The sequence below is a fragment of the Schistocerca gregaria genome, chromosome 4 (genome assembly GCF_023897955.1).
Source record: "Schistocerca gregaria isolate iqSchGreg1 chromosome 4, iqSchGreg1.2, whole genome shotgun sequence".
Classification (NCBI taxonomy): Eukaryota; Metazoa; Arthropoda; class Insecta; order Orthoptera; family Acrididae; genus Schistocerca; species Schistocerca gregaria.
Genome location: NC_064923.1, coordinates 156889054 through 156961142, shown reverse-complemented (window position 1 = coordinate 156961142; position 72089 = coordinate 156889054).

The window sequence follows — 72089 nt, the reverse complement described above, 5'->3', positions numbered from 1 at the left end:
TGCACCACTTGCCCATTGCCGACATAAATACCGATAAATCAACCATCCCAATAAGCTTTAAGAATGGGCTGCTCACAAACTTGTGACACGTTTAAATTAGTATGTGAAACTATAAAGGAGGAGGAGGTGACAGAACTATAAGGATCCCCTCAATGTTAACAAAACTTAGAAATGGTATAAAAATCCCAGACAAACCTATCCTTCCGTCTTCTACTCTAACATACAAGCAGCAAACCGATAACTGGACGAAACCTCAGTGATTTTTCATACGAAAAAATTCTAAGAAATTCATAGGCTGCTGCAGCTGATAATAATTAGTACTGTTTACAAGAAGGGATCTGTAGCACCACCATATAAAAATGACTACTCATCTTCACATTGAGAACGGCAAACAAATGGTGCACTAGTAGTCTACTCAAAAAACTAAAGAGAAAGAATTAAACTACAAATGTAGCCAATAACATAATACATAAATAAAAATTTCTTGTAACACCATCAAATAAAATTTCCATTTTGATTATAAACAGGTAAATGATTACCACCCTCTGTACTGAATATGTTGCTACGTGGTGCATTTAACGTTATCCCTTGTGTTGTTAAATTCATTAGATATCACTTCCTATGTCCGCCTCCTTAGCGTAGCTGTAGCGTTACCGACTACCACACAGGGGGTCCAGTTTCGATTCCTTGCAAGGGACTGGCTGTTATGTGTTCTTCATCATCATTCACTCGCAAGTTTCGATGTGGCGTCACCTAATACTTGCAATACGGCGGCCGAACTCCTGCGCATGGGGCCTCCCAGCCAACAATGCCATACGATTATTTCCATTTTTTCACTTTCTATGCAGAGCTAATAGTACTAATGAAAACTGGGCTGTTATTGTTAATTTATACCGCTGTATCAAGAACCCTAGTTCTCAGTATAAGTTTAAAATGTGCATACTAAGTGTCAGAAGGCAGATGTGGGTAAACCCCATATTAAATAGTCTTGAATGTAGAAAAAATAGAATAGACTATAAGAGTATTTGTGATCAAATACCATTGAATTTCAGCTACTCAAAGCGACAGTAAGTGTACATGATGGCAACGAAAACGTATTACATCGCAGATGCTGAAAATGGCAGTTACCATGCTGTGTTTCGGAAACAGAGGGACCACAAGAAAAAATGCAAATTTTCAAGTAGTCTTCCAGTGGAGAGAAAGCTGTTTGGCTTAGTAATAATTACTCAAGCACTAATGTTAATGACCTCTCAATTTTATTAGAGTAGATCCCATGAAAACTTTTCAGTTAATAAGTTATATGCAAAAAAGGAAAATATTATGTAATATAGGACACCCACTGAAGATATGTTGCAAATAAATCAAAATATGTCTGTGTGTGCAAAGAGAATACAGGCAATTAATGTGCATCAGACAAAAGCGTTCTTCTTTTAAATTTCTGCAATTTATATACTGCTGATGCGAAAGTGGCCGCAGCTAGACAATTGTTGTATAAGCCAGGTAATCACTTCAAATTGTTATTTGCGGCAGATGCACAACAATACATTTCAATGCCCATAAAACCAAGTAAGACAAAGTTCGAAGCTTCGTATAGCGCTCAAAAATCTGAACAGAAAGCATGTCTGATACAAATCAAGGCTTTACCAGCAAGTAAAAGCAGACTTTATGTTAAAAGCTCTGTAAAACCCATGTAGAAAATACATTTACATTAATAATACTGCTGTTTTCTCTTATAAAATCTAAAAGACTGAAAGATACACAAATTTGGATTATCAAATATATTGAAGAAGCACATATGTAAGGGGTAACACAGCTTGTAAGACATCGGACTAAACGAAGAAAGATAAACCATAAATGGCCAAATCACACATACTAATCTTACCCATAACTAAAGAATGAAGAAAAAGAGCTACTGGAGAAAGGACTGAAATATATTTGTAACACAAAGGTAGATACAAAATACGAAGACAACCTCTTAACATAGCTAGGACTTGTTCAAAATCGAGACGAGAAAAGTGACATTACTAGTGTGAACACTGGGTTACTAATAGAACTGATGAAAAGATTGATATACAAAAACAAAACAGGTTTGAAAAAGCAGGGCAACAAAATCCATAAAAACACAGACACTAGACGACTCAAAACCCTCAAAAATTCTCCAAAACAAAAACAACATTATTTCCAAAGGTGTTAAAGAAATACAGTTTCTGTTGTAGAAGAACAACAATAATTTGACGAAACACAACATTTCATTTCACAAATTAATACTGAAAAATTGAGATCAACCTGATAGACAGTTTGAAGCTCATGTAAAAGAAATCTTGAAAAATATGAACGACATTGGAGGAAAATAAGTACAGAGAAATTGTACTGCACTCACACTCTGGTGGCAACCATACATCCACAAGCCAAATATCACAATAATATGCACTGTCATATTTAAGGAAGCTCCTACTCACCAACTTGCAATAGGCATGTTGAAATTACTCCCGGAAAAATGAAACAGGAGGACCCATAAGGAACACTAACATTCACAACAGCTCATATAAGATACCAAAGTCGAAGGTAGAACTGCTCTTCTGTCTTGACACAGACCTTGCTTCAAAAAAAGTGAGTGAGAGAGAGAGAGAGAGGGAAAGCCTCTCAGTGCAGTCAGAAACTTTTCCAGATGACAAATGTCCCAGTAAGAAATACTGTACTCTTAATTAACCTAGCACATTCAGACTTGCAGTATATTGAGTTGCTGTCTGGAAAATATAAAATAAAAGTTGGGTAAACAGCCAACTTCTTTAGGAGCACATCATCTGAAGAACACAAGTATTTTCAGTTTAATATTGAGTACTATTTGGAATATGGGCTACCAATGGTATTCCCAGTGTCAGGCGCCCAGCAAACAGTTTTACCAACCACACTGACTACCTGATTTTTGAAAACATTTTCACAAAGGATTAAAACATATTTTATTGTATAAGAGTCATGGATGGTATCATTTCTTTGACACATGACCTAACAGTAAAAATTTACCACTTCCATGCAGATGCAAACACAATACACACAATAATAGGATTCATTATAGTACCTATTAACACAGTTATGCAGCAGACTTTAAATCAGCAACACTTACAGGAACAAGGAGCACCCAGATACGTACTTTGTAGACTCAATACACTGCCATTTGGCACAGAAAAACATCAAAAAGAACTAGACACCATCACAAAGAGCAACAAACAATGGGCAAAATAGTAACACTGTCACCTAACAGTCGGCAGGTGATAATCAAGGGATCGCTGTGTCCAAAATCTACGAATACTATTTACTGAATTTAGGCCCCTATTTGGTCTGTACCAGAAATTGGTGTCTTCTTACACGTCCGTCATGGGGCTTGACGATGGCGTTATCTATTGATGGAACTGGTTGCTCAAATAAAATAATGGTGGGAAATTTAGACGCCTGAAAGTGTTCTGATTCGATATTCAGGTCTGGAAAGGATCTACTCAGTCTTGTGAGGCTACATGAAAAAGTACTTGAATATAAAACAGCAAATTGACGCTGAAGTCACTGATGTAGCGTAACGAAATTTATGTCTGACCATTAGCGGCGAAAGCATTAGCAGTTTTCTTTTTGGGATGATAGTGAGATGCTTGACTATTATGACGCAAATCTTATTCTTTGCAAGATACCAGGGAAGTGCTGCAGGAGTTAACACCAGGTGTAATGGCGCCACTAGCCAAGGCATTTTATTTCAAACTTTTGTCAGTGGGAGGAAAAGCACAACGTTGGTGCGCTTTAACTAATGTCAAAATTTAAGCCTTCCTTGTTTCATCCTTTTGCTTCTTCTTTACATGCAGTTACAGAGCACGGTCGAACTTGTTAATTTGATCTGACATTTCCTTTTGTCTTCTTGTTCGCTGCCCAAACTCTCTTTATCAATTTGCTGTGAATTTCCTTGGGGTCCTCAGTCCACTGCTTCCCTGTTCTTTTTTTTTTTTTTAATTATTTGTTGGTATCTTCTGTGGAGCTCGCCTCTTGCAACTCCTGAATAACTTCTTGTACCCAAATAATTTTCACCTATTTTCAATATACTATTTTTGTTAAGTGAGTGTTGTCTATTCTGTAGATGTGGCCATACTGTATTGCGTATGTGTGTAGCTATTGCTGATGCTGTGTGTCTGCAATAGCTAGATACATATACAATACAGGACTACTATGTGGAAAAATAGAGGAAGATGGCAGAGTAATCCAGCGAGTAAAGAAAGGATATGTAATATATTAGTTAGAACTGGAGATATATAAACATTACAAAAAATACCAAGCGAAAATGCTAAACGGAAAACCTGAAAATGAAATGGTGAATTTCTTCAGACACTATACTTAAATAAAAGTATTAACACACAGAAATAAACACTACTGTAAAATAGATGCAAGCAAATTATAATCCATATTGTAAAGATATACTTTCTATACGAAAGCACATCCGTGGAGGACCAGTAACATTATCTCTGTCAACTAAATTTAAGAACATCTTTGTGTTTTTTTATATAAGCTATTCTCGTTATGTACTGTGCACTGAAAATTGTAAGTGACGTTTCACTTTCGAGAGAGAGACTGCACAAATAGACCATAAGAACTTAGATCTACAGTTTCAAGATCTTCCAAATTTCAACACTAACTACAAATAAAATACGATAACTAACTAGGAATTGCGCCGTTTTATATACTGCAGTAAAGTCAAAGAAATGAAGTAGAACTCCACACATAGAAGACCTTACGAAAACATGGCACAGTACAAAGAAATACATACTTTAAAATGAGTATCACTTCCAGAAGCGCGTTGTGTAAAACATAGGTAAAACAAAATCGTGGTTGGTAGCAGAAAGTTATTTATAAACAAATCCATTGTTATCACAGTCATATCATGTCACTGTGTACAATTTCTGGAGTGCGGTGGCTCTTTCTAAATTGGCTTTACTGTTTAATCCAGGTGATACTACTATTTCTCCGAGATATTTAAAAGACAATATATGTGAAAATGTTCCACATTTCTTTCAGAGAAAGGATCTTCTATGTTGATGTAGATTATCCATCTAATGAGTTTTCTCACGTGATGTCTGAAGGTCTGTGGCACACTTGGTCTCCTCAGTACTCTTCGTGAGGATAGCTAGATCGTCAGCGTAACCTAGGCATTTCGCTTTGATTCCAATAAACAGTTTTAATCTGCTAAAAGTTTCATTAAAAGACTAGAAAGTCCTCGCATCGCGGTAAAACCATGTGCGACGGCTAAGGAAGGACGAGGACACTCAAATCGTAACACCATTGCTGAGTATCACGTCTCTGTTTCCATTATTTGAACACCACTGACTTACTTAATTTTTACTTTACACCTTTCTGATTCTCATAGAAAACTTAATGACGTCAACAGCGAGATGTCACAGGTTTCTGTAAAGGTATTTTTCGTGGTCGCTTTTCTGGATTGCTTTTCCCTGCTTGCATTACTTCATTATACTAAGCGCTATTTTAAATTAGAACGAGACTGCACTTAATGACGCGCAAGTTTGACCCTGTTGCTGCTAGGTTATCACTCACGAAGTTACCGCGCCCACACATCATCAAAGATTTCGCCCATATTTGTGGTATATGAAGGGCTGGGTCAAAAATGAAAGTAACAAAAGTTTGAGCTCCGCATTGTCAAGCGCTTAGAAAAAAAAGCATCAGGTAAGGAATGAGCCATTTATGTTAGCGAAGTTTCCAGACAGCGACTGGCACAAGGAGAATGGTTGTGAACGGTCATCCGAGGGTCGTGTGGTCGAGCCTCTTTGCGGAAATAAACCGAAGTAATGCTCAATATATGGTACTTACTCACATTTTCATACAATATGTGAAAAAGAAAGGTGAAGCCAGACCTGTGATTGTAAATAAAGTTCCAAGAAAAGATTGTCCTTACAGCGTCCATCAGACCTATGCAGATAACCTTCCAAGAGACTTTCAGTTAAACGGAACAGGACTTGGTATTCCGTTTGTTTCATTATGACCCTCGAGTAGCCCTCGGATGCTAATGCGACCCTGGGATGTGTGTTTCTATCGTCAAGTAAACAACTTTATCAAAAAGCTTCAAAACTGCCCTATGTCATCGAGAGACCGCACCCAAATTTATTCCATTGTGCTTGACCAGCTATCTTCACCGACGTTTGGCGTGCATTAAGTTTGGTTTGCAGCTAAATTGTGCTATGAGAGCGAATCTTTTAGGAATGTAAACTAATTTTGTTTTTCAGTACAAAATTTAAAAGCAAAACGTAATCACAAAAATGTGGTATTTATTATTTATTTCCACAGAACGTGTATATCATCAACTTAAAATACAGGGATTTGAGTTTACATATGAAGCTCGCATGTATGCCTTACTAGCTGCTGCTGGAAATTTATCTGCAGTCGCAAATTTTCCGTTTCTTTTCCTCTTGATGACCTCTATGAAAATATTAATAAATACACTATATTGAGCACTGTTTCCATTCATTTTCAGTGTTGGTAACATAAAAGTGGAGAATAAGAAAAGTTTTCGCACAAGTACTCTATTCCTCGATCCTCACATGACCGTTCTTTACTCTTCCAACTATGCCAACAGATCCCTGGAAAATACGGTAACATAAATGGCTCATATCTCACCCGATGAGCACCAATATGCTATTTTTTTAACTGCTTGGCCATGTGAAGATATCAATTTCGTCGCTTTCATTTCTGTCCATGCCTTGCAGGTACCTTAAATTTGCACGAAATCTTTGACGAGCAGAAGGCGGAGTCCTCTTTTTGGCCTTGTCGAGTAATAACTGTATGTGCTCAAATCATCAGTGACTTAACACCCAAAATAGCGGAATTCTGATACCAAACAATTGAATATATACAGAGAACAATGATTTTCTTAGTTTCAAAGCCGGGAAATAAATGAAACTATTTCGCCAAATTGCGATTTTTCAGACAGTCAATACGTTACACAAATTTTAAAACATATATTTAATAATATTCATTAAATGTGCAACATAATTTTGTAATTCTTTGCACTAAATGAATTAATAGCCATTCATTCTGCAAGTGGAATCAGCGTTAGACATTGTTTCATATAACATTTACTATTTTAGTTGTTAATACACTGATCAGACAGAACATTATGACCTTCCAACTAACAGCCGATATGTCCATCTTTGGCACGGATAACAGTGGCGACACGACGTGGCATTGTAGCAAAGAGGCCTTGGTAAGTTGATGGAGGGAGTTGGCACGACATCAAAAGGTGGATGGTGGGAGCTGCCACCACATCTGCACCTAATTCCCGTAAATTCCGGGGAGGGGTGGTGCTATCAGTTCTGACGCCACGTTCATTCACATTCCAGACGTGTTCGCTCGGATTCAGATGTGGCTAGCTGGGGGGCTTGGACATCAATAGGAGCTCGCCACTGTGTTCCTCAAAGCGCCCCAACGCACTCCTGGACATCTGACATGGCGCATTAGCTTATTGACATATGCTTCTGGTGTCGGTAGAAACGATCGTCATGAAGAGGTGTACAAGGTCTGTAGTCGGTCTACAATACTCCTTAGCTCTCATGGTGCACGAGCACCACTGGTCCCATGAATGCCTACATCAATGTTTCCCAGGGAATACTCGAGCAGCTGCCGCCTTGTCTCTGTACCGCAGTACGGTGTCAAGGAGCTGTTCCACTGGACGAAGACGGATTCACGCCCTCCTAATCGGCATAATGAAGAAGGTATCCGAACGCTGTGCCACTGCGCCAGCTTCCAGAGCCGACGGTCACTTGCCCGTTTTAGTAGAAGTTGCCGATGTCGTGTTAACATTGGCATATGCATGGGTCGTCAGCTGTGGAGGTCAGACGCTAGGAGTGTTCGGTGCACTGCGTGATCAGGCACACTGGTACTCTGCCCAGCATTAAAGTCCGATGTTTCACCACAGTTCAAGGCGTGTCCAGTTTTACCATTCTGACCAGCCTAAGATGTCCGACATCTATAGTGAGGGGTGGCCGCTCAACCCCACTACGTCTGGAGGTGGTTTTACCTTGGTTTCGTCACGTGCTTAAGACACGCACCACAGCTATCCCAGAACACCTGACAAGTCGTGCAGTTTCCAAAATCCTCCTGCCGAACCTCCTGGACACTACTCACTGCCCTCGGTCAAACTCATGTAGGTAGCGCGTCTTCCCCACGTTCGCTGATACTAAATGCACCGTCTTAATAGCAGTCATAAGGCACTGTGCATGTGTCTGACTGGCAGTCATTCCTTGCCAGTTCATGATGCTGTGCCCTGGACGGGTTTACATCGACAGTAGATCGGTGGTCATAATATTCTGGCCGATCACTGTCCAATATTTTTTGTGGTATTTCGACAGCTTACCTGTGTGATTCCGTACAGTAACAAAACACTGCCCACCATAGCAAACGACAGTGACAGCAGTATGAAGCAGCGATGAGCGTCCATAATCAGGTGGGTCATGTCTCGCAGTGCCCACATGACACGTCGTAGCTTCAAGATGGCACCGGCCGTACGCGCGTCGTCCCGTGTGACGCTCCACAACCGCCCGTCCCCCGTTGCACAACTTTCCCACGGAGCCCTACCGAGCCTGGCTAACTGGCTATTCACTGTGAGGATCTTCCAACGGAGCAGAAAGGCCAGGTTGAGAAATCTGATGCTGCAGGAGAAAATTCTGAGAGCACCGATGCCCGACAGTGCTATGGTCTTATCCCTGACTTCAAAGTGGAACATTAGAAAAATGTATAGTCCAGTGATACATAGCAACAGCACAGTCTCCGTCCACATGACGCACCGAGGTTTAGTAATGAGTGCAACGCCATCTCCGCGTAGGTGTTTGCCGCAATACTGTAAGATGCGCACCGTTTTGTCCAACCTCTTACGGTTTCCCAGAAGGTCCGCAACAACGGGCGTTAGCCTCAAAACGCTGAAGCCGATATAGGTGATAACTCCTATCACGTATTGAGCGGAGCGAGGATTAACATGTCTTATCAGAACGTAAATTTGTGGCATGTAAGCGTATAGCTCCACAATGAGGCATAGGCACATGAACGCTATCTGCAGGTAGCTGGTCACCAACTTCTGCGCCTTCACGTCGATGGAGAACGGCTCGAGGGCGAGCAGTCTGTTGACCACGTGGAGGGGCCTCACAGACACTAGTAGCTGCTGTAGCTCTCCAAGACTCTGCTGTTTCGTATCCTGCGTCATTTTCCCTGAAAAATATGCAGTAAATCCCTATATTATTTGATTCCACAAGACGTCATTACACCAAACACTAGAACACATTGTAGAAGAATTACAATGTGATATACAAGCCACCAAACCATACTTACTCCACACTCTACTAAAGAAATTAAGATTCGTTTTCTGTGAAAACTCTTAAAGCTAGTTAAATAAAACACGCGTTATTAACATTCTACATCTTTTTCTTCATTCTTACATATTTGCAGGCTTCTGCCGTAAGAGGGCTCCGAATTGCAGTGTGTAACTGACGGTTTGTAAGGTACCTATGTCGGTACGTGACGAATATCACACAGTAATCAGCTTGACAATGCCAGAACACCCGTTAGTGCGGCGAATCTACAACAACCTTACACTTGGGGTTAACATCCTCTGTTCAGTCCTGATTATGACTCATCCGGGTTTCATGTTTCCAGAACTTCAACATCATTTTCAGGGGGCTTAACTTCGACAGTACTGAACCTTTGCGATCAGATGCCTGGCTATAGCTCCGTCAACGAAATGAAACATTCTGCAGTGACAGTATGATTCATTGAAAGGGAACATACGTTGAGAAACACATATATAGACACTGAGAATCTATATACGTGGTCTAGGAATAGCGTCCTGGGTTATAACCGCGCCACCACTCATGTTCTGAATGAAAATCATGAGCAATGGCGGTCTAAACTGAAGGCCTATGAAGTCACCCTCATTCTGTCAATGGCCTTGTGAAAGAGGGTGGAGGGCAGAGAAGCGGACAGAGGTTCAAGACAGTCTCTTGCCTTTGGTGTGGGAAACGGTTTCTACAGGCGTAGGAATCAGCAACGAACAACGGCATCACGACGCAGAATGCAATGGAAACCACTACTTTGAACACACATAAAGTTTATCGACAGGACATGTGGCCTGTAATCGAAAAAGTGTGATCATGATCTCTCCATTGGCAAAAAAGTTCAGAGTAGCCCCCACATGGATCCCTGTGAAAGGACGGCCAAGGGGAAGTGGCCATGAAAAAAAGATTGAATAACCGACGAAAGGATAATGTTCTAAGAGTCGTGGTGTGAACTGGCAGAAGTCTGAACGTTATAGGGAAGATAGAAAGTCTGGAAAGGGTAATGCTAAGGCTCAATACAGAAAAAGTGAGTATCAGTGAAGTGAAATAGAAGGAAGATAAAGATTTCTGGACAGATGAGTATCGCGTAATATCAGTAGCAGCTGGAAATGGTATCACGGAAATAGGATTTTTTTTTAATAGGAAGGAAGGACAGAGAGGTAGTTACTGTCAACACTTCAGTGGTTGCGTCGTTCTCATCAGAATCGACAGCAAACAAATCCCGACAACGATATTTCAGATGTATAGCTGACGTCGCAAGCCAATTATGAAGAGATAGAGGACGTATAGTAGGAGATTAAACACGTGGGTCAGCACCTTGAGGGAGATGAAACTCTAATAGTTATGGTGGATTCGAAAGCGCTTGTAGATGAAGGAGTAGGCAGAACGGTTAAGGGAGAATAAGGACTTGGTACTAGAAATAGGAGAAAGACTAATTGAGTTCTGCAAGAAATTTCAGCTAGTAACAGCTAATACTCTGTCGAAGAACCACAAGAGGAGGAGGTACACTAGGAAATATCGGAAAGATACGGTATCATTTCACTTAGGTTATATCTTAGTCAGGCAGAGACACTGAATTCATATACTGAAATTTTAGGTGCACCCAGGAGCACATATAGACTCAGATCACAATTTAATGGTGATGAAGAGTAGCCTGATGTTTAATAGACTAGACAGGCAGAGTCAACGCGAAAATAAATGGAATATGGAAGTACTAAGGAAGAAAAAGATACGCTTTAAGATCTCTGACGCTGTCGAAACTGCGATAAGAACGTCGTTCAGTTTAAGAGAGACATCTCTAAAAACGGCAGTCAGATCAATTTAAGAACAATCATAGGTACAAAGAAGGTAACAGCAAAAGAAATCATGGGTAACCGAAGAAGTATGTCAGATGATGATTAAAAGAAGGAAGTAGAAAAATATTCAGAGAAATTCAGTAATACAGAAGTCACTTAGGAAAGATATATACAGGAAGGGCATAGGAGCTAAGGCAAAATGGCTACATGAAAAATGTAAAGAATTCGAAAATGAAATGACTGCCGGCATCTCTGACTTAGCACAGAGAAAGGTGAAGACAATCTTTGGTGAAACTAAACGCAAGTGTGGTGACATTAAGAATACAATGGGAACTCCTATGTTACATGCAGAGTAAAGAGCGGATAAGTGGAAAGAGCATGTACATTTGGTGGACAGCTTTGTGTGCTAATGAAACATGGACTGTGAAAAAACCGGAAATGAAAATGGTAGAAGCGTTTGAGATGTGGTGCTACAAAAGAATGTTGAAAATTTGGTATATTGATAAAGTAAGGAACGTAAACATTCTCTGAAAAGTAATGGAGGAAAAGGATATATGGAAAACACTGACGATAAAAAGCAAATCTGTTAATACATCAGGGAATAACATACCATGGCACTAGAGGGAGCTGTAGAGAACAGAAACTGTGTTATATCACAAATACCCATGATGTGTGGTACTTTCAAGAACACAGCTCCACAGCTACCAGGTGACGAAGTACTAGTTAACATGTTCCCTTATGATCACTCATCGAGCCACAGCACAAGGATGGGCTATCTGAAGTTCCCGAATGGGGAACACAAACGTTTTCTACTATATTGACCTCTATGTAGAATAACAAAGATAAACTAACATGGAGGCACTATTAACCAATTTCTCTATCTCATTATAATTATGTTACATGTTTCACAAATACATAATTTTAATTCTCTTAGACACTGCAAAAATCCCCGGACCCATTGTGAGGTGTGAAACAAATAACACATCTTACATTCAATTCCTGAAACAATTCCGGTTAAATCTATATGTCACACGATATAATTACATGAAAATGTATCACTTTTATTGATAGGCAAAGTTAATAAACAAACCGACATTTTGATAATGTAAACCACTAACACTCACATTAGTAATTGCTCGCAAGTAATTCCCCAAATCCAAGCTACAAGACGCAGTTCTGAGGGAAGGAAAATTTTATGACCGAATGGCCGACCTGCACAGCTGAAACTTGATAGCAGGGCATCTAGCAGACAATGAGACGCCGGATCCAGGAGCCACTGCTTAGGCTGCTGGCGAAGCCTTTCTACAGGAACACTGCAAGAGATGGTAGATAAATCTCCGGAGAAAACGAACTCGAAACAATGGTAACTCACTGTAGCCACCTGTGCTAAAACGTGCATGCAAGAAAAAGCTGTTTGTTTCACTGTTACGTAGCAGAAGCCCTAATAAAGACATGACGCCTGTGATAGGCTACAAAAGTTCTAATGGGTGGAGATGTAGCAAGTAAGAACACTGTGATTGTCCAGAAAAAAAATGCATGGCCACCACCTTTGGTACAGGCAAATTGCAGACACCGTAATTCGCGTCTTCTCTTGCAACAAATCGTAGAGTGTTTCAGCAAGGCAACTCGCGCCGAACCGAGACGATTGTGAGAGTCATTATGTGAATACTTGTTCACAAAAAAATGGTTCAAATGGCTCTGAACACTATGGGACTTAACTTCTGGGGTCATCAGTCACCTAGAACTACCCAAACCTAACTAACCTAGGGACATCACACACATCCTTGCCAGAGGCAGGATTCGAACCTGCGACCGTAGCGGTCGCTCGGTTCCAGACTGTAGCGCCTATAACCGCTCGGTCACTCTGGCCGGCACTTGTTCACAGACTTGTCTCAACTTATAAGGAGATAAAACTGAAAAGTCCTCTAGTACGGAGAATCTCACCGAGATTGTAATGTGTAATTTCTAGGACTAAAAAATATCCTCTTAAAAATCTTCGTGATAAATTTTTAATGTTGTGTCAACCAGTGGTAAATGTTGGTGGCTACTGACAAGTTAACAGGGGGACAGATACTGCAATGCACTGAGAGATGTAAGCACTAAACCTATAGTGTGGATGTAATGCCATTGTTAGCTTTAACGTTTTCTTGCAAGCTCACAGGTGGTTGATACAACATTGATAAGTTGGTTCTGTCCCAACTGGTAAATGATGGTCATACAGTCTTATTATTGAGTCTAGGGAACTAGGAAGACTAGTGAAAGAGTGAAGGTAATTAGTTTATGAAGCGAGTAAGGTCGTATGATAGCATGATTACGTGAAGTAGGGTGCATCAGTTAAAACTGCAAAAAGGGGTTGAGAGAGATTAGCAATGACAGATCGAGGCCTTGAAAGAATTGAGGTTGACAACCACCAAGATAATGTACGGGAACCTCAGGACAGAAAAACAGAAGACACGATACTGCAATAAATGGATCTGGGGTGTAGCAGGATGTAAATATGGTGCAATAAGGAGCCGTAAGCAGCGACCAACATAGCGCAGAGGTGCTGGAAGACGGGGAATGTCCTGAATACGTACGACCCATAGTTCATGTAGTAAGACCTCCGTCACAACAGAGTACATGCAATACAAGTCGAAATTTGTCACCACATGGGTCATTGCAACCAGGTGTGCAAAGGCACGAGAATGTGGTCACAGAACGAAGTTCGTTGGAAGTACAGGTAGTGGGACACGTTAAATTGTCGGAAATTCTCCAGCAATTAACATGCATCAAAACGATACAAAACAGGGCGTAATGCTGAAACAACGAAAGAACTGTGTTAAATTAAAAAAGTAATGAGGTCAAACAAAAATTACGTCACATGGAGGAAGAGGCAAAGAATGCCGAGATGTGATCGAAAATTTAATAATAGGTCACACACAATTAAGAGCAGATATTGATGACGTCCAAGCGGACTTGCAACCAGTGGGTGACGACACACAACCCGAAATCAAAACGTGATGATACTCATGGTGAAATTGCAAAGATAACCAAACAGGATAATGCAATCACACGCCAAGAAGCACGCACAGTACGACCAATAGCTGAAGACAGTGTGTAGCAAAAACACATCACGAAAGTGGTTTTCAACAGGTACGATATTGGCATCTTGAGAATATAAGCGAAAACTAATAATCTGTTTGAAAAACTTGGAGATGAACTGTTGGGAACTATACAAGAGCAAAGTGATCAAGATCAAACCAATTGTGAATCCGCAACAACTTCTGAGTCAATAATGCCAACAGAAAGACAAAATGTTTCTCAAGGAATTATAAAAGATTTCACGCAAATACATGTCCAGTCACAGGCGGAGAAGAAATTACGCGATAGCTGGCCACCTGCGATGCCGAAGGCACGTTTAGAAACTTATGAAGAGCAAACGGCACCACAACGACACTGGGTAAAACAAGCATACGTTTCTGAACAATTCGGGCCAGTTGATCAAGTGGCAAGATTAGCCACGCAAGAGTTGGAGCCAAAATGTGATAGGGAAATGCTAGGTCGCGAAGGTTATAGTGCAAAGCATACCGAAACTCGCGCAGGGCCAATGGAACGATGTCATTCCATTCCATTACAACGATATCATGCAAGACTATGCGAAAGTTGCACTGGGCAATATCCAACGGATTTACTACAAAGTGAAAGACTGACACGTGAAATGATCGGGAACAGAACTGCGGAGGACTCTCGAATTTCGTACGGTACCATGATGAGTTACGACAGTGATCATTTCCTAAATGAAAGGAAGTTCCAGCATTTCTTTGAAGGAAACTCACTGCATCAACGAACCTCCATTGGTCAATTTACAGTAGGTCTTCCAGATCATCAGATATTAGCATACAAATTAGACTTTAGATGTGCACAATGGGAAATTCCTAAACGTCTGGAACAGTAGCAGAAACGATGCAAAACGTAGCAGCTACTTATCAAGCATGTTAATGTTTCAGAGATAAGTTTCCCTTACGCTACTGGTCGAGTGAAGCGCAAAATAAGAAGAAATATGAACTATTACAAAATCCATACTTCGAGAATTCCGGAGATAAGAGCACTGTAAAATTTTTCGAAGCAATGGCAATGAAAAATCAATGTTTCGATGTGCCATACAGTGATGGAGAATTGATTAAATTGTGTACCATGAAGCTGTCACTAAAATACCAACAGTCACTTGCAGGGCGCGGAAGCAATAACTTGCAAGCCTCCAAAGGAATTTTGAGGGATTCAAAATTAACTTATCTTTTAAGAGAATCAGAATTTATATTCTCGGAAGGTGAGGCAAGAGAAAAGCTAAACCCGCTTGAAAACGTAAATGAAAGACCGCGAATTGCGTCGGAGGCCGCACGATGGAATGTCAGCTTTTATGAACTGCGTCAAGAAATGACAATCGATTCCAACACAGAAATGGATGGGGATAGAGAACAAGAAATGCAAATGGTTATTAAGTAGTAACTATTAGAGGGGTAATACCGGTAATCGAAATGGATATGGGAGGACAGAAAGGCCGGCAAGTTACCACCAACGAAACCTGTGTCACCAAGTCGATCACAGGCAGGACGGACAGAAAGAAGCTGTGGAGATAAGGCCACAAAACCGTGATAAACGTTCGTATTGACGAGAGAGCTCCCACGCTAAGAACAGCGCACCATACCAAGCAAACAGGAGGAACGTAACGAAAGAAATATATACCGTATCATGAGAGGTGAAAGATGAAGGAACAGAATCGCAGGGACCGAAAGAAGTCGACATACCGCTAACGTCAGGTTGAACAGGAACTAGTTGGGAGAATTTCGCAAAAACTGACTACGGTAACAAAATGAATCAAGTATAACGGAAGTCGAGTAAAGAGGCAAAGTAATTAGCATTACAGAGTTATTTAACACTGAAAATAGGGCGAGCCAATTCCAAGAGGTTAACGTACTGTCGAGAGAAATAAACATTATGTCAAGACACGTAATAAATGATTAAACAATAGTGCAGGTGTCAAGCGAAAGCAGGAAAACAACTTCATCCTGGGGAGAAATTAATTGCGAGGATACCAACGAGGAAAACGAACTATTAGAGGCAAGCACAATGGCAGATTAGGGATGAAGTAATTGAGTTATTGTAGGTTTAAGCCAGGGAAAACGAACTCGACGAGGATAAAGCACAGTCAACGGAAGTTGAAAATAAGTTAAAATTTGGAGTAGGTCCCAATGTGCACAATGATGTAAGTTACAAAGATATAATAATTGCATTTAGATGCGATTATTTGGGGGTTCCCTCGGAGAAAAAAGAGGCAGATGTACAAATAGATTTCGGGCTTGCAGCCGGTCGTCGTAAACTTCGACTGGCTGCAAGCCCGAAATCTATTTGAACAATTGATTCGCCGGAAAATTTTCAAATTTTACAGGCAGATGTAGTTCTGCAGAGAGAAGACGAAGTTAAATGTGGGGAAGAAGTTGTAGAATAGAGAGAGATAATCGTTGAGGCATATCCAACAGAAGGTTCGAATTCACAGGTAAAGATCCTGAAACGACTCATGTAATGATTCAATAGAAGCGTAAAGTAGATTATAAAGATAAAAGATTTTTTAACTGAAACCTCCAGCAACAAACAATTGTCAACTGCCCACAACGATGCGGCAGATGACAACTTAAAATGTATATGTGACCTGAATGGGGGAAATGAACGATTTTTTACGATGCGGAGGCGCTAGCGAAGGCAAGAGAAAGATGGCGATTTGTAACCAAGGCAACCCTTGTACCTAACCTTGCCATGGTAAAGAAAATACAAGGGGGTGGATGAGCAGCAAAACATCGGCGTTCGGTCCAGACCTTGCAAAAACTAACTTTCGACAAATACCCAAGTCAGAAGGACTGCAGGGAACAACGAGCCACAAAGCAAATGAAACAGCAACCAGTCAACCAGTACACAGACTAAAAACAAAACACCTCTCTGAAACCGTGGCTTAGGTGAGTCACAGTTTGGCAAAAAGGGTACGTGTAGAATCGCACTGTCGCCTCTAGATTGCGATATTAAATTGAACTAGAGAGCTAAAGGAAAATCAATCAGTGCAGATTAACATATCCTAATCAATGACTCAAAGTAATAATCTCCTGTATCCTGCGCAGAGAAGAGACAAGATAACAGTCTGAAGAAAGGAAGATTCTTGGAAGAACAGAAAATGGAGAGTTCAAAGACTGATGTTGAAGAAAGAAGATGGGCGAAAATATTTCAAGATATACCTTTCCGAATACCCATCCTATTGTAAACTGGGTGTCTACGAAGTACTACAAAGGTGTAAGTACCTTGAGCAGTTGCTTAAGAAGAAATATACACGTTTTATGGCCAGTATTCCACGAAACATCGGACTAAAAGGTCCACATTATTATGAAGGCCACACAAAACTACGGCAACATGCTGTTGTAATATTCGACAAAAAACTATGCAGGCAACTATATGTTTGCCGACAATCTCTTACAAGTAGTTCAGCTTCGTGCCAAGATATTTGTTGCTAAACTCAAGCAAAAACATTCATACATACCCTGTGAAAACAGTGGTCAAAATTAGGTCGAGATCAGTGTCAGACAGTGAAAAAGCTGCGAAGAGCACAACTATTAACATAGGACTTCGACTTATTAGTATCGATTTATCTCTCTACACAAGATGTATAAGTGCCTGAATAAGAATTGTAAACAGCATTTTCATAATCTTTGTTCCATGAATAATGCGGGAGTTAACGTTTTGTAAATACAGGATTTATCTACTTATAATGTGAATTAGAACAATATGTTAAAAAGAAAACCTGTTCTCGTAAATTGGGTCATGTATATTGTGTCTTAAAGGAAATGTGTTAGTAAAGTTAATTTATTGTCTATGAGTGTAATATTTTAAAATGTTGTTCATGGATCATTATCAACTCAAAATATCTTAAAAACCACATTGTCTCTTAGAACAATATTTTTTTACAATAATATGTGTATATGAACATTATTTGTGATTATAATATATTTGAATTTTGTGTAGATCATTAACATAAATTTTTAAAATTTTGACACGAATAGGATTTGGTAAAGAATTATTTCAATGCTTATATGAACGTCAGAATCAAAATTTTTGTAAAACAAAAAGCAGAATTTAAGCATCATACTTTGGGATTCTGAATGAAGTCATTCAGCTTTTGGAGCTAATTTAAATTGTAAGTGGTTGAGAAAATAGAGTTAAAAGACATATGTAAGAGGCTTCGCATCTTCGATATCAACTCTAAAATACACACTACAGGTAAATCATTAACAGAATTATCATGTTAAATGTTAAAGTATACAAACCAATAGAATTAAATAGAATAAGGACTAGAGTACGTGACTGACCAATATTCAACACTTGAGTAAAAGTACAATTTTTGACTGACTTAGACAGTGGCTCAACCATTGACTAAGTTCAGTGCAAAAATTATTGCAGAAGGGTGGCGATATGTCAGGTGTAAAAGAAATAACACTCCCTATAGTGAATTCCTGGGACAATTTCAGTTAACTCGATATGCCACATGACACAGTTACGTGAAAATTTGCGTATTTTATTGGTAGGCAAAGAAAATAAACAAACCCACATTATGTGCATGTGAACCGGAAACACTCACTATGTAATTGCACACTAGTAATTTCCCAGACCCAAGCTACGATGCAGAAACGTGAGGGAAGGAGACCATCCCACGTAGCTGAAACCTCGCAGCGGAACACCCAGTGGACACAATGAGACGCCAGAGCCACTGCATAGGCCACCAGCAAAAAGCAGCCCTTGTCCCTGCCTTTAACGACGATCTTTCGGAAAGCCTTTCTACAGGAACACAGCTAGAGATGGAACATGAACGTCCTGAGAAAACCATCTCATAACAATAGTGACTCGCTATAGTCACCTGTGTTAAAAGTCGGATGAAAGAAAAAGCTGTTTATCTCAGTATTACGTAGCAGGAGTTAAACTCTGCCCTACAACAGAAACGACGCCTGTAATAGGCTACAAAATCTCTACTGGGTGGAGTTGTAACAAGTACGAACGCTCTGAATGGTCAGAAAGAAAACGCGTGGCCACCAGCTGTGATGTAGGCAAATTGCATCACATCTTCTCTATCAGCAAATCATTGAGTGTTTATGCAAAGAGACTCGCGCCACGCTGAGACGATTGCGAGAGTCATTACATGACCAGTTGTTGACAGGTTCGTCGTAACTCACAAAGATTTAAAACTGCAAAGTCTCCTAGTACTGAGAATCTGACAGAGCACTGAGAGCTAGTGCTTGCTAGAAATTTGAGGGCGACGACGTACATGCTATTCAGCCAAATAGCATTTACCGTGCCATATGACTTAGCTAGGGAATAGATTCGCCGAAGACATAGGAACTGTATCCGAGTGGTGTTTAACAGTCGATAGAGACTTAGAATAGATTCTCAGGTTCACAGCTCGCGCCGACAGCAGCCACTGCCGCCGCCGACATCGTGCCATGCCAGCATGTGATACGAAGATATATCAGAACCGATCTCACACATATTACATGATCATTAGCTGATATGATAACTGCACTGTCACTCATAGAGCAGCAGCAGCAATAGGAACAGTGTGCAGAGATTTCTGATCAGGATACTCAATCGTTTCCCTTCACAACCAGCACCACCACCCACCTTCACCACATATCAAGTCTCATCTAAGTAGTTATTCAAATGGTTCAAATGGCTCTGAGCACTATGGGACTTAACATCTATGGTCATCAGTCCCATAGAACTTAGAACTACTTAAACCTAACTAACCTAAGGACAGCACAGGACACCCAGCCATCACGAGGCAGAGAAAACCCTGACCCCGCCGGGAATCGAACCCGGGAACCCGGGCGTGGGAAGCGAGAACGCTACCGCACGACCACGAGATGCGGGCAAGTAGTTATTGTGTACTACTGTCCACAACTATGATTTAATGGCCAGTAGATCCAAACGTTTAAAAATAAGTGTAGAAACAGACAGTACTTACGATGCAGTAATATAAATCTAGGATGTTAAAAATGCTGTTTAGTGCTTTTTATGGTGACTGTATTGGAAGATTTATATTGTGCAGTGCTGTAAATCGAAGCTCAAATGACGACAGAGTACTACACATCTTGTCCTCCTGTAGACACCCACCTCCTTGGTTTGAAACTGTGTACCTTAGGTAGTTATGGGGATGCACCGATAGAGGGAGAATATGGAAGGAAATGTTCCATTTATTTATGCCATTCACGTATAATGAACATACGTGATTTTGGTGGTTCGATTATTAATTGTCTATGACAAAAAGGACATGATGCCAACAATACGTCTAAACTGGATTCATTGGCGGGGCATGTCACTTGCATAAGTGCCATATACCTGTAGATGACTTAGAACAGTCTTCAAATTCATGTCTGAACGCAGTGCCAAAGTCGACTGCCATCGCCACAACTAGTTTTCAATTCATAAACGTGAAGTTACAAAATGAATATCTATCGTATTTGTAGTACATGACACTCTGAACACGAGACAGCAAGAATTCAGAGCTTAAAAAATGCAATTATTAGAAAACACCGCAAATCTGTGAAGTAGTGAAAAAACAGTGTTTTTTAAGATTATAAGTTACTGCACCCTGTGAACGATTTTTATTGATGTACCAAAAAAAAAAAAAAAAAAAGGAGTAATAATCTTAGCTTAGAATATTGTCTTACATTCTCCCGTCTCCATACCACCACATTAAATGTGAGTTTATAGGGAAGTGTAGCCACTAGAGTTGAGAAAATAAGTTGTTTGTATCTTAAGTGGACGTTTAAACAAACCACGCTTCCCCAAAACTGCATTGTTTAAACATCAGTTAGCTGTGTATTGCTCTAGTGCTTTGGTGTTGAAAAGGATGACGACCCACACTCACTGTGACGTCGCCTTGAATTCGCTTGACACTACGAAATACGGTGGTCTTGTAACATAACGGTGGTAATTACGAATTCCACTACAACCATTCCAGAAACAAAATACATCGCTGATACCATGATGATAGGTATGGAGAAGGATGTAGTTTCACGAGTTTTTTACGACACGAAGCACATTTATGCAAAAGATATTGTTATATGACTTCTACTGCTCCTGATCTACATATAAGATGCAGGAGGCAATCGGAGCAGCCTTTGTTCAAAAATGGTGCTGTGATTTGTCGACTTGTTAAGTCATCAGATGATCAAAACCAACTGGAAAATGATTTAGACAAGATATCTATGTGATGCGAAAAGTGGCAGTTGACTCTAAATAATAAAAACTATGACGTCATTCAGGTGAGTAATAAAATTAATCTACTAAATTTGGGTTACAGGATAAAAAGAATCAAAAGTTTGTAGATACGACTAAATACATAGGGATGACAATTACAATAACTTAAATTGGAACGATGACAGAGGTCGGAGTGCCCGAGCCGTTCTAGGCGCTACAGTCTGGAACCGCGCGACCGATACTGTCGCAGGTTTGAATCCTGCCTCGGGAATGGTTGTGTGTGATGTATTTAGGTTAGTTGGGTTTAAGTAGTTCTAAGTTCTAGGGGACTGAAGACTCCAGCAGTTAAGTCCCATATTGCTAAGAGCCGTTTGAACCATTTTTCTTGAACGATCAAGTAGGTGATGTTGCGGGAAAACCAAACAAAAGACTGTGATTTATTGGCAGAACACTTTGAAAATGCTACAGGTCTACTAAAGAGACGGCATATCCAAGCTTGCACGCACGCTTCTGTAATAATGCTGTGCGGTGTGAGGTACATATCAGATAGGACTGACGGAGGACATCGAAAACGTTTAAACAAGGGTCGCTCGTTTTGTACTATCCAGATATCGGGAACAGAGTGCCACGGACATGCCACGCGAATTTAAAACAAAAGCGTTTATAATTTCGGCCCGAAAGCCTCATGATACCACAAGATTTCTTTTCAGAGTGTGAAAATATTTTGATGGCGCCATCATTCATAGGGAGGGCTGATCACCATGCAAAAAAAAAAAAAAAAAAAAAAAAAAAAAAATCAGAGCTTCAGAATGAGATTTTCACTCTGCAGCGGAGTGTGCCTGATATTAAACTTCCCGTCAGATGAAAACTGTGTGCCGGACCGAGACTCACACTTGGGACCTTTGGCTTTCGCGGCCAAGTGCCCTACCATCTTTTTTTCTGTTGTTTGAATCTCATTATGTTCGTTTTAGTTCGTTGCATCTGCTCGGGGCGGACGTCGCAAGACAGACGTTTGAGTTCGTTGTTGATCCAATTACACAGCTCTATTTTTTTTTTTTTTTTTTTTTAACAACAGGGGCAGCTAAACCTCCGACCGAACAATCTGAGCTACCTTGCCGTCTTCCGTCTAAGCTACAGAAGCACGACTCAGGCCGCGTCCTCACGGTTTCAATTCTGTCAGTACCTCGTCTCCTACCTCTTGGCAGAAGAGCTTCTGTGAAGTTGGAAGATAGGAGTCGAGATACTGGCAGAACTGAAACTGTGAGGACGCGGCGTGAGTCGCGCTTTGGTAGCTCAGATGGTAGAGCACTTACCCGCGAAAGGTAAAGGTCCCAAGTTCGATTCTCGGTCCGCCACACAGTTTTAATCTGCCAGGAAGTTTCAAATCAGACCTAGTACCGAGAGATTTAAGTGTCTGCTTTTTCCGCGCGATCATCGAAAGTGGAACGATAGAGACATTACATGCACTAAATAACACAAGCGGCCTGAACGATACTGGTACGAGAGAACTGACGGAAGCTCTAAAAGCTAAAAAAAAAAAGCAGGAAAGTCACTGGTTTAGATAGTATTACTATGAAGCTGTGGAAAAATAAATGGTTATTCGTGCATCTAAGACTTTTTCACATATTTAATCAATGTTTCAGAAATAAGATGGTACCAAAAGGTAGGCTGAGAGCCAGAGTAGTATCTGTATTTAGAAAGGGGGGTAAAAGTGAATCCTGTAACGATCAATGTATAAGCCGCCGGATTCAGCTTACAACATACAAGTAAAACCTACAAATATTATGGAAAAGTTAACATATGAAGAAGAATCATGTTTTAGAAAAGGACGATAAACTGTTGACAATGTTTCTACACCGTAACAAGTTATAGTAACGAGACGAAAATTCAACAGGAACTCCCATCTCGATTTTGAGTATTTCGAGAAGCCTTTCGGTAAGTGAATAAACAAATGCTGTGGAATATCATAGCGGAATGAGATTATCCTTTTCACCTCATAAATGCTATTAAGAATCTATACACGAGCGCAGAAACTGTTATATGTATGGGAAATATTACAACAAAGCCAATGAATACAAACAAAGGAGTAACGGAGTACCCACCACGATGCTGTATTTCTCATATATATATATATATATATATATATATATATATATATATATATATATATATATATATATGGTCGAGAGCCAGCACGACCATACCAAAACAAGTACCCACACCGCGTCACACAACATTTCAAAACGTTTTTGTGATCATGGTTTGTGACCATGGGTTCTTTCAGACAAACGAATGTGCAGGGAGATGGCGAAACATGTGTAAACCAAGTCTGGAGAACCAGATTCTATAGGATATGGGACGAACATTAATACAAGTTCCAGACTTGGTGCCCGTCTACATGGGGCAAGGCAAAGTACGATCATATGTGTCCTGCATGATAACTGCTACTGCCCCTGTCTCCTGCAACGAGTGTAACGATTATTAGCAACGGGTTTCCCTCTTTGTGAAGGATTTTGTCGATGATTTTTGCACCATACCATCACAATCATAGGATTTCCTTCATCAGTCCTCTTTACCGACGAAGCAATCTTTACCAGAAATGACACCATCTGTCTGCATAATCGTCATCCCTGTGTTACAGACAATCCTTGGGATAATGGTTGAGACGCCTCATCAGCATCGAAAGTTTCAGCATCAGGGTGTGGGCAGGAATTCGTTGTGATCACATACTAGGACCATTATTATTCCACAACGCCTCGACGGAGGAACATACTTGGAATTCTTCCGAAACACTGGACTAGTTGAAAATGTGCCTTTGGCCGTTCGGCGCATTACGTCGTTTCTGCATGACGGGGAACCATCAAAGGTCCACACTACAGTTACTTAACACCTCAACAACATTTTTCCATAACGTTGGATAGGACGCGAAGCCCTGTAGCATGACATGCTAGATTACCAGACTTACCTCTGAGGGCATCTGAAAAGCGCTGTGCATGCTGAACCAGTTCCTGATGTGCAGACCCTTCAGAAGCGTGTTCACGACGCCTTCGACCCTATACGGAAGGAGGCCAGAACCAGTGAATGAGTGTAGCAATCCATCATGTGACGTGTGAACTTGCATTGCATCCCGTAGAGGCAACTATGAAACATCTGTTGTGATGCGGATGAGATGCATCTTTGTACTGTGTTCTGGGACGATTTATTGTCGTTGCGTGCTCATCCTTGATTTCCACACACACTTGTTCGTAGGACCTAATCCGTGTATTTCCAGTCAGGGTTCCGTCCATGCAGTTTGTCGGTTTTATTGATGTTCATCCTGTATGTAGATATACGTTTTCACCAAATGGAAAATGTTGAAAATTAATCGAGTTATTTTAGATCGTGACACTAGACTCTGATTACGGGGAATTAAGACGACCTTCAAATGGGAGTCTGTAAGTTACATCAGGTAGCTTTAAATTACAACCTAGAACTGTCGGCAGATAAAACGAAAATAACGGCATTTTAGGGAAGACAACCAGCAAGATCCAAAACAATCTCCAGCAATAAAATTTTGGAACAAGTAAATAATTTTAAATATCTGGACAGACGAATATATACATCAGTTGCAACAAAATGAAATAAATTTTATTCCGCACGTGGAATAATCGTAAAAAGTTGGCAGCATAACTCCAGGGAGAAGACGTATCTGAAGTTTTGTAAAACAATGCCAGTACCAACTTTTACTTATGGAAGCCAGGCATTGGCTACAAGACAACAAGGAAGTAGAATACAGGCTCAAGCAATAAGATTTCTAAGAAATGCGAAATGATGTACAAAGGAAGATCGAAAAAGAAACGAAGAATTAAGGCATATTTAACCAAAACGAGAAAAAAAGGAAAATAGGAGGTAATGGAAGGAACATATACACCTTACGGATTGCGAAATTTTTCCATCAAAAGCTCTAAACTGCTGCGTTCTCTTCACCATGAAATCCTCAGTCTAGTCATAAACCTTGCTTCATGCGCCACATGACAGCATTTTGGACTGTATGCGGGAAGTGTGGTACTGATTCATACGCTTTCCGGCAGTCAAGAATTACTGAATCCCACTGACTAAGTTCCACGCCTTTCAAGATGTCAAGGGAGAATAACGTGATGCGCGTTTTGCATGATCGATTTTTTTGGAATGCATGCTGCTTGGAATGGAAGAGATCATTACGTTTGAGTCCAGATTTTGTTGTAAGATTCTCTAACAGATGCATGTCAAAGATAAATTTAGTTGATCACTTCTATTAATGATGTGACATGAAACAATATAACACAAAGCATCCAGTTCTCGAGATGGAATTTGATAACTTTGCAAGACTTGAAATCAAATGACTTATTAGGGATGGATTATATTTTTTTTGGACCTTCTCAAATCAACTTGGGTGTGTCAGGCTAAAGTGTAGAAACTATGCGTCTTGAGACATACCATCGGATTTTCAGGAAGATACCAGTTATACAATCTCGAAGATAGTGAAGGCAGGTAAGTACGTGAACTACCACGAACTCACCTTAACGGCTTTTGTATCCAACACAGTATACAAAAGAATGGAAAATGAAACTGAGAATCTAGTAAGTGGCGATTAGTTTGGTTTCGTAAAGGCACCAATGGAGCAGTTCTGACGTTGGGATTAGTAGTGGAAGCCAGTCACAAGTAATACCACGACACGTTCATAGGATCTGTCTACGTGGGAAAGAGTTCGACAGCGCGAAATGATGCAAGATGTTCCGAAATTTGTCAAAGGTACGAATAAACTATAGGGAAAGGTAGATAACATACAATGCGTACAAGAATCAAGTGGAAACAATTAATGGTGGAGAAAACAGGCCAGTTAAAATCGACACCAGTATTTTAGTTGTAAATAGCAAGCATTTCCAGGTAATTCTTTGGTCTCCTTTATAATATATGTTTTCTCTTATTTTTCATTAATAACCGATTAAAGAAAGCCGAAATCTCAGTTAGCCATAGCAGCAGTTCTGAAGTCTTTCGTTTCTGAATAAACCTTTTTAATCAAGAAGTAATTTTATTTCGTGGTTTTTCCATTGCTTTAGAATATTTGCATTGTTATAGAAAATTTTAATAACGATTCCTACAGAAAAAGTAACAATTACATCGCAAAATAACTGGTACTGCATTGCTCAAACAAAATATCAGTGTTGCGGTGTGTCACGGTTTAAGATCCTTGTGTACGTGTAATGTGCAAGACTTGATCCCCACCTGGTCTGTATTGTAGTTTGTCACTGTCGTCGCCCAACATCCGTTGTATGGCAGAATGGCATCAACCCTAGACTGGAAATATTTGTAAGAAGTGATGAAGCATTGACTCTAAAAGATAAGAAATTTGTCTGTCGCTTCCATAAAATAATAAAAGATGAAACAATATATGCTAACAGTAATAAATTAAAAACTGAACAACAATTCATTCTTAGTATACAACAAAAAAGTGACTTGGCGGACCTGCTGGCTGCGTCCACTTAGTATGGATTTATCTGCTTGCAGAAATTTAAAATTGGGAAAACCAATACAAAAATAACAGTCCTTCAACTTCAGTTTTCACCCTTTAGGATTGCCTAGTAGCCGTTTCGACTGGTACTATGATCTCCGGTTACAACATTACTCATGTGCAGATAAAAAAAAAGAATCAATAGGAGAATACTCTTGGTTCTTTGTAGTATTCAGACACTTATCACTTTTCCTGAAAAGCAGTTAACAGTGCTCCGACGGAGTTTACTTTCGTTTTCCCACTGCCGCGTGGAGTGACCGTGGGGTTCGAGGCATCCATGACACAGATTGTGCGGCCCCTCCCGCCAGAGGTTCGAGCCTTCCCTGGGTCTGTGTGTGTGTGTGTTTGTGTGTGTATGTTGGTCTCAGCATGTGTTAGGTTGTTAGTTTAAATAGTGTATAAGTCTAGGAACCGATGACCTTAGCGGTTTGGTCCCTTAGGAATTCACACACATTTGAACATGTTTTGTTTTCGCATGTAATTTGAAATTTTGTTTCTATGAATCTTGAAACGCAGAGGGCAAAATTTTTAAGTCTTTGTGCGATATTTGCGTTTATTACACGAAATAACACAAAGCAACGGAAAATCTGTTATTCAACAAGCCGAATACCGGATATTTTGAGCGGTTTTAACAGCCAGGCTAAACTGGAGTAGAACGAAACCGACATAACCGAAGATCTGTTCTTTCAGCGATAACCGTAATCCCTAGGAACGGTATGGGCGGAAGACCCTAAACGACGTGCTCGGATTAAAAATGGAGTAAGACAGGGATGTAGTGTGTATGTGTAGCCGCTACTGCTCAGCTTGTACACCAAAGAAAGGATGACGAAATGTAGAAGTTCAAGGGTGGTTTTAAAATTCAGGGTGAAAGGATATCTTTGATATTTACTTACGACATTACTATCCTCTGTGAACGTCAAGAAAATTAACGGGACATGTTGAATGGAACGAACAGTCTAATGAGTGCAGAATGTGGATTGAGAGCAAAGTGGAAAAGAAAAGCGTAATAAATAGTAGCAGAAATGAAAATACCGATCAACTTAACACCAAGAGAGAAGAAAAAGTTAAGGAATTCTGCTATCTTGGAAGAAAGAGATAACTACTGATGTCAAACATCGGCGTTAAATAAAAGATGAAAGTTCTAAGAGTGTACGTTTGGAACAGGGAATTGTGTGGCACTGAATCATGGACTGTGCGAAAACCAGAACTGAAGGTAATCGAAGCTTTTGAGGTAGGATGCAAAACAGGTGGACTGTAAGATTAAGGAACGAGGAGGTTACCTCAGAATTGGTGGAGAAGTGAACATATGGAAAACGCTGACAAGAGGAAAGGTCAGGACAATATAACATGAATTAAGGGATCAGGGAACACCCTCCACAGAATTGGCGAGGAGCTCGTGAGAAGAAGGAAACAATGATAGAACATGCGTTAAGGCAACAGCTACAGAGGGTAAAACCTTAGGAGAAGTCAGTGACTGGAATTCAGTTAATTTAGGACGTAGGGAGCAAGTGCTGCACTGCAATGAAGTAGTGGGTGTTCGGGAGGAATTCGTGGTGTGTCCCATGAAATCCGTCACAATACCGATAACTAAACTCTGTCAATGCTTTATGCCTGACCACTGGCAATAATGATAAAAATAAGAATAACAAGTGTAGGCTCCGTAACAAGACAGAAGGCATTTCATAAATACTATTGTGTTGTATATTCAGTTTTTTCATTATTTCCAAAATTATAATAAAGGCATTTGTAATGTATTGTGGGAACTACATACAAGTCAGATAATGCATATGGATGATATATTTAACCATATATGATGTACGCGACTCTATTTGTTGTCGTGGATGCATGGTACAAAGTAGTAAAGAGATTTGTGTGGATTATGTGAGGAATGTGATATGAATATATGAACAATCTTCACCATGCGTGTAGTATTTTGGTGGGGGAGGGGGCGAAAGTAGTTACTGGAAACATACTTAATCATTATTAGCCACTTCCGAAATAGTGATAATAGTAGCAATGTTTCAAAAAAGTGAACCCCTTTGTTTTTATCACTCAAAAAACTTTGTTTCAGATCTCAGGGAGTAAATTACTTCCAGGTTTGGAACCACTGATGTAGATTTATGAGGCCTGTAGCTTCTTCCACGTCCTGCGCACAGCTTCTTTTGCTTGAGGGATTTTCGGATCATTGTGGTTAAAAGAAGGGCCCACTCAGTCCCAAATCCTGTACAAAATTTAATACGGCTTGCATTAGGCCCTTCAACACTTTTCAGTTTTAATGATCTTACATGTTTCTCAACTTCACAGTAAGTAACTTCTAAGTTGCTCATTTTTCCAACTCTCTGAAAAAAACTCCTCGATTATTATTTGCAAAGGAACATTTGTAAACCGAATGGGGTATATAACTTTTGCTTCACTACCCTCAGTTCCAGTTCTCGCGCAAGTGACGAGTACCTGGTTAGTAGTATTGGAGCCATTGGCACATTATTACTAAGCGCAACAAAAAATGAAGATATCGAATAGGTAGTAATTTCTTTTAAATGTCATCTCAGTGAATGGACGACAAGAATTTTCTCTTAGAAAACAATAAGAAAACAGTATGAATGGTGATTCGTATATGTCAAAATAACATTTAGCACTACAGTAACGACACCATAAAGAAGCAATAGAACTTCTTGGTAGTTGAATAGACAGTGACCTAATACAGTACTGTCATAATGAATGCATCAATTCCGACTGAGTACGGATTGGTTGTCATTATGGTAGTAAAACATAGTGACGTATACAATAACAATACAAAATTAAAAGGAAAATGAAACATAATCATGGCAAATATAAGTTTCTGTGAAAAACGTACGTACTGCCAGACGATTTAATATGTGCATCAAACGTAAATAAGGATGAAAGGTCTCTTAGGGAGTATTTCAAGTACCTCAGCTTCAGTTCCGTACACTAATGTATGTATGTTGGTACACATACACTAAAAAAGGCGCCATTTTTCTTTCTAGGCACTAGAGGTAAACAAAATGTAGCAAATGTGTGTAAACCTACATTATTTCATGTCGAATCTGTTATTTTTGACATGAATAAATTCGAAACGCAAGTTAAAATATAAAATTTCCTGCCAGATTGTAACAGTCTGTTGGATCGAGACTCGAACTTGGGACTTCCGCCTCTCGCGGGAAGTGCTCTACCAGCTGATGGTCTCGCGGTTCTAGGCGCGCAGTCCGGAACCGTGCGACTGCTACGGTCGCAGGTTCGAATCCTGCCTCGGGCATGGATGTGTGTGATGTCCTTAGGTTAGTTAGGTTTAAGTAGTTCTAAGTTCTAGGGGACTGATGACCACAGCAGTTGAGTCCCATAGTGCTCAGAGCCATTTGAACCATCTACCAGCTGAGTTACCCATGCATGACTCACGAACCTCATCATAGCTTCTGTGAAGTATGGAAGATAGGAAACGAGGTATTGGTGGCCTTAAAGCTGTGAGGAGTGGTCGTCAGTCGTGCTTGGTATCTCAGCTGGCAGAGCTTCTGCCCACGAAAGGCGAAGGACCCGAGCTCGGGTCTCCATCCTGCACACAGTTTGTGTCTGCCAGGAAGTTTCATATCAGCAAACACACCGCTGAAGAGTGAAAATTTCGTTCTGTAACTTAAAGTGTGATACAAAATTTACTTACCCCGCCCTTCGAGGAAATTTTTACAGTGTACAATACTTCGTATGTTATGAGGTGCCAGTAACGATCTGCATACTGTGATGTAAATATGTGCTAGTACTCTTTACATAATTTGTGGTGAAGTATTTACTGCAACTTTAAAAATCTGTCATTGTTGCAGCACCTGGTCATTTGTGTGACATTATTAGTGAAACGTTACCCAGAGATATGTTAATTGCGTGATGTACCCAACGTATAATCACTTTTTGCAACATGTGATACGTTCTGTAGCTTAGCAATAAACTCAGAATATGTGCCGATGGAAACCAAAAATTATACACTGAAGCGCCAAATTAACTGCTGACAGCCCTGGGAGAGCCAGTCCTGACAAAACTTTATCATCTGGTGAGAAAAATGTATGAAACAGGAGAAATACCCACAGACTTCAAGAAAAATATAATAATTCCAACCCCAAAGAAAGCAGATGTTGACAGGTGTGAAAATTACCGAACTATCAGTTTAATAAGACAGGGCCGCAAAATACTAACGCGAATTCTCTGCAGACGAATGGAAAACCTGGTAGAAGCCGACCTCGAGGAAGATCAGTTTGGATTCCGTAGTAATGTTAGAACACGTGAGACAATACTGACCCTACGGCTTATCTTAGTGTAACAACAACAACGACGCTGTACCATTGTACATATAAGTAAAAAAAAATTTTCCATCTGATTTTTCGATAAACTAGTGTACTTGATGTTCTGATTTCATTTGTTTTTTGTTTCATGTCATTGTGTTGCAATAATATTCAGTGAAGTAAATAGCAGTGAACGTCAAGTACGGTAGTGTGGTGTAACTTGCGTTCGGTATGGGCAAGAATGTAAAAACAGTAGATGTGCCGAACGTAGTGGAAGATGCGGCTGGCAATGATAGGAGTTTACGCGGCCAGATAACAGATGGCGTTAGCGGAAGACAATTGGCGTACATATAATACCACGAACATGTTAAGGAACAGATTGAAATGGCGAGATTGCCTAGAACACAGCAAGGAATAAAACAGGAAGTAGAGGATGACTTTGTAGATGATAGTGGGTATGTGAACGAATCCACTGGCATGTTTGATTCACCACAGATAAAGAAAGAACCAAAAGAAAATTTTGATGAAGGATCGGAACATACCGATTCTGTAGAACAAAACAGTGTGAAAATTTTAAGCATGAACGACTTATTTGAACGATTATCCCAACAAATTGCAGGACAGAATGATGAGCTTAAAGCACACGTTGACGAGTTCAAAACACAGAATGATCAGCTTAAAACAAACGTTGACGAGCAGCTTAAAACACAAGTTTGTCAGTTTAAAGCACGGGTGGAAGAACAAGGAATTAAAATTAGTAAACAAATAGAACAGGTATAACAAAAAGTGGGTAATTTAAGTTCTGCAGTAAATACTATGAAGTCTGAAATTGACGCAATTAATAAAAATATGAATACTATGCAGGGGGAAATTGACAACATTAACAATAGGTTTGATGTTGAAATTCTCAACATCCAAGAGAAATTAGAGCCTCTAGTTGAAACAAAAGTAGACGAAAAAGTATTCGGTCTTAAAACTGAGATCGTAAACGAATGTCAACATGGAATCTCACAGTTGAAAAAGGGAGTTTCAGGTATTGAAAGAAATTTTGGCGAAGAAATTATCGGATGTGTGCAAAAATGTGAACAAAATACATCGAAAATTCAAGGCAAAATTTTCGATCTCGAGAGTAAAATCAAAGATGGTGTCTGTAATGGCGCGCCGCTTACGAAGCTGTTGGAAGGTGAGGAGCGCTTCGATTCCGCCATGAAACATAACGGATGGCATCCGTTGGATTTCATCAAAAATTGCGAGATGATGTTTCCTGAACACTTGTCTGGTCAGGAGAAGATAAACGTAGTAATTAGCGCCTTAGCAGATGACGCTAAGCGCTGGGGAGTTAACTTGAATACCGAACTAATGACGTTCGAAGAGTTTAAACAAAAGTTTACGGAAGAATACTGGTCCGAACAAAAACAGGATCATTTGTGGAGCGAGTTTATCATGACCAAACTTCATGATAACAGGGGCAGGAATTCTTTGAAAGATTTCTGCGAATATTGGTACCGAAAGTTGACACATTTAAGAGGGAGGAGATCCGATTCGGAAATCGTATGGGAGCTGTATAAAAAGCTTCCAGAAGATTCGAAAAGATATGTGGGAAGCAATCATCGCAACTTCCAAGCGTTTCTCGAAAGGGTCGAAGACGAAGTTAACTGGCGCGAAAGTCGTGCCAATTATAAGAATTTTAGTAACAGGAATAACCGCAATAATGGCGGGAGAAATGACGGCGATGATTTTCGCGTCAACATGGTACAGAGAGGTAGAGGTAGAGGAAGAAGAAGTTATCCAGGTCGCGATAGGGGGTATACCGCACAAAATAATATCGACGCGGGAAACTGATTTCCGCGAACGTTGCGGGCCAAACGGAAGCGGACAGAACATACCGGCCCCGAATTACGAAACATTACCGGACTGACAGTGAAGTTATGAGACAGGTTAGGGACAGGCGTGGAACGACGCAGCGTGTTGTGGTGAAGCAAGCGCCAGGTGCGTGCGCAGATGAGTCATCTTCGCCGCGCATAGCTATACATGTTAACAGGCGAGTGGAGCATCAGGGGGCAACGGCCCAGCCTAGCAGAACAGCTGTTCAGAGAGAAGCCGCTAGCAAGGTGGCAGAATTAGGTACAAACATTGCCGTAAGAGCAGGTGAATACATTACGAGTGGTAATTCCGTGGCGAAGGAAGTAGCTGATGGAACAGTGGATACACAGAGCGTTGCGGTTATCAGTGTTAGCACGAAGTAAGTGGCGAGAATGAATTAGCAGAAGTAACTGATAGGTGTGTGAAGATCGACGATTGTACAAGGGCCTCAAGCAACGTGAGCGGGAGGATTTTAAGAAGGAATATGAGGCAAGGAGGTTAATTAGTGAAAAAGGAAATAGTAGGGACGTCTTTAAGGTGACGTGGCCCGAATTTAGGGAGGAGAGAGTAAATAGCGCTGCGCAAAGTCCGCGTGCTGTCGGTAGGACGGTGGTTAAAGATAGGAAGGAATTGGAGGATCAAATCCTAAGCATTAATAAAAATGCAGAGGAAATAACTTCTGTTAACGATCCGCCAACAGCACAAACTGTTACCGAAAGGCATCGTGGGGATGGGGCAGGTAATTACCTAAGAGTAACTGAAGTCCACGAGGATTACACTGAATATGAAGTAACAGTGGATGTGAGTAAAGCTGATAATGAGGTCGTTTTCCCAAAAGAGGATACTGAGTTAAAATTAAAGCCTGACGAAAATGCAGAGGAAGAACTTAGTGCCTTTCTCAGAAAAGCTTTTATGTTAGAACCTGAAAGCGATCCGGAATGGTCGGATTCTGACGATAGCTCAGATGACGAGTATTTCGGTACTAGTGAAAATAATGGGAATACAGCTAATTGCGATATTGTACCTACTAATGACGAAGTTTCAAAACAAAACCCAGATGTTGAGACTGAACACAGGAAAAAGGAGCCACCGGACGACTCAGTGTCAATGTTACAAAGAGTTCAAGTATTTAATGACTTATAACTTCTGGAAGCAAAGAAACCGCCAGATATAGGTGATGTGCAGATAAAAAGCATATCTTGGGACGATGTTATTGTCGACCCGGATTTGCTTAGGGAAAATATAACAACGAAAAGCATTTAACGGTTAAACAAACTGTAATACCTGTTGAAATTTATAATGTGAAATTGCAAGTACTTCTTGATACGGGATCTCAGATAAGTGCTATCTCCCAATCGTTCTTCGAACATATCTGTGATAAGCCTGGACTAGTAATTATGTCAGTGACTGGTGTAAAAATTGTTGGTGCTACTGGCGAGAGTAGAAAGCCAGGAAAGAACCAGATATTGGTTGAATTTAGTATAAAAGGACAAAAGTTTGAACACGATTTTTTGGTTGTGCCAGACATGAGTACTGAAATGATTCTGGGTATAGATTGGCTAGACAAAAAAAAGTTATTATTGATTGTAACCAGGAAATGGTCAAAATTAATAATGCATCTACGAATTTGGAAATAAAATTTGAGGAAAATGGGAAGGTGGTCGATTCAGAAATTGGTTCTTTATTGTTGGAGATGGACCAAGTGAATGATGGTTTGACAAATATGTATGAAATGTACCATATCCAGCGGTTAATAGATGAGAGTGACAGGCAGGGGCATGATTTTAAAGAAATTGTTGAAAATTTGAAGGACATATCTCATGATCAGAAAATGGAATTGCTTAATCTTTTAGAAAGTAATAGCACGGTATTTTCGGACCAACCTAGTCTAGTTAAGAACTTTGAATAGCAGATTGAGACGTTAGAGCATAAACCTTTCTTTGTAAGACCGTTTTCGATACCCATGTCAAAGAGGCAGGCCGTTCAAGTGGAAATACATAAAATGATAGAATGGGGTGTAATCTAACGGAGTAACAGCGAATATAATAGTCCCCTTATCATCGTGAATAAAAGGGATGGGGGAGTAAGAGTAGTCATTGACGCCGAGACTTTGAACAAAATTGTAAAGAGTGATATAGACAGACCTGAAAATCTGGACGAAATGCTCCAAAAGTTTTATAATGTGAAATATTTAACCAGTCTGGACATGACCGCCGGGTACTGGCAAATCCCACTGAGCAAAGAATCCCGTAAATATACCGCTTTTCTATTCGCAGGGAAATGCTATCAGTATAAAGTAGTGCCATTTGGGCTCAGCACTTCTGTGGTGGTATTTATTAGGGCACTGGGCTTTGTATTAGGGAGAGAATTGAGTTCCCGGCTAACCATTTATGTAGATGACTTACTGATTGATACTGAGGAATGGCAAGAGCATTGTGAATTATTGCAGAAAGTTTTTGTTGCTCCAAAAGGAAGGGGCATGACATTTAAGTGGAAGAAATGTGAATTCGTGAAGTCGGAAATAAAGTTTCTGGGGCACAGTATTACTACGACCGATATTGGCAAGGACCCGGAAAAGTTAAGTGCAATAGCAGGGTGTCCATCTCCTAGAAATAAAAACAGTTGAAAGCATTTTTAGGTTTACTTGGGTTCTATAGAAAATTCGTCAAGGGGCATGTTTTTAATAGTCCTCATTTGAATAATCTTCTTAAGAAAAATAGTGCTTTTGTTTGGACTGAAGGGTGCATGAGAGATTTTGAAAATTTAAAAAGTGAACTTTGAACGACAATATTTTGCATCACCCCATACTGACAGAACCTTTCCACATGAGTAGTGACAGTAGTGCTTATGGAATTGGTATAGAAGTTTTCCGAGAAGTCTGTGATGGCAAAGAAATCGAACACAGCACTATCGCGTTTGCAAGTAGAACTCTAACAAAATACGAGAGAAACTACACTATATCGGAAAAGGAAACCTTAGCCATTATATGGGGATTAAAGAAATTCAGGAATTATTTGTGGGGCCATAAGCTCATCATACATACTGACCACAGAGCTTTAACATTTCTTAAGGATTGTCGTTTACTTAATGGCAGGCTAACTCGTTGGGGTCTGTACCTACAGCAGTTTGATTATGAGATTTTCTATGTTAAAGGTTCTGAGAATTGCGTGGCAGATGCTTTATCTCGATTGCCTAATGGTATGAGTGAAGCGCCCGATGAAAATGGTGAAGAGGGTACTTTCCAGATAAGGTATATGAAAGAGGTTTCAGGAAAAAGGAAAATTGGGCAAATATGTAAAAATATGAGGTACCATCAAAATGAGGATCCGACATGGAATCCGTGAAGGTAAATTTTGACAGCGTGCAGTTTCCTCAAATTAAGAAATACTACAAAATTTTTAAAGGCATTTTATATAGAAGGAAATATTTAGTCACTGAGGAATGGGGAGTATGTTGGCCACACCAGTTTGATACTAATGTCACAGACTATTTTCATTTATCATTTGGGCATAGTGGGCCAAAGGAATGTTTGGATAAACTGAATAATGTAATAGTGATTGGTGGTAGTTTCAGTAAGAAGCTAAATGAACGAATTAAGTCGTGTGATGTCTGTCAAGGGGCCAAAGTACCGAACAGAACTAGTAGAGGTCCAATGAAAAGCACATTACCTGAGGACACCCTTGAATTAGTATCAGTAGATTAGTATGGTCCCCTCCCAAAGATTTCCGGAAATTGTGCATATATTTTAGTAATTTTGGAAGTATTCTCAAAGTTTGTAAAACTATACCCCTTGAAAAAGGCGACAGCAAAAGCTGTATTTAATAGGATGGACGAATACTTCAGAACCATCAGGAAACCCAAGTCAGTCCTATCTGATAATGGACCCCAGTTCATATCCAAAATTTGGAAAGAAGGAATGGAGCAAAATGGTGTGGAGGTTAAATATGTCTCAGCCTACCATCCAGCTAGCAACCTAGTTGAGAGGTACATGCGAGTAATCGGGAAATTGTGTAGAACGTACTGCAGTCATAACCATAGAGCCTGGGACAGGTTTATATCGGACGTCGAGAATGTCATGAACACCTTACATCATGAATCTACTGGGTTCCCACCGGAAGAAATTTTGTTAGGCAGCAGAAGTAAACCTTTAATTGAGGAAAAACTAGAGTTTCCGCCTTGTACAAGTTTGGGGTTGAGTCAAAATAAAGAATTAGCAGATAAAGGGCAAAGCAAAAAGCTGAATCTACATCTAAAAGACATGATAAAAACCTGAAAGTTTCAAAATTTAAAATTGGGGATTATGTTCTATTAAAAGCCCACGAAAAATGTAGTGAACTGAACCATGAAATTTCTAATTTTAAATATATTTATAATGGACCGTATATAATACAGAACATTCCACACGATAATGCTTAGTACCTGATCTACCCAAAATCCAAGAGACCTTTAGGTGTAAAAAACGATGTGGGCCTGAAACTATATGTTCCTAGGAGTGAGTGACCTAAGCACAATAAGAAAGCAATCTGCAGTAAATGTGCTGTATCTTATGACGAAACTTTTTTATCCTAAATGTAACAAATCTTTGTAAATGTATGTATACCAATGTCAGAGTGATAATGTACTTATGTAGTTTCAGATTACCAAATGTACTATAAATGTAAAGATGTATGGAGAAAAGGGCTGAAATGAAAGGGTAAATGCTGCAAGCCAAGTAAAAGATGGGACTGCCAAAAATCAAAGAGGTCAGATAAATATTCAAAGGAGAATTGTAAGTGTAGTAAAGGTGATGTGATAAAATGATGCGAAACGGACTGCCCAAATCTGAATAGTAGGCAGCAAATATATGTAGGGATTTTTTAAAATAATATTGTGTGTTTATTAGAGGAGGTATACTTGGAAAATGAAGGGAGATACAGGAATATTTCAATTAGATTACATCATGGTCAGACAGAGATTCCGAAATCAGATACTGGATTTTAAGGCGTACCCAGGAGCAGATATAGACTCAGATCACAATATAGTAGTGATGAAGGGTAGGCTGAAGTTCAAGACATTAGTCAGCATGAATCAATACGCTAAGAAGTGGGATACGGAAGTTCTAAGGAGTGACGATATACGTTTGAAGTTCTCTAACGCTACAGATACAACAATAAGGAATAGCGCAGTAGGCAACACAGTTGAAGAGGACTGGACGTCTCTAAAAAGGGCCATCACAGAAGTTGGGAAGGAAAACATAGGTACAAAGAAGGTAGCTGCTAAGAAACCATTGGCAACAGAAGAAATACTTCAGTTGATTGATGAAAGGAGGAAGTACAAACATGTTCCGGGAAAATCAGGAATACAGAAATACAAGTCGCTAAGGAATGAAATGAACAGGAAGTGCAGGGAAGCTAAGACGAAATGGCTGCAGGAAAAATGTGAAGACATCGAAAAAGATATGATTGTCGGAAGGACAGACTCAGCATACAGGAAAGTCAAAACAATCTTTGGTGACATTAAAAGCAACTGTGGTAACATTAAGAGTGCAACGGGAATTTCACTGTTAAATGCAGAGGAGAGAGCAGATAGCTGGAAAGAATACATTGAAAACCTCTATGAGGGTGAAGATTTGTCTGGTGCGATAGAAGAAGAAACAGGAGTCGATTTAGAAGAGATAGGGGATCCAGTATTGGAATCGGAATTTAAAAGAGCTTTGGAGGACTTACGGTCAAATAAGGCAGAAGGGATAGATAACATTATCAGAATTTGTAAAATCATTAGGGGAAGTGGCAACAAAACGACTATTCACGTTGGTGTGTAGAATATATGAGTCTGGCGAGATACCATCTGAGTTTCGGAAAAGCATCATCCACACAATTCCGAAGACGGCAATAGCTGACAAGTGCGAGAATTATCGCACAATCAGCTTAACAGCTCATGCATCAAAACTGCTTACAAGAATAATATACAGAAGAATGGAAAAGAAAATTGAGAATGTGCTAGGTGACGATCAGTTTGGCTTTAGGAAAAGTAAAGGCACGAGAGAGGCAATTCTGACGTTACGGCTAATAATGGAAGCAAGGCTAAAGAAAAATCAAGACACGTTCATACGATTTATCGACCTCGAAAAAGCGTTCGACAATACAAAATGGTGCAACCTGTTCGAGATACTGAAAAAGTAGGGGTAAGCTATAGGGAGAGACGGGTCATATACAATATGTACAACAACCAAGAGGGAATAATAAGAGTGGACGATCAAGAACGAAGTGCTCGTATTAGGAACTGTGTAAGACAAGGCTGTATCCTTTCACCCCTACTTTTCAATCTGTGCATCGAGGAAGCAATGATGGAAATAAAAGAAAGGTTCAGGACTGGAATTAAAATACAAGGTGAAAGGATATCACTGATACGATTCGCTGATGACATTGCTATCCTGAGTGAAAGTGAAGAAGAATTAAATGATCTGCTGAACGGAATGAACAGTCTAATGAGTACACAGTATGGTTTGAGAGTAAACCGGAGAAAGACGAAGGTAATGAGAAGTAGTAGAAATGAGAACAGCGAGAAACTTAACATCAGGATTGATGGTCACGAAGTCAATGATGTTAAGGAATTCTGCTACCTAGGCAGTAAAATAACCAATGACGGACGGAGGAAGGAGGACATCAAAAGCAGACTCGCTATGGTAAAAAAGGCATTTCTGGACAAGTGAAGTCTACTACTATCAAATATCGGCCTTAATTTGAGGAAGAAATTTCTGAATGTGTACGTCTGCAGTACAGCATTGTACGGTAGTGAAACATGGACTGTGGGAATACCGGAACAGAAGAGAATCGAAGCATTTGAGGTGTGGTGCTATAGACGAATGTTGAAAATTAGGTGGATTGATAAGGTAAGGAATGTTGCCTGGTTCGACGATATCTTTTCAAATTGTATCTGATGGATGGACGTATGCGAGTGTGGAGACAACCTCATGAACCCATGGAACCTGCATGTGAACAGGAGACTGTTCAAGGTGGTGGCGGCTCTGTAATGGTGTGGGGCGTGTGCAGTTGGCGTGATATGGGACCACTGATAGGCTTAGATACGACTGTGACAGGTGACATGTCTGGTCACCTGCATGCATTCCTGTCCATTGTGCATTTCGACGGTCTTACGCAGGGCAATGCGACACCGTACAAGTCCAGAATTGCTACAGAATGGCTGCAGAAAGCTTCTTTAAACACTTCCGCTAGCCACCAAACTCCCCAGACCTGAACATTAATGAACAGTTCTGCGGTGCGTTGCAACGTACTGTTCAGAAAAAATCTCTACCCCGTTGTACTGTTAGGAATTTATGGACACCCCTACAACATTCTTGGTGTCAATTCCCTTCAGCATTGCTACAGTTGAGTACAGCATCGCAGGCGCTCCTGCCTGTGATGCAGCGTCAAGGGTAACTGCAGCCACGGTCTCCGAGCTGATAGTCCATGTTGATGCAAACTTCGCCGAACTGTTCGAGCAGATAGTTGTTGTCTTGTAAATATCCCCATCTGTTGACTCAGGGATCGAGATGTGATGCATGATCCATTACTGCCATGCGGATAAGTTGTCTGTCATCTCGACTGCTAATGATACGAAGCCGTTGGGATCAAGCACGGCGTTCCGTATTACCCTCCTGAACCCATCGGTTCCATATTCTTCTAACAGTCATTGTATCTCGACCAACGTGAGCAGCATTGTCGCGATACGATAAACTGCAATTGTGATAGGCTACATTCCGACCTTTATCAAAGTCGGAAACGTGATGGTATGCATTCTCCTCCTTACTCGAGGCATCACAAGAACGTTTCACCAGGCAACGCTGGTCAACTGCTGTTTGTGTATGAGAAATCGGGTGTCACCAACAGCGCGAACCTTGTGTGAATGCTCTGAAAAGCTAATCATTTGCATATCACAGCATCTTCTTCCTGCAGGTAATTTTTTTTGTGTTTAGTGATTGATATTGACACCATTGGTAATGAGAAGGGTACAACAAGGGAGGCGAGGGACGCGAAAAATGGGGATGAAAAGTAAACGTGAAATAATATTTCATTGTTGCAGGTAATTTGGATAAAAGATGTTAAATGTAAAAATCGTCATTCAATCTTTATACATTCAAGAAATGTATATCCGTATGGCTGTGGCCATGTTGACCCAAGTCATACAGTACTCTGTGCTAGACTATGATTAAGCATTAATATTGTGTAAATGTAAAAATGTACGTAATTTCATTGGAAAGAATTGATCAGAGGGAGAAAGTCACATATCTGAAACTACTAGTTTTGAAAACAAGGGATATAAATATCTCCAATGGTCTTATGGAGTTATTAGCTCACCAGACAGAAAATAAATCGCCTGAATACGCACTCCCAGAAGCAACGTTAAGTCATTAGAGATGGAGCACGGACCGAGTCACATGCTCAGCGTTCGTACTGCTCTATCTGAGCATAAGGCAGTAGCGAGTAGTGAGACATTTGTGTTTCTAGTAGATGTTATAGTAAACACGGGTAAATGTGAGGACGTTCCAAAGTGGCAAAAAGAGGCAATCGTGGTAGGCTGTGTCCATGGGCGAAATTGTTGGTTAGTGTTTTGTGGCGGACTGTTCAACATGACTGCAAGCAGTGGCCACGAAACAAAACGTCAGAGTTGTGGTCAGAAAAATATCCTGACTGAGAGGGAAGAGAGACGCGTTTCACTGTTTAAAAATCAAAATTACTTCCAAATCAGACAGAAATTACATGCAGGCACTGAGTGAAGGTCCATTCCAACCTATAAGCAAGAGAACACTGCGACGGGAACTGCATGCAACGGACATTTCGTAGTCAGTCACCTCACAAGAGGCTATTGCTCACGCAAGCATATGAAAACGATAACAACAGAGTTCGTCAGGCTGAGCGAATACGTGGTTGGTTTTCTGAACAATACCCCACCAAATTACATATCGAGTGTCCTTAAAAATCGCCTTTCTTGAATCACAGTGAAATCCTTGGCACATGCTGGGACAGCAGGTAAAACACCGACATCACCATCCCATAAAGGTCTTGGAACGGTATGGGCAAATACTCAGCGAGACTTGGATGATGTACCTCCAGAATCTTTTGTACTTGGTCGTAACCGAATCCAGGCATGTATCAAGTCCAGGGGCGAGATTACACGGTATTAAACGATGCCTATAATGATTTCTCTTGGATTTTATAGTTTTTTGTCTGGCGATCTTATTGCACCCAGCCCTTCTAGGAGGGTAAATGTGGACGAATTCGCAAGAACGGACCGGAATTTGCCTTGTGAGAAAAATCCCAGGGATCGCAGACTAGGTTATTTATTCCGTTGCCACACATTTTTACAACTGCAAAACATTAGTGGATGTGCTAGTAGTACCATGAAATGCCTTCGCACCTTCTGTCTGCAAGATATTACATTAAAAACTAGAGATCTTCTCCGTCATGAGCATGTGGGCGCGAGGTGTTCGCTGTCAAGACTACAGAAACTACAGATCCTACTCTACCTGAACAGTTCCTATGCGTATGTGACTCGCTACTGGCCATCCAAACTGTGTCCCGCACTTACCTGCCAGTCCGCACCGCCTGGCCACGAAACACAAACTACAGCCTGTCACCTGCCGCGGGGCACTGCTTCGCTTGTCACCTGCGGTCGATCCGGCCACTCCAGCACGTCTAGGTGCTGTCATTCTACATTTTCAACAGTGCCGCCACAGTAATTAAATTTCCATCGATTCAGCTTGCCTGTTTTCCTATAGAAACACAGAATGAGCGGTCCATGTCATACACGACTGACGGGGACAGAGTCGCAAGTGACTTACATTTTCCGAATATGAAGAAATGGTGATTTCAGGGTTATTATTCCGTCATTATCTGTTCATGGCAGCTACATCAGAGCCCATCGTTCGTTTTCTTTGAAATGTTGGGCGGAGCGACAACAAAAGCTTCCCACAAATCATACTGTTTGTTTTCCGAATTTCCACAGTCAGACGAAGAGTACGAAATGGTCAGAGGGGCTGTCTATTGACCAGTGTGACGTCAGGTTGCAAAAGAGTTGACTTTTGCTTGAAAGTAGCAAGAGTAATTAAGGAAAAAGTTATTAGTAATTATAGGGAGAAAGCTTCTCCGAATTTTGTCGGCAGTTCAGCACTTCATAAATATCATATTAAGTATGTCAGCCGTAAATGCAACTCACGGAATCTAATAAAATATGCTTCGACTGTGACATTCCGAGCTATTCATTATCTCAAGAAGGTTATTTTGAGTACTGTGATGAAGATAATGCACTACAAGTAAACGTTCCAAATTTTCGAAATGTTTTCAACCACGATTATAATATTTAAGTTTTAATGAAATGTAGACGTGTCGCTGCTTACAGGCGTTAATAAATATCAACAGGGATAGTTGAAAAATGTGTGCCCCGATCGGGACTCGAACCCTGGACCTCCTGATTATATGGCAGATTTTTTAATTTTTTTTATTTATTTTTTTTTTAAGGTGAAAGATGTTAAACTTATTGGTCATAATATTCTACAGTGGTACATAATATTGAACTGACATTTAAAAGTAATAAAAGAAACTAAAATTAATTACAGATTCCTTGACATTTTAGAAGAAACCCAAGTCTTTACCGGAAAGTGATGTTCGTCATTTGATCGTACGTGTTTTTCAAAGATCATATGGTCTCTCGTTTCTCCATGTTCTGAATCGCATCATCGGACATTGGAGGACACAGACGATAGTGCGACTGCAGGGACATGTCTCTGGCACGCTCCGCGTGAGACCCACACATTCAGCTTCCTGTCCACACACTACACTTGCAGTGCCCTTGTACACCATACTGATTACACGCACCTGTCAATCTAGCTATTCCCGTAAGTGTTCCGACAATATGAGTCCATCCGCACAGAGGACGATTGTTGTCCATTAAGCATTATCTATATGAAGCTGGTATCTGTACAGATCTAACCGGTTATCTTGCAGCTCTCGAAGAATCAAGATATAATGAAATCTAGACCTTTCGCTGCTTACAGGCGACGATAAATATCAACAGGGACAGTGCCCCGACCGAGACTCGAAGCTGGGACCTCCTGCTGACATTGCAGTCAGTCTATCCAACAGCTGTGTCCCATTGCTCAAACCCCCTCATCGTTCTCAGTGCGGATGCACTCAAATTGCCCGAGCTCTTAGGGGAATCGTTAGATATATTGCCGCGAGTAATGAATATGGTGAGCAGGGGCAATACAAATGTAATGCGAGGACAGAAAGTTCGAAGTGTTATTCTCACGGGGGGCGTACCAGAGATAAGCCCTCGGTGGCTCAGTCGGGTAGAGCGTTTGCCATGTAAGCTGAAGTCCAGGATTCGAGTCCCGGTCGGAGCACACGTTTTTCAACTGCCGCCGTTGATATTTATCAGCTCCTGTAAGCAGTGAAAGGTCTAGAGGTCATTATAACTTGATTCTTCGAGAGCTGCAAGATGACCAATGATATCTGTACATATATCGGCTTCATAATATAATATTTGTTTTAAATTAGCCCATTCGGGAACATGTCGTGCATGTGAGGAACTTTAGGTTCAAATTAAAAATGCACAGATGGTTAAAAACTGAAAGAGACCTACTTCACGCCAAGGTATCCACAGGACAAAATATTATTACAATGATTTCCTAGGTAACTAGAGAAAATCCAAAGAAATATCTTACAATAGCGTATGATCTACAACAAACATCCCCAACAGCATGACTGACGTCTGAGCCTGCATTCTCTACGAATAAATTATGGGAGTATAATCTAGGTATTCATGATTGTGGGTCTGGAAAAAGATGAGCGTTCATGTTGAGTGAGGTTGATACAAAGTGAATATTTGATGAGACAGGCTTCTGCCTGATAAAATTCCTAGAAATGAACAGCCCCAAACCAGCATTCTTCACGTCATTAGTGATAACTGCAGAGGCCAAGGTACAAACTGGGCAGTTGGGGCTCTATAGATATCAACAGTGGAATCAAGAAATTTTAAGGCCGTTAAACATAGGTTTCCATAAGTTTAGCAAACAAGATAACCCCGTGAATCAGATTTCAGTCGAAATGAGAGGCATGCTAAGAACGGAGGCCACAGAATGTACATCCTAGATGATCAGGTTACAGTCATGAAAGATTCCTGCAAAAGGATGTAGTTATTAAAATAAATCAAGCAGACTGTATAGATCTGGTACCTTTGCTGATAAACATTGCGATGTAGGACAAACTTGATAGTTATTCTAAGTTCGGATTTTCGGAGGCCACAGCGTTTTATTTTGTTCAAACAATGCCATAACATTTAAAATTTAAGTATCAATACACTGATTGCGGAGACTTCAGAACTCCAAATATCACTAGAATAGGAAGAGCACATCAGCATCTTAATCCATACCAGCTATCAGGCAACTGCTTAAAAACGCTATTCCAATTTGCGAGAAAAAGTGAAATATACTACATCATTAATGCAATATATACCAAAGGTTTCGAAAGAATAATTAAAACGCCTGAGTGAATGGTAGGACGAAAATGAAGAGAAATTTCGCAGCTTAGAACTCTGTAACGGAGGGCTTAGCAGTATTGCTCTGAATATAGTAATCGCTATCATTCCAAGTTACGTTATATCATCATCTTCACAGTTTTGTAAAGCCTTTCTTCTTTTGGTATGAGACATATTGAAGGCCAGGTCTATACCACCTACCTATAAAATACGTTTTGTTAATGAGGTGTAACTTTTCACAAAATAACTAAGCACACATGTACGAGGGTATTCCCAAAAGTAAGGTCTCCTATTTTTTAAAAGTACATAGACCTGTTTATTTCTACAATGGTTTAGATCAGTTTACAGGTTGAACGTTTAGCTATTCTTCGATATAATCACCATTACTGCCGATGCATTTTTGTAGACGCTGTGGCAGTTTCTGTATGCCCATGTCATACCAGCTCGGCGCCATGGGATTACCCTCATATATTAAGACATACGAGAAATAAACTAATAATGTTATATATCCAGAAAAATCGATATGTGATTCATGGGTTTATTCCAACATTAACAACGTCTAATAGGAAGAAGTAAAATAAATCAGGGAAACCTATGACGCGCCTTTGAATGAGGCCCAATCTAATGTACAGCAAATGATTTGTGTGTGTCCAATATGTTTTATTTATTACTCTCAAACACGTCGCTGGGCAAAACAACAGTCTGATTTTTTCAAAATGTTATTTTTTCCTGATACTGTTCCCCTATAGTTCCTACCCTCTGCGGCTTCCTCTAAGGCTCCCTCTGGTACTATGGAAACTATTCTCCGAATCCTTAACATAACTCCTACCATCCTGTCCTTACTTCTTCTGCTGTTCATAATTTGTTGTTAATATACTTTACAGAAGTAACCAGAAGTGGCTGGTTCTGCCTGTTAGTGTATCAAGTATATAAAAATAACAAATGGGACTATTTTGAGCAATCTATATCCTTCACTAACAGTCGTAAATATTAAATCAGACTGTTGCTTTAAGGCAGCTCTACACTGCCTGCGTTAGTGTCACTATTAAATTCTTGTGCGTTTTAAGTCTTGATTACAGTCCTTTGCATTAATGAAGTTTGCTCTTCTTATTACAGGATATTTTGATTACAAGTGATTGACAACCTGTTTCTTGGTCTCCACAGTAAGTGTCACTGACCGCTAATAATATTTTTAAGAATGAATTAAATTTGTAACCTAGTTTGTGTCATTAGTAATTTTCTTCTACTTTTTTATCGTTTAAAGTCACTCCCCGTAGTGTGAGTCAGCATTTACAATTCAGTGAAATTTTTCGTTTTTCTTTATTAGCTCTACCTGATTGACGACGATGTGCTCTTGCTGCCACTGGACTATCGGCTTCATACAGCCCCTTATTATGGGGTTCACAGTTGTATCATTGAAAACAAGTGGATTTCAGAAATAAAGCATAAACTGCGGATGCGCTGTGCCTGTCTATTCTTGCCGGAAAGTAGCGGTAGAATTTAAATCAATGTTGGATAACTTTAATTCTAGGTGATCTGGGTCAGAAGTATCTTAAATGAAAACTATAAACTATGGAAATCTCTATATTCAATAGGTTCCTGGTTATTTCTACTCAATATTAACGTTTGAAACTTCTAATGACACTGATACATTCCTTGATTGTGTCCTATAGACACAAGTCTTTTAGTGAGGAGTGAATGTGACAGACTACTGTATCAATGAGAAATCCACCAGGCGAGTTGCATTGTATTCACAATGTAATTAGATATGCACACCGAAACTACCATAAAGTGTGGGGGCTATGTAACTACATCAGAAGCGGCACACATTTCAAATCTAGGGAATATATCAGCACAATTAGTGTAGATAAACATTCGGAATTGGCAGCCGTAGAATTAATATAGATGGACATCAATAAAAAGTTAGTTACTCACTTACATGAATGAAATCTGTTTGCGAGAGACGGCAAACGATTTGCAAGAGTGTTGAACGGAAGAAAAGTGTTTTTAAAAGAGATTATAAAAGGAATATCCAGAAAATAAGGTAAACCTAATGGTTTCCAATTAAAACAGGTTACGCCGAAGAGATCAGATTAGAAATAGATGATGACTTCTGCCGCTTGTGCAGCAAAACAACTGAAGATCAACGAACTAAAGATGTTATAAAAATAAAACTTAGACAGGCAGTACCATGGAAGTCATTTTTGAAAGAGAGTAATTTGTTATCACCTAATATAAATTTAAATACTAAGAAATCTTTTCTGAAGTTATACTAGTTGATTCAAGTTACTCGTTTGCGAGTGTCAACTGCCTACTGGCGTCGGTCTTTACACCACCTCATGTGTCGTTTTGCACTAAGTATGAAAATGTATAGTTTATGAGGAGCTGCTGGAAGAATGTACCCGATTCTTTTTAATTTCCCATGAACTTTCATTGCGCTCGCTGATTTGCTGGCAGTACTTTGTAAGTAATAATTCGTTCTTCTGGTTTTATGCGATTTGTGACAACCCTCCATAAGACTCCTCCAGTGGTCAATTTCATATTACAAACGGTGTCCGGGTACTTTTTATCATCTAGTGTACCTTCAGAAGAGACTAATGCCATATACGTGTACTAGATGATAACAGATTCCTCACTTTCAAAAATGTTTTCCTTGCAACTGTCAGTCTACACTTTACGTCGTCTCTGCTTCGGCCATTGTCATTCACTGTGTCAAATAGGAAAGTTTATCAGCTACTTTCGGTGTATCATTTTCAAATACCATTCCATCAGCATCGTCTGCTTTGTTTCCACCACATTATGTTAGCCTTATTTTCTTGATGTCCTTTTTGTCATTTCTTCTAAGAGAGTATCACTTACGGTCAACTGCTCTTCCACGTTTTCTTCCTTCACCTGATAATCCACCAACATTAATGTGAAGGAACACAGATATTTTGAGCAGAACAACACTGGTGGAGAATCTTTTCTTCTTCAAAGTTCCTTGCTAGCTTGTACGTGCTACACAGATCAGTTTTCTCAAATATCATTAACTGGGCTAAATTCTGATATTATTTTGATCAGAGTTAAAACAGTTGTTGTATAATCGGGAATTTGCGATTTTTTCTACTTTCTAATTAATTCAAAATAGTACGTCATTAACAGGAACCTGCATAGCGCATGTTTTAGTATGTCTTACTTCAGATGACATTACGTCCGAGGCGTATTGTACAGTACTGCACCGCAATTCTTTAATTAGAATGGGTATGATCAATACGAAGCGTAATGTCTATGATACAGTGTTACGAGTGACAAGGTGTGTACAGAAGAGTGTTAGTACTTTCAGCTGCGTTTCCTCATGTTTATAGCGACTGTTCAATCTCAGAGCCACACGATTTATGTGTCTGCGCAAATACAGGTTCCGTTCGCAGCGTCCATCTGCTTGATGAAGCACTCTGGACATGTCGCACGGAGTACTCTGTAGACAGAACGCTTAGATGTGTCCACTGCTTTGCGCCTAGGCGGTTTATTTACAGTAGCGGTCCCTCCCAAACGGCATCGGTTGCTAAAAGGAAACCAGACAGCGCACGACGACGGCAGCTACGTAAAATTGATACGGTCTTGGTGGAGTACGCCCATCAAGATATCTTTTACCAACTTCTAGTATTTCGCCAATATTTGATTGACTGTACACAAATACGCTGGCCTCGAGAGAAGCTAATATGTTTCTGAGGCTCACTCATTTCACTGGCAGGTTCCACCGTCACATCGCCAGTGCTGGCAATATATTAGAGCCCTCTAAGAACGTGCAGATCGATACATTGTATTGTCTGTATAGTGAGGAATATGCTATAGTAATTTCCAGACGTCGCAGATTTGCAACGCTTCAGATTACAGGTGTAGGAAGTGTTTTCGAAACACTTGAGCCGCTGCATCTTGGGAGTCATGTATAACTAACATCCATTCCTTCAGCTGTTCATAGCTACAAATACTGGTCTTCAGACGGACAAGCTATGAATTTACAACAAGACTGAATGACATCGGTAATTTTGAGGTGTGTCCCTATGAAGAGCTATTGTTGTAGACGCTGTTCCAAATACTGCGAACGTATTTATTTATATTTTGCAAATTTTTGAACCTAGGCTTTCGTAAGCAAACTAGAATTTTATAGAAAATTAACACTGCAACATTTTATTGGAAATAGGATGAAGTATCGGTTCGTATGGCTGACGACGCAGACGGAGAGAGTGACTGAAAGTAACGGCTGTTAATAGACGGGCAGACGAATAGACACACTATAGAAAATTAAAAGAAACATATTGTATGTTATATAATCACAATTTTAAAATTTCCAGGTTTTTTCGCCCTTACTTGTATTACTAAATCTTGCTTCTTTCAAGTTTCATGTTCCTAGGCCAATGGGAAATACCTAGAAGTTTTTATGAGAACGTTTTCGAGTGTCAAAATATATTATATGAGTGACAGTATCTTTTGATTGCGTTGATTTAGATGCTTAAATGTTTCACACCGCCAACGGACAGTTACCTTAGTATGTGACGTGAATTTCAACGTCATACTTCTAACCATACTTGATAAAAAATGGTCTTAACAGACAGACAGACCAACGAATTGTTCGATTTCTACCGACTGAGGTACAGAGGTCTAAATATTACGCTTGTCAGTGTACAGAGCAGCTCTCCTAGCTGGGATTCGTTATATGCGCTTTGGAATAGTTAAGAGTCTATCACTATGGGGCAGGTGTGTCGAAGTCGTTTTACCTGACAGTTGCTATGTATAGTCACACGGAATTAGCTAACGCTTGGAGCGGCATGGAGATAGACAAATAGGTGGCCAGTGATGCATACGAACCCGTTCACATTGGTGAGGGAAGGTGGGATACAGAAAGGTATGGGAACTGTCGTCGAAGGAAAGCTGGACAGCAGCAGAAATTATTAGCGAACAAGTTACCTCAGCAAACAGAATAGTAACATAACTGGTATTTCTCAGGTGACTATGACTCATTACAACTAGCGCAACAAGAAATGGAATGCATCACTCAGTTTCAACAAGGATGAGGTCTCTGTGCTAAGCACGAACGATGATGTCGCAGCAAAGAGACTGCAAGTGCTAGCTGACTGAATGTCTGCCTCCGACCGTCCAATATCGCGGCGGTAGTGGGCGTTCTAGATACGGAGCCGCTAGATATGTGACTCAGTGGGCGTGCACCATTGGGTCCCCCGGATCCTGCATTACTACTATCGCTGTCTGACAGAAACTTGACATTCCATTGCCAACATTGACGCTTGCGTGGTGGGATCAATACGTGACAAAGAGATTTACAAAGTGGGCTCCTGTCATCGGGTAGCAGAAACTTCAGTGAACTGCGTGGATTTGCTCTTCAACGCAGATTAACTTTTAATGCATCACTGGTGGTGTCCATGTTCAGCACTTGTTATGTGCCTTAAAAATTTAGAGAGAGTCTTTATTCACTGGCGTGTAAATTTTCTGTGGGTACTGCAGCTTCTGTACAGTCATCGTCTAAAACTCAAGAGGTACTTACGAATAACAGTCCAGAAACAACAGTAATTTAACAACCGCCCGACCGAGACTCGAACTCGGGACCTTTGCCTTTTGTGGGCAAGTGCTCTACCATTTGAGCTACCGAAGAACGACTCACGCCCGGTCCTCACAGCTTTACTTCTGCCAGTATATCGTCTCCTACCTTCCAAACTTTACAGAAGCACTCCTGCGAACCTTGCAGAACTAGTTCGTGCTTCGGTAGCTCAGATGGTAGAGCTCTTGCCCGCGAAAGGCAAAGGTCCCGAGTTCGAGTCTCGGTCGGGATCACAGTTTTAATCTGCCAGGAAGTTTCATATCAGTGCACACTCCGCTGCAGAGCGAAAATCTCATTCTGGGAATAGATAGTTCCTTTGCGTGAGTGAGATTGGTGAAGTCTACACGGTTAATAAGTAGTCTGACGATTCGTTTAACGTGAGTGGGTGTCTGCAAAGTAGTCGAAGCGGAGATGGTGAGACGAATAAAATCAGTGAATTTGATGACAGCCAGGACGTTTTGTACCCATCGCCTCGGACGCATCATCTTCGTCATGAACGGCGGGTTTGAAAAGTTTCGTTTCAAGGTTTCTGGGCACCTACGAGAATTCATAAAGAAGACATAAGTTTACAATTATTAATTTGTAGGGTAGACATGCAGTATAACCAAGAAGGAAAAAAGATAATGAGAGGCCAGATTTGAACAGCTTATTTTAAAAAGTATGTAAGCCCTTCTCCTCTGCCATTGAAACTGTACATCGAAGAAGCAAAGACAAAAAAGAAAGAAATTTTAGGGAATGTATTTAAAACTCAGAGTGGAGAGATACAAAAGTTACTATTCGTAGACATTTTTGCATTGAGTGAAAGAGAGGAACAATTAGAGAACCTGTTGAACGGAATAAATAGTCTAATGATCGCAGAATGTAAATTCGTACTGAACAGACTGATACACCAATGAGCAACAGCTGGAATGAGATTAAAGATAAAATTAAAGACAAACGTATCGAAGACAGGGTATCTGAAGCGAAGACATCCTTCCACCTAGGTAGCAAGATGACATATGACGAACTAAGCAAGGAGGACATAAGCAGGGTCTAGAATAGACAAAGAGTGTTTTTATTGCTAAAGGTAATCTGTTAATATGAAATATACGCATTAATTTGAGGAACAGATTTCGAAACTTCATCTAGCGAACAGCACTGTGCGGTAATATATCATCAACTCGAAACCCAGGGTTCGGTGTGGTGCGGCGGTGAGATGGGTGGACTGCTGCGGTCTGTTGTGGGGTTGTGAACCACTGAAGCCTCCCCGTCGTTTCTAGGTCCCCGATTTAAAAACACAATACACAGTTCGATCATAAGCTCTGGGAAAAATCGGACGAGAGCGGAATGAATGCATCGAAAACTAGTGTTTCAGAACGATATGCGTTGACTGATAATAACAGAATCAGCTCTTTCTCGGCAGATTCGCCGTGAGAAGTTATATGAGGAGAACACAGACTAGAAGAAAGAAATTGACAATAGGACTTAACGAACTTCAGGGGATAGCATCTGTGGGATTCCGTACCGTTGAAAAGACAGCTGCCTCCATATATCGCCAGCAAACAATTCAGGCAACTACTGTCTTGTTATCTCGTTTTGTTCATTTCCTTGCAGATCCTAGGAATTCAGCAAGGAAAGTTTTGAGTAGCGAGACCTCCGTATATTTTTTGGTAAGTGAAATCATACGTTACGTACATGGCGTCTGCATTATTATTATTTTTTTTGTGCGTTTCGGTTTGTGTCGTGAATTTCGTTCATACACACCCAGCCAGCCTCGTAGACGCTGTTCTCATGCTAGTGCTTAGCAAGGGACGTGGTCGGCGGCGGTTGTGCTACCGCTAGCTTGCTCCAAGTCTTCATCGGTCGGCCTGGGCTGCTTGAGGTTGAGTCACATGCTCAGCTGTCAGCCTGGACACATGTCCTGGAAGCGGATGCCATCAGCCGTCACCGTGAACCACTGGTTGGTAAGTCTGAGGTGTCACTGGCGGTCAGGGCAGTACACGAGTACACGAGTGAGCTACTGTGGTGGTCGCGGCTTCTCAGGGGGCTACACTTGGAGATGCTGAGAGCGGAAAAGTAGATGCGGGGCTGAAAACACGGTCCTCTGCCCACAGCCGTGATACATGCGGATGATGTAAGTCCAGTATTGGGACGTTGTCCCGACTTATCTAATGCAGTGCAGCAGTCTGTAGACTGTCGGAAGCGGTGTGACCAGGAGCCGAGTTCGGAAATTCACAAATGATCAGTATGGGGCAAGGCTGCTGTGTACACACAAGCAATTTTGTGGCTCAATTAGTGTCTCTTCCCAGTCGAGACGGTGACGATTGCAGAGGAGACGCAAAAGGGGCATTAGGCTGTATGTTCATTGTGATGAATTATCAGTAACATTCCAAGTGGAACCTTCGTGTCTAAAGAGCGGCGTATTGAAGTTATTCTGCCGGCACGCTAGTGTGGGGCTGCTTTCCACGAGTGAAAGCCATGCTCATCTTGCTAGTTTTATGCTGCGAACTTGATAGATTTTTTTTAGATGTCATGTCCCTCTAATGTGTGTATATGATTGATGGTGGATGTACGACTGTACAGAATATTATTTAGATATTATTAGGCCTACATTGTGAGGTAGTCTGATTTCATTTAACTTAGTACAGAACATTGTAACTGCGAAATTTGTGAAGGTAGCGTTTCAGATAGCTGATAGGAGCTTTGGATCGGTGGGAGGTTGGTGGTGGGATTGCTCATGGATCAAGATTTAGTTGAGCACCAATCTGAGTAAGCTGCAATTAAGAGAGTTGTCTTATGATTCTCTGCTTCTTGTAAATGCTTATTTGTGTAAACTACTTTCAGTTATAATTTTGGTGTCTGTAGGCAAGAGCCATATATCGCGAAATATTGATGTTTACTGGATCGAAGTGTAATTTAAATTTGTTTTATTGTCTTGAAAAGATTTTATGTTGTTTTGGTGTCATTACTTCAGTAGTAAGTGGACTGTAGATATTAAAATGTGTTACTTATGGCCAATTGTCAAGAAGGACATTTCATGTTTAACAAATTGTTGATAAAATCGAGCCCATGTCAGCTTAGCCCTCAGCCCAAATCCTACTTCACAGAGATCTTATACTACTAGGTGAAGATGCAGTTCTTATGTTTTGTTTACAATGTGTCATCTAATTTTCGTGTATGGGGTATGTTCGGTATGGCTGGTGGAGATACCGATGCATTGAGAGCTCAATGGCTTTGATCGTCTTAACGTACTCGACCTATGTACACGACCAAGTGCTTGTTTGTCCACTATGGACACAATTCGACTGACATTCTATATGGTTTAAATTGAGTAGCAGGAAACGTGATTCATCTGATCAGGCGACACCTTTTCATTGATAGACGATCCTACGTCGATGGTATCTTGTACTTTATATTATTTTACCTTAAGTATTCCAGAGTTCTTTTAAATTCAGACTCTGTTACAGGACCCCCATCTCTTTCACATCGACTCACGTATCTTCCTCCAACGAGTTATCAGACAAATCTTTTCACTTCCTACTTACTTCATTCTTAAGGTCTTTATATTAGTGTATTTCTGTCATTCCTTGGATGTTTTCATCTTACGATAGTTCTGTGCATTTACATTCCAAAGTCTGATGTCGGAATTTCTAGATGACCAATATGCAACCCAGATAGAATCCTTACGTGTTTCCACGTCTTTCCAGATGTACCTCTTATTCTTGTGTTCCTTGAACATGTTATTCGACATCTCAAATATATTGCAGAACTCAATTATTCTGTCTCCTCTCTCATCCCCGTCTTCTGTTCCTTCTCGCACTACAGCAATAGAATCACGCAAGCTTTTCACCTCTTATACATACCCGCTAAATATTCTCATATGACTTTTCTATCTTAGCACCTTCTGCTTGCGACTTAAGCATGAACACCTGAACTACTGATATTGATTTGCTGTTGAATATGGTGAAAACAATCCCATTACATAATAGCCACAGTATCTCACTCTCTGCCTACTTTCCTATTTATAACGAATCCTTCTCTCATTATACCCTTCTCTGCAACTGTTCATATTACTTTATATTTTTATGACTAGAAATCTTTCTATATTTCCCGTTTCACTTCATTGGCCCCTTGTATCTAGATCGAGCCTTTTCATTCCCCTTTCCCGACTTTCTACCTATATTGCTATGTTCAAGCTCGTTACAGCTCCTGCTCCGGCTCCTAGGGTATTTCGAGAAAGAAAACATGATCCAAGTAGGCTGTCAGCTGTTTACTATCTACACAGTTAGCTACTTCTAATCTACGCCCTCAGTTATTTGCTGGAGGTACACCAATCTCTATCTACGTGGCTGCTTTCATTCGTGGGATGAAGTGCACCACTGGATAATTTTGATACGTTTCCAGATTCGCAGATTGTGCTGTTCAGGGCTATTGATGTCAGAGATCAGAGTTTTCAGCGTGTTTGTTGAGATATAGACATTCCGGTAGGACAGTTATTCTGGAAAAGATACAGAAAATGAGTGCAGCCATAGTGAGTGAAATTTATGGGGAAGTATGATTTACTGATTAATGACATGTTCGATAGTTATTTCTTCAATATGTGTGGAAATGATGCTAGAAGAGATTATTTATAGGCTGTGTCTGTAAAATGTTTGTGCACACGTGTGTTTGTGTGTGTGTGTGTGTGTGCTGAATAATTTCGGTTTACAGGCGATTAAACATCATGGTGCTGAAATTTAGTAAAAGTAACCACTCTTGTATCTTCGTGCTCTGATGACTGTCTAGCAAGTAAATGTGACCGCAGGCAAGGGGCCTTTCAGTACTTATCGCGTTGCAGGCTTTCAGTCGAGTCACTGCAAATCTGCAATACTATAACTTTGCGACAGTATTTTGCTTTCAAAGTTATTACCAACGTCAATCCATGTTGTGTTTATTATTATCAAATGACGATCTAGAATCACAAGCTAAGTCATAAGTGAGGATTCGAAGCTCCTCACGTCAGCTCCGACATCGTCGATTAGAAGCCGAAAGTATACTGCTGGCCATTAAAATTGCTACACCGCGATGATGACGTGCTACAGATGCGAAATTTAGCAGACAGAAAGGAGATGCTGTGATATACAAATGATTAGCTTTTCAGAGCACTCATACAACGTTGGCGCCGGTGGCGACACCTACAGCGTGCTGACATGAGGAAAGTTTCCAACCGATTTCTCATACACAAACAGCAGTTGACCGGCGTTGCCTGGTGAAACGTTGTTGTGATGCCTCATGTAAGGAGGAGAAATGCATACAAACACGTTTCGGACTTTGATAAACGTCGGATTGTAGCCTAACGCCATTTTGGTTTATAATATCGCGACATTGCTGCTCAAGTTGGTCGAAATCCAGTGACTGTGACTGTTAGCTGAATCAGGAGGATAAAACCCAACGCCATGCTGGATCCCAACGGCCTCGTATCACTAGCAGTCGAGATGACAGGCATCTTATACGCATGGCTGAAACGGGTAGGGCAGCCACGACTCGATCCCTGAGTCAACAGATGGGGGACGTTTGCAAGACAACAACTATCTGCACGAACAGTTAGACGACGTTTGCAGCAGCATGGACTATCAGCTCGGAGACCATGGCTGAGATTACCCTTGACACTGCATCACAGACATACTCAACGACGAACCTGGGTGCACGAATGGCAAAACGTCATTTTTTCGGATGAATCCAGCTTCTGTTTACAGCATCATAATGGTCGCATCCGTTTTTGGCGACATCAGGGTTAACGCACGTTGGAAGCGTGCATTTGTCTTCGCCATACTGGCGTATCACCCAACGTGATGGTATGGGGTGCCATTGCTTACACCTCTCGGTCACCTCTTGTTCGCATTGACGGCACTTTGAACAGTGGACGTTACATTTCAGATGTGGCTCTATCCTTCATTCGATCCCTGCGAAACCCTACATTTCAGCAGGATAATGCAAGACCGCATGTTGTAGATCCTGTACGGGCCTTTCTGCCAACAGAAAATGTTCGACTGCTGCCCTGGTCAGCACATTCTCCAGATCCCTCACGAACTGAAAACGTCTGGTCAATGGTGGCCGAGCAACTGGCTATTCACAATATGCCAGTCACTACTCTTGATGAACTGCGGTCTCGTGTTGAAGCTGCATGGGCAATTGTACTTGTACATGCCATCCAAGCTCTGTCTGATTCAATGCCCAGTCGTATAAAGGCCGTTATTACAGCCACAGGTGGTTGTTCTGGGTACTGATTTCTCAGGATCTATGCACCCAAATTGCTTGGAAACGTAATCACATGTCATGTATTTGTCTACTGAATACCCGTTTATCATCTGCATTTCTTCTTGGTGTAGCATTTTTAATGGCCAGTAGTGTATGTCTGGTAGTAAAAGGTACATATATGTAGCTAACCATTAGCTGCTTTATAAACATTAGTCATATACGTTACTATTTTCGGCCTGTATGGGTCATCTGGTATTTGACAATAAGAAATAACGGAACAATGTGTGAATAACAAATTTATAAAATAATTATGAAGATTTCACAAATTCTTATACTGTATTATATACTGTCAAATAGTCGTTACGTTCTTTTGCTTTTTGATGTAGTAAATGTAATTATTTTAATCTCTACATACAGTGACTCAGTGACTACTGCATCATCACCCAGCCGAAACCACCAAGCATACAAATTTGAAATTAGGACAGTCTTTTGATTGTATACTGCAGGCATCGATTAAGAAGGAATTAATCGTGATTCCACCCCCAAGGTGATAATATAGGGAATGGAATGGTGCTTAAAACTTATATTCTGTTAAGAAAATATTTAGGCTAGAGCAACAACTAGTGATATTTCTGTTCTCGATCCGAAATAAAGAAATCCTACAGGGGTGAAACAGTGACATATTCTTTTTATATAAAGAACTACTAAAGTATAAAGAGCTCTTAAAGTATCTTTAATATAAAGAATTATAAAATTCTTTTTAAGCTCTATCACTGAACATTTGTATTTGACTTCTCGGTTACAAATAAAAAATACGTGTTTCAGTGGTTTTGGAAGTTTAACCTCTAAGGAGGTAGAAAAGGGGCAAAATGAAATTTCCGAAAATTTGAATTTGGTTTCTTTATTGGAAACACATGTCTCACTACTTTAGGAACTTCGAACCATATTTTGGTGTAGTATGTGACGAAAGTTTTTATCGAACTATTTCATTAAGGAAGCATTATTGAAGGTACATCTATGAAAGTTTATCTTTGGCTTCTCCGTTAGAAACGAAAACTACACATATAGTTGTTTTTAGAAATTCAGCACCTAAGGGGCTAACCTTGAACTCATGACTTCTCGAAAATTCTAGAACTCGCTTTCCAGCGCCACTTGTGATGTAATGCTTCTATACTCCGCCTACGCTCCTTAAATTGCAAGCTTACGATGTTTTACTGCATCATCGCCTTCTGCATTGATTGTTGACATGTGTTATTGTGAACCCATTTCATCCCAAGAAGCTTTTTCATTCACATCTTTTACGAATTCGTGTTTAAATGATATTTTAGGAGTGTAGATAAACCATAAATAGCACTTTTATGATTTTAACAATATATTTAGCACAAAAATGGACGTTCCAGAAATGTAACAGTAGGAACGGGCGGTTACAGGTACCAAGCATACAATACAGTGAGAAACTAATTTAAATTTTTCATGTTTACGTTTATTTTTCTCACTACATATGTTACACAGCTCATTTACAGATTATGCAAATTGTGAATATATAACCAAATGAGGAACCAACAAGATTACTCTGTGTTTTACTGAGTTCAGTTTCAAATTTAATTTTTATGAAACTGCGCAGAACAATTTGCATGTGAAGGAATTGTACAATTCTATGATTTTTTGTTGTTGTTGTGTTCTTCTTGCACTGGCCACACCTTAGTTTTTTTGCCTAATGGTATAATCACATGTTCTTGTCCATCTTAGCGTACATCATTGAGCAACCTTTTATGTATGGCTTTTGGATTTGACACTGGATGAGCAGGTGACTGTCGTAAGCTGCACTTCTGAAAGTACTAGTTCACCACATATCTTGTGAATTCAAGAAGATCTCGTGGGTTGCCCTTATACTGTATTGTTTGCCTATACAGTAGCCAAGCATAGTTTATTGATGCATTTAGCGGAAAAGCAAGAAGTCCGTAGTACCATTTCTTCGTTCTGAAATGAATCCTGTATTTTCAAATGTTTTCATCAACTCTGTCCACTGCTCACATGTTAGTGTTGTGGCTTACAACTGCGCTCCTACTATATCGTTTGGATTTTCCAGTTGGTTGAACTCCACTTCTGTTTGGTGCGATGGTAACAATGCTTTTGTCATGGTAGAAAACCAGTCAAAATCCAGATTTATTATCATTTACTTGGTCATATGTTACTCTTAGAGCCTTTTTCATTTTATGAAGGTCTTGCAGAGGAGAACCTTCTGTTCCATTTGAGCAAATTATTCCTGTTCCATTGCATCCCTTTTCTTTTAGTGCATCCAAAAGTGGCAATTAAGTAAAAAATAAGTTATAAATAAGGAGATCATGTGTCTGTTCATTCTTAAATGGAAGTTCTGATACTAGGTCTAACACAAATGAACCACCTACACCAAGCTAAGGTCTTGTGTTTTCTGTTGCAGCACCCTGATGTGGTTGAACTTGAACTAGGTAGCCTAGTCTTGTGCAGACCTGCCATATTTTGCTTTGTTCCTTGCCTACCATAATACGGAATCATGGCCTCGTCAATACATAGCAGTCTTTCGTTATTGAAAGCTCTTAGCCACTTATCATTCAAGAGTTTCCAAAGGGGTCTCCCTTTTGAAAATTTGTCATCTTTGAATAAGCCATTGTTATCACAGGCATGTATATATTCCAAAAGTTTTTGAAATCTTTCCCTTGACATTGCTTTTCACACAGCTAGATTCTGTCAATCCTCGCTCATTTCCCAATACATTCCATGTCTTGGTAAAGAGTTGCAACCTGTCAAAAGAGATATGGCCAATAATATTCTAATTTCTCCACTTAACAGATTGAATGTTGTATCTCCCTGCTGATGAGCGTAAATATTTGCGTAATTGGCCAGCATGTTCACAATAATGTCACCAAAAAAAGAGTTCAAATACCTCTACTGGTGACATTTCGTTTGTCAAAAATTCTGGAAGGGTCCATGTCTCCAACTGCTCTTCGTTTATATCATTCTGAGTCCATACCCTATCAGCCCTCTTTCTTCTGCCGCTAACAGGAATAGTATTTATGTAGAACATTCTGGAGTGAGAATACTATCAGATTGGACTGCGCCAGAAGTTGGAAAATTCTAATAAGCGTATTTCTGATCAAAATCTTCAGTTAATAGTATAATCTAATATATACATCTTGGGTAAAAATTTCCTAACAAAACAGATCTTAGCTGGCTTCGCTCTCGTCACCTGAAACTTCATGTGACGGCCATGGGTGATCAGGGGGATCTGTGTATAAATCAGCATCAGAAAAATCAATATCCTCTTCCAATAATGATATAATTTCATCGGCAGTCAACCTAAAATGCAAGTGCTTTGCTGTTATTTCAATGCACCCATTCAGTCCCACTATTCCAAAAATGGAACACTCAGGTATGATTCATTATAACCCATTGCTGAAAGCAGATATGAACGAATAACACATACACACGCTATCATTCTTGTATGTATTCGTCGTATTTAGAAACTACAATATCGTTATCTACTGTGAAATTTAGTAAAACTTACTTACCCTTTCCTTGGAGTCACTTTTTCGTAAACAGAAATTACTACAGCACCAAAAATCATTACTTTGCAGATGCTTGCAGCACAACTGGCAGTTTTCTGTAAAAGGAAAGAGCAGTGTAACAAACTTATCAAAGCCAAAATCCTTGTGCACAAAAAATTACAAACTGGTGTTCCAAAAATGGAACAATGAGATAAAATGGGTTAGATGTTGGAGTCTCCTAGATCGTGTCTCGTGAGCTACGTACCTATTTTCTTCTGTGCAGTGAAGTATAGCTCAAAATGTGTTGGAACATGAGTTTCATTTTTACTTTCCCAAGATCGATGAAGTTTTTAGTCGGTCTATGGAGGAATTTGTCAGTGATATAGATCAAGAAATAAACGAAAAAGATGACGATTTTACACTAGCCAGTGATAAAAGTTCTGCTATCGAAAAAGAGTTACTCAGAGGAAGAACTTCAGAAAAGTTCTGGTGGCGATCTGTTTCTTCAATGAAATACTTAATGAGTCTGTTAAAGTCGAATGTGTTCTGCATGGTGATAAGAAAAATGTAGTTCTCACCAACAGATATCAATTTGACAGACTTTCTTTTTGTACGTAACGGGTGGAATATTTATGCGCAGATTTAAGCCATGGAATGTAGTTTTATTTGGAAATTTATTTGTTATAGTGATTGTATAATTTTTCAGAATGAAAAATTTAGTACTGAAACAGTCTATTAATCTGTATTAATTAAAAGAACCAAACAAATTAATTATTTTATGTGATAAATATTAAAATGGTGCAAGCTTTTTTTAGTGCTATGAAATAAATTGGAAGCAATTATAAAACAATTGAGTGGTCGTACAAACAAATGTTATATAGCATAATTTAAAAATTTCATATGATCCTTGCCTTAAATTTTGGTTTAAACATAGGGGTCCCAGAAACCCTAATTTCTGGTATACATTACAGAAAAGTAATCTCGCCAGTTAAGGGTTAAAATAGGGAGTGAAATGTATTATGTAAGTATTAGCTTAGCTACTTCCTTGTCTTAGTCTGTATGGTCAGCAGAGAGTTTTTTTAAAACGAAGTTTGATGTCCTGAAATTGCAACACCTATATTTTCACACTAATGAAGACCATAGAAGCATGGGCTTTAGCGGATGTACTTCTAACCAAGAAGGGTTTCTGGTGGCTGGAGTCTAAGGTTTTTATTAATCATGCATTTTGAGTGACTATGGGGATATTTACATAGAAACATTCGTCCCCTAACACATATTACTTTATATATAACTGTGAAATAAAATATCAGTTTTCATGAATTTAGATTTAAAATAACATTAGTGTAACGAAATACCTATAATTTTTCATTTCCTGCATAACCCACTGGCAGTCGAATTTCCAAAAAAATTGAGTGGTCGTACAAACAAATTTGTAATAGAGAAGCAAATACAAATTTTCATAGACCTATTTCAGAAAATGACTTTTGCAAAATCAGATTCCCCATGGACAACATATTTTCAATCAAATCAGTAAATAAAAAAGATTGAGAGGATAAACAAAAAATACGTTATCTGTCCATCGATTTGATGAAAACTTATGACTTTATCCGTAGACAAAGCTTGTGGAATGTAGTGATTGAATTTGGTTTCCCAATTAAATCGATAAGCCTCTGCAATGTATGCATCGGTGAAAATACGAGCAGGGTTTTACTAAATGGATTAAGATCTAACCACTTTAAAAATAAAACTGGGTTAAGACAAGGAGATGCTTTGTCCCCATTTTTCTTCAATATAGCTTTAGAAAGATTTGTGAGAAAACACAAACTGGTACCTGCTGGGATCCTCCAAGAAAGCAAAATTAACATGTTAGCACACACAGATGACACAGTACTCATTGGAAACAGTGAAGCAGATATTAGGCAATTATTTGTGCAGCTTTCAACAAAAGCATCAGAACTCGGTCTCAAATTAAATGAAGAGAAAACGAAATACATGATAGTTTAAAGATGTAGAGATGAATGTGATAAACACAAATTCGAGTGCGTTGAACAGTTCAAATATCTGGGGTCAGTGGTAGATGAAAAAATCAGAGACAGATGGAAACAAAAGAGTGATAGAAAATTGATAACAGACCCAATTATACAATTCAAATCCCTTAGGGCCCAAACTGCTGACTAGGAAAACTAAAATAAAGTTACAATCATCAGACCTCTTATAATCTATAGGGCAAAAACATGAAGCACGATGGAAACAAAACACCACCATTTAGAAGTATTTGAGAATAAAGTTATTAGAAAAATCTTTGGTCCATATTATGACTATGAATCACAATGCCGGAAGGGAAGGGAAGACACAACATAGAAATCCACGAGCTATCACAACAACCAATGGTGGTAAACATATTAAATGCTATGGAATGCACTGATCTAGACATCTGATGAGAATGAAAGAAGACCAAATAGTATTAAGAATATTCTGATGAAGTCACATGGAAAAAGATCAAGGAGGAGACCCCGGAGTACTTGGCACAAGGAAATTGATTGCATATACGAAATATTGGAAATAAATAACTGGAAAGAGGCAGCACAAGATAGAAGCATCTGGAGAAATCATGTGAGTTCAGCACGGGAGCTTCGAGTCTCTTACAAGCCTACTACTACTACTGCTGCTGCTGCTACTACTACTACCACCACTTAGTTCAGAAAATGCTTACATAATGAAACATTTTCCGAAAACTTTTTATAAAACTTGATAGCTTAAGAAAGAATTCCAAACAATCCCTTCCTGACCGATGAATACAATACAAGATCTACACTCTCTCTAAATTCAAAGTCTCCATCCTTAGGTGTTTGAGGTGGGTAATTAAGGCCTTATTTCATCCAGTTATGGGTTGCTTTTCAAAAAACAGTGAAACACCTAATTCTTCGTTTCCAAATAATTTTTCAAGATTCACTTTTAAAAGCTTTTTCACAACGAAGATTTTCATAAAACATTTCAGCCTCTAATTTATCGCCTTTGTGGCAGAATTTAAAAAAAAACATAAAATATACATTTTTATTTCTAACAGAAGAGCAAAATTAAAATTTTCGATGTCAGATTGAAAAATATTTATATAATAAACTACTTCAGTAAAAATTTTCATTCCTTATTTCATCTCTTTAGTGGACGAATTTTCAAAAAAACTTATTTGGAACTTGAACTATAATACCATTTATCAAAGGTGTAGCTTTCAAAAATTATTTTGTAATTTAAGAATGATTTATGTTCAACAGCATTTCATCCCTCTTACCCTATTTTTGGAGTTGAATTTCCAGAAATGGCAGAACACACTCATATACACACACACACAAACACACACACACACACACACACACATATATATATATATATATATATATATATATATATATATATATATATATATATATATATATATATAAGATACCACTTATCGCAATTCCAGCTTTAAAACTGCCTTTATAGCGACATATTTTCACAAAGCCTTTCTTACCATATCTCATATATCCCTAAGGAACTAAATAAAGAAAAATCCCTTCTTAAATGAAATGAATAAAACACGGGTTTATTTGTTTTTGAAAATTCAACCTCAAAAGAGTGAAGTATGGCCATACTGTTTCAGTGACTCATCATCTGCTGGCCCTAACCGCTAGGGCTTGAAATCTGTGTATCTTATACTACAGGTATCGTTTAAGAAGGAACTCGGGAAAGAGTGAAATAGTCTATGAAAGGCGTTTTGAAAATATGTTACTATTAGGGCAACTTTGAATCTATAAATACGAAAATTCGTATTTGATTTCTCAATCAGAAATTGAAAAAATATATATATTTTAGCATTTTCCTTAATTCAGCACATAAGATGGTAAAAGAGTTCGTGAAATTTCTTTTGAAAATGAATTTCAGAACAACAGTTGCTAAAGAATTTTGAAACCAATCAATGTAAATAGGTAATTGACAACTCAGCGACATAATTTTAAAAAAAAAAGTGTTTGAGTGTTCTTGAAAATTCAACCACCAAAGGGAAATTAAACAGTGGATGAAAAGTCTTATGAAATTAGTTCATTATGGCAATGTTCTCAAAGCAAAAGACAGGAAAATCTATATATGGCTTCTGTGTTGGAAATAAAAAATATGTATTTCGTCGGAAATTGAACCCTATGGGATGTAACTATTTCGTAACAATAAAAATTTTGAAGCTCTTAAATATATGAAAATTAGAATTCCGTTTCACAGTTAGATATAAAGGAATATTTTTAGGGGGCATATAGAAATATTACCACAGAAAGGCAAATTTATGAACAACATAAAAGTACGATTAAAGAAAAACAAAAAAAATCTGTGCCCACCATACGGTCTACAAAATCAAAGCAGCGAGTGGTAAGCTTTTATTGATTGGAATAAGCATACATGAGGTTTTGTATTACAGGACCATAACACACTTTTAGTACCGGCACAAACTCTCCCTGCAATGCTAGCACATACTCTTCTTGTAACACATGTAAAGTTAAAACTTCGTTATAAACATAGTGTGAAGTTTTAATTTTGTCCATGCGTGCCAGTCGCAAAATTCTTCATGCATCACTGACTTGTCTGAATTAAGCTGTAAACCCCAGTGGCGTATGTCACTTATAAAATGTTTATGTGTGGTTGCATAATGTTGTCTGTGCAATGGAATTCTCATTCGTACAAATGATTAAAATTACGCTGCCATTGACAGCCTGTACCTAGGGATTTAAATAAAATTAAATATCGTGTTTTGGTTTTACTTAATTTTAGCACATCAAACCAACCATTCCTATTGAGATGCTACTAGAATTTATCGCAAGTTGATACCGAAAATTATTTTTTCTCAAAAAATATGTAGAATGCAAATATATATATATAAATGTGAAGTACACAATGTTGAGTACATGTAATTTTGCGATTAGCCGAATATATGTTTGCTTGGACTGCACCCGCCGTTAAAAGACGGACAGAATGTTGGCTCACACTGATTAACGGTGAGAAACAGAGGACCTACACCCTGACTGACACTTACAGAAAAGATTCAGTGGACAAGCAAGTGGAACGCAACCCTATTACTGTGAGTTTTTCCCTACGAGACGAAACGGACTGCGTATGTACCTATTGAACGACTGACAGCAGTTGCAGTGTACCGATGACCTGCTTCGTGAGGCATTGGCTGCTCTGTAGGTGATGTACATAGTGTATCTGCAATTTTGTGTGTGCGCAGTGGACGCAATACGCTATCTGCAAACTCCTAAGACAACAATCACATCAGTATAAGTCAGTATAAGGAATTCGATTCCAGTGTTCTTCAATAAAGGAACACTTCAGTATTTGTCAGATACCACAGGGATATAAGGAATCATAACTCCAGGATACAGAACACAGAGGAACGACATCATGCGCTCCTCGTTTCACTAGCAATTCTTCTCAAGATCTAACCGCGAGATTTTCTTTTGTGGCTCTCACCAGCGAAGTCCCTATTTCGATCCGCATATGGAAGTATCTTCGATCGATACTCGCAGGAAAGAGCCTTCAATCGATCCCTGTAGAGCAGTGCATTCTATCGATCGCCACTGACAAGTTTCCCTCCCGGACACGGGGCGTCTATGTTTGAACTCAGGTGACGAGCCCCAGCTGCCATTACAAAAACATTACCTTGCTCGTGAATATGCCAGCGAATCAATTGAAGTTCGTATTCCTTTCAGAAGATATTCTGAAAGCTTCCGCCTCCATTCCTACATCCTTAGAACTCCCGCCAATCAAATACTAATCTCTGCTTTTCGGCGTGGAGAAAGCCCAGAACTTCACAAGAGAAGAGTCCTCTGAAACCAGCACGCGACCATCGTTCATGAATCCACGCATTCCTTGGCACTAAAAGGATGTCTTGTCGTCTTGTTCTGCACCTAATGCTCTTTCTCCGGGTAAGATATTCTGAAATTATTTCCGTTCCACTAGAATGCAACCACCCACGCTCGGTGTCCACTTTATGGGGTTCTGCGGCCTTCAGCATTGTATAGCCCTGCCTCCTCGCTATACTTTCTCTCAGGGCAGAAAATGTCCGCCCTAAACACTAAAAGTCTCTTCCCAACCCCTCTTCAGGCGACAGCGTCTTCTGAGGATCGTGTGGCCTTTTCTGTCAGTGCTTAGCTCTAATTAACTCCCAGACATACAAGACTACATAAATTGTGAGCACATGGTGCTAGCGAGAATCACACAATGAAAGAATTAATAACCTGATTGTGCATCGTCTAATACAAATATAATTCGTAAAACAATATACAGACTAATAGATGTTTAGTGGCATAATTTTGCCATCTCACAAAGTATATGATTCGAAAGTTCATGTTTCTGTCACATGTGTCAGGTGACTCGAATATTTTAAGTCATCAGTTATCAAGATTTAAGTGAGTTTGAACGTGGTGCTACAAACGCCCCACGAGCGATGATGTACAGAATTCCGAGGTAACGATGAAATGGGGATTTTTCGGTACCACTTTTTCAGAGTGTACCATCAATATCAGGAATCCGATAAAACATCAAATTCACGACATCACTGGGGCTACAAAAAGATCCTGCAAACAAGCGACCATCGACGACTGAAGAAAATCGTTCAACGTGAGAGAATTGCAACCCCTCCGCAAATTGCAGCCGATTTCAATGCTGGGCCATTAACAAGCGTCAGCGTGCGAACCACTCAACGATACATCATCGATATGGGCTTTCGGAGCCGAAGGCCCGCTCTTGTAACCTTGATGACTGCACGACACAAGGCTTTAGGCCTCGTCTGGGCCCAACAAACATTGGTCGACTGACGACTAGAAACATGTTGCCCCGTCGGACGAGTCTCATTTCAAATTGTATCGACAGGATGGACGTGTACGGGTATGGAGACAACCTCAAGAACCATGGATCTGCGTGTCAGCAGGGGACTGTTCAAGGTGGTGGAAGCTCTGTAATGGTAGTCATATACGACCCCTGATACGTCTGTATATGACTCTGAAAGATGACACGTATCTAAGCATCCTGTCTGATCATCTGCGTCCATTCAGGTCCATTGTGCACTTCGCCGGACTTGGGTAATTACAGCAGTACAATGCGACACCACACACGTCCAGAATTGCTATAGGATGGTTCCAGCAACGCTCTTCTGAGTTTAAACACTTCCGCTGGCCTCCAAACTCCCCAGACATGAACATTATTGAGCATATCTTCCTTGCAACGTACTGTTCAGCACATACCTCCATCCTCTCGTACTCTTACGGATTAATGGGCAGCTCTGCATGATTCATGGTGTCAGTTACCTGCACCACTACTTCAGACATTAGTCGAGACCACACCACGTCGTGTTGCGGGACTTATGAGTGCTCGCGGGGGCCCTACACGATATTAAGCAAGTGTGACAATTTCCTTGGCTCTTCAGTGTATTACACCTAAGGTGTTCATACTTTTTTGCGTTAGCAGAAGAGCCAACACTGTGTTACAAGTGGAGGCCGAAATGCACTCGTGTTAGCTCAAGCAGGCTAGTGTGAGGAGGGAAGATGTAGTGTGCATACTGTAAGACCTTCCTTTTCACACACCATCACATTGTTGGACCCGTCGCTCTAACAAAGTAGGCGAGTGTCAGCAATATGTCTCGTGGTCTTATCGTGGCTTGTTTATCTTCTGCCGTTAAGTCAGATGATAGAAATGCCACTTGCACACTTAGAGTAGCAGGTTGACGGTGACCAACTTTAAACCGAACTTGATTAATTTTCACACACATTTAATAAAATAATAACAAATTTAAAAATTACTTCACTTGGTTGTGGATGCTATTTACAATTGACAGTCTGAAGTTCCTTTGGTATTAGTATCTTATTCTCACATATATCTCTGATACTTGACAAAAGTGTCTATACATTTATCTTCATGGCTATGTACAGGAATATGGTAATCTTATTAGGGGCAGACTGAAACTGGACTATAGACTGGTACAGACAAAATTAGAACTCGTACAGACTGGTATAGACTAATGCAGACTGGTACAGACTGGTGCAGACTGACTAATCGGAGGTCTGCACACTCGTTATAATATCTCACGTGTCCATATATCACTGCGGGAGTGTGATCGCGAGGAGAAAAGGTTCTACGTTAGCAGCAATCTCATTGGCTGCGTTATATATTAAAACGCGGATCGGCGGAAGCAGAATTTGGTCTGTCTCTATGGCAGCGCTATCTCGTAGTGTGGAAACGGACGAGCGCTGCTCCTGCGCTGTTGTGCTTAGCGCGGCGTACTCTAGCGGGAAACTTATGTACGCGCTGACTACGCGAAACTATGTACACAACAGAAAAATTATGCTGATGTGAGGTCGGGAACATGACAAGGAATGAGAATTCAGAAAGCAGACGTAATTACTTTGATTCTTAATTTTAATCCCTTATTGATGAACGTCGCTATTGACGGTACATGATTCACATTATTGTCTGTTCAGAACACATTCTTGAAGATAGTACTTATGGTAACTGAATATGGCGCCTTGCTAGGTAGTAGCAAATGACATAGCTGAAGGCTATGCTAAACTGTCGTCTCTGCAAATGAGAGCGTATGTAGACAAGGAACCATCGCTAGCAATGCCGGCTTTACAAATGGGGCGAGTGCTAGGGAGTCTCTCTAAACTAGACCTTCCGTGTGGCGGCTCTCGGTCTGCAATCACTGATTGTGGCGACACGCGGGTCCGACGTATTCTAAAGGACCGCGGCCGATTTAAAGGCTACCACCTAGCAAGTGCGGTGTCTGGCGATTACACCACACTTTTCAATAAGAGGCGTGAGGTATTTGTTTTAGATAAAAGAAATTAGACTAGTTTTGTGTAATAAATGAAATTACGAGTTGTGCTGTAGGAATACGAGAACAGTTCTGAGTCATCTCTTGTGTTCTCTTCGTAGAGAAGAAATGCAGTTTGCTGGGAAACGACTTGCTAGTACAGGCTAGACGTCTTCCAATTCTGAATGCAGCGTAGCTATTGCCGCACTGCTCACAGAAGTAGCGGGGTCATATCGAGTGGGTAGGGGGTCGGCAGAATATAGCGGGCAGCGGGGGTGGGGGGGTGGGGGGAGAGAAAGGCTGTAAAACAGAGGGAGGAGCGCCGGCATGCCGACGGCGCGTGACGCATAAGAAGCCGCGGATAACTTATGCATGAAATAGCCCCGGTCCATGTGAGGGGCCGGCGTCGGCGGCTGCGTCGGCGGCTGCGTCGGCGTCGGCGGCGGCGGTGGCGGTGGCGTCGCCTGTGACCTCGACGCCGGCGACCAGTGGGCCCCATCCGGGGGCAGTAACTTAGCGTCAGCCAGTTTCGCTGGCCACGAAATATGAAGTCACAGCGACCCGCCACGGGAATTGGTCCACACACAGCGCGCTGCGGTCGGCGTGGCAAGGGGATAGCGAGCGGCTGGGGTGAGTGGGGGAGGGGACGGGGGTGCTTTTACCAGCGGCGTTTCTTGCGCTGTCCGGTAGCCGGCGCCCAGTAAATCTGCCGCGCGGTGGTCAGTCGCCGCTGCAGCAGTATATCAGCTGCAAGAAACGCGCAAAGGGAGCGGCCGTCGGAGGCGGCGTCGGTTCAGCTGGAGGAAAGGGGAGGCACAAGACGCCGCTCCGACTGCAGCAAAGAGGCTCGGCGGAACGTTACATTTGGTCGGGAGAACTATATCCACTTAAGAAATTTTTAAGCTCTCGTATAGCGTCGGTCACTGAAGTAACTGTGAACACTAGGGGGTTGTGCCAGTTAGGTAGGATGTCCTCCCTCCTTAAGCTGAACAGTAGGTGCAAGAGTTTCAGATCTGTGGTTTTGACGGCAGAGAATAGATACTAGACATTCATTTCGTTTTTATACCTTTTCTTTCGGACGGGTAATCATAGGTCATCTCACTGGTTTGAAGCAGTCTGCCACGAATGCCTCACCTGCGCTAACTTTTTCATTTCCGAGTAGAAATTGCCCCCTACACGTCTCAAATGTTTGTTGGATATATTCAAATGTCTGTCTTCCCCTACAATTTTTGCCCTCTACAGCTCCTTCTACTAACATGGAGGTTAATTCCTGACATCTTAACATATCCCTTATCATCCTTTCGCATCTTGTTTTCAGTGTTTGCCACATGTTCCTCTCTTCCCCGATTCTGTGGAGAACTTACCCTTTGCTTACCTTACCAACACATCTACTTTTGGACATTCCTCTCCAGCACCACACAAAAATGGTTCAAATGGCTCTGAGCATTATGGGACATAACTTCTGTGGTCATCGGCCCCCAGGAACGTAGAACTACTTAAACCTAACTAACCTAAGGACATCACACACATCCATGCTCTAGGCAGGATTCGAACCTGCGACCGTAGCGGTAGAGCGGTTCTAGGCGCTACAGCCTAGAACCGCTCGGCCACTCCGGCCGGCGCAGCACCACGTCCCCAACCCTTCAATTCTTCTCTGTTTCGGTTTCCCGGAGTATATGATACACAAACTTGCAATTCGTAGCTCTAAACGCACATTCGCAGAATTTCTTCCTCAAATTAAGGCCTATGTTCGATGTCAGTAAACTTCAATTGGACGTGAGTGCCAGCTTTGCATGTGCTTGACTGCTTTTTATATTCTTCTTGCCTTGTCTAACGTGGGTTATAATTCCATAATTTCGTCTACCTCGTTATCACCAAATTTTTTTACTATGTTGTGGCTATTCTCATTTCTGTGCAAATTTTATTATTTTTTCCTCCTTGTGGTTTATTCTCAGTCATATCCTGTACTGATTAGAGTGTTCATTGCATTGAACAGATGCTGTAATTCTTCTTCACTCCCGCTCGGGAAATCAATGTCTTTAGCGAATCCTGTCACTGATATTGTTTAACCCTAAAATTAGGCCCACTCTTGAATCTTTGTCCTATTTACGTCATAGCCTCTTCGCTACGTAGAGTCAACAGTAGAGCTGAAACACAGCATCCGTGTTTCTCACATTTTTCGTTGCAAGCACTGCGTTCTTTGTCTTCCTGTCTTACTTTTCCCTCTTGGTTCGTCTACACAGTGTATATTACCCGTTTCTCCCTTGACGGTAATTCGATTCTTCTCAGAATTTCAAACATCTTACACCA